We start from the raw sequence: 70633 nt of genomic DNA, 5'->3' as shown, positions 1-70633 counted from the left end.
GAATCTTTTTAACTTGATAAGAATATTTTAATAGACTGTTTTCTGCTATTTATCTATATTCAACCTCTTTTTCCTCCTTAGAGTTTGATGATTTTCTTTCCTGCTGGTTAGAGACAATGAACATATGCCTTTATCTCGTGCTTATGTCTGGTTTTCGCTTTTTCAAGACATGGTTTCTCTGTGTAGACTTGGCTGTCTTGGACTTACTTTGTAGCCTGGGCTGATATCGAACTCACAGAGATCCATCTGGCTCTGCCTTTCTGAGTGCTGGGGTTACTCAGTGCATGTCACTGAGCCTGACATGTCTTGCTCACCTCTTTAGTGCTTGGTTTGCACTTCTGTAAAGCTGTCTATGCTATGAACAAGAAAGGCTTGTTTTACCTGCTTGTGTTTTATACAAAGGCTGAGAGATAAGTGGTTGCAAAGAGACACCTATTGGTAAACTTTGGAAATAATAGAGCTTTCCGTTCTTGCTTTTTGTTTCTATAGCTTCTTGACAATGTCTGCCACCTAGTGGAAAATAGATTGACATGACTGTATATTAAGCACCGTGATTGTGATTTTGTCTTGAAATCACTAAAATGTCAAATAAACATTACTTGTTTTAATTTTATTAGTATGTTCCCAACTCTAAAACATCATATAACATTGTACTGCAAATTACAGTTACTTCATAAGTCAATATAATTTTGGCATAATCAGACACTAAAACTATTTTTGGTTTTGTTTTTGAGCCACGTTCTCACTATATACCCATGACTGGCTTTGGACTCAATATATAAAAATCTGCCTGCCTCTACCTCCTAAGTGTTGGAAGTAAAGGTATGTACTACCACACCTGGCTATGAAGAATGAAGGCAACATAAGACAAGCATGCATGCCTGAATCTAGGAAGGAATGAAGTAATGGAGATAGATTTGTTTTTAACCTCTGTACCTTTCCCAGCTGAGCTCTGCTACAATAAAATGCTGTGATTGGGTGCTGAATAATACTCATGTCTCTAGGGCCACATGATCAGGGATAATGATAAGAATAGCCTCACTTTTTTTTTTTTTTTGTGGGTATATTTACTTTCTAATTTTTGGTTCTGTGGTCATGAGTGCAAGTGCCTGTGGAGGCCAAAAGAGGGTGACAAGTGCCCTAGAGATAGAGTTATATAGGGCCGTGAGTCACTCAATATGGGTTTTAGAGATGAACTCAGGTCTTCTGTAAGAATAATAAGTGCTGTTAGCAACCCATCATTCTTTGGAGCCCCTGATGGTTAGTGTGAGCTAGCCATGGTGCCATACATTTTTTAATACATTACTTTAGTGATTATCTTTCAAATTGTTAATCCAAAAAGGTAGATTTTTGTCCTTGTATTTAGGAGAATAAATAAAATCACAAATTGTCTCCATCAACTCATACTGATACTAAAGAATAAATGTACTTTAATTTTATTCATTCCTTGAAATTTTATCTGTCATCATGTCAATCCTCTATTATCAAGTTTCATCTGCACTACTTGTAACCTCATCCTCTGTAGCCTAGCATGGCTGCCCCGCCAAGGAGAAGTAATCAAAGTTCGGTAGCCAGAGTCCATGTCCCAGGTAGTCCCTACTTTCCACATTATGGAACCCACAAGGAGACTGTGATACTACATCTGAACAGAATGTCTAGGTCTACATCCTATGACATGGTCTTTGGTTGATGTATCAGTCTCTATATTGTAGTGTAGTTATCCTGTATTATGCGGCTAATATCCACTTATGAGTTAGTATGTACCATGCGAGTCTTTCTGGGTCTGGGTTACCTCATTTAGGATGATCTTTTCTAGTTCCATCCATGTGACTGCAAATGTCAAGATTTCCTTGTTTTTAATAGCTGAATATATTCCATTATGTAAATGTACCAGTTTCTTTATCCATTCTTTAGTTGAGGGACATCTAGGGTTGTTTCCAGACTCTGGATATTACAAAAAAAAAAAAAAAAGCTGCCATGAACATAGTTGTGCAAATGTCCTTATTGTATGGTGGAGCATCTTTTGGGTATATTTCCAGGAGTGGTATAGCTGGGTCTTGAGGTAGAATTATTCCTAATTTCCTGAGAAAGCACCAGATTGAGTTCCAGAATGGTTGAACAAGGTTGCACTCCCCCAGCAATGGACTAATGTTCCCCCTTTTCCAAATCCTAGCCATAATGTGCTGCCACCTAAGTTGTTTTTTTATCATAGCCATTTGGATAGGTGTAAGATGGAATCTCAGAGTCATTTTGAGTTGCGTTTCACTAATAATTAGGGATGTTGAGCATTTCTTTAAGTGTTTCTCAGCCATTCAATATTCCTTTACTGAGAACTCTCGGTTTATTTCTGTACCTCATTTTTAATTGTGTTATTTGGTTTGGTGGTGTTTAATTTCTTGAGTTCTTTGAGAGTACACTTTTATTATTTACTTCAATAACCATCAACTATATATTATGAAGAATAAAAACAAAAAACAAAAACAAGAGAATACCCTTCATCTGACACCCAACCTTGTGCTTTTGTTTCTGCCTTTTTGCTGCTATCATTTTATCTTTGCAGAAGTGTTACCTTAATGCCTAAACCTAACCATAATCCTAGGGCTAATGCTAACTCTAATGTTAATTTTCACCCAAACCAGAACCATAACACTTACCCTAATGGAATAAAATGTACTGTATTAGTCACATAGTCAGGGATTAGTCGTTAGCTCAGACTCACATACACCAAAATAATGTCTGTAACCTTTCCTCAAAACTTATTCCTGTTTGACCAATAAAAAAGCCAACACATCTAGACAAAGAACTATAAAGAGAAAATGAATAGATCCTTCCAAGAATTCCAGGATAGCACAAACAAATAGAAGCCATCCAGGAGAAACAAGAAACCACAAACAAGTGAAGGAATTAAATAAAAACAATTCAAGACATGAAAACAGAATTAGACAATATTAAAAAATCACAAATCGAGAAAAAAAGTAAAATGGAACAATTAAAAAAGGAAGCAGGAATCCAACAGACAAGTATAACTAACAGAATCCAACACATGGAAGAGAGAATTTCAGGTGCTGAAGATACAATAGAAGAAATTGATACATCTCTCAATGAGAATCTTAAAACAGAAAAATTAGTGACACAAAGCATCCAAGAAATCAAGGACACCATGAAAAGGCATAACCTCAGGATTATAGGAGTAGGTGAAAAGGAAGATGCAAAGTCCCAAGGACCAGAAAATATCTTCCAAAAAAATCATAGAAGATACCCTTGAACATACAAGAGGCCTACAGAACACCAAATATGCTAGACCAGAAAAGAAATTCCTCCCAGCATATAATAATCAAAACACTAAATCTGTAGAATAAAGAAAAGATATTAAAGGCTGCAAGAGAGACAGGAAAAATAACATATAATTGTAGACCCATCAGAATTACACCTGACTTTTCAACAGGGACTCTGGAAGTCAGAGGAGCCTGGACTGAGGTTATGCAGACTCTAAGAGACCACAGATGCAAACCCAGGCTACTATATCCAGTAAAACTTTCAATCAACATAGATGGAGAAATCAAGATATTCCATGACAAAACCAAATTTAAACAGTATCTAAACACCAATCCCACTCTACAGAAGATAGTAGAAGGAAAACATCATCAAACGAGATCAGCCACACCCAAGAAAATGCAGCATACAGATAATCACACATCAGCAAAACCAAAAGAGACACTGCCACACATAATCATCACTAACTCCACAATAAAAGGATCCAATAACCTTTGGTCAATAATATCTCTCAACATCAAAGGCCTCAACTCTCCAGTAAAAAGCCACAAGCTAACAAAATGGATGCAAAAACAAGATCTTTCAATATGTTGTACCCTAGAAGCACATCTCATCAACAAAGATAAACATTACCTGAGAATAAAGGGCTGGGATTTTTTTTCAAGCAAATGGTCTCAGGAAGTAAGTGAGAGTAGCCATTTTAATATCTGACAAAATAGACTTTGAATTAAAATTGATCAAGAAAGATCGAGGACACTTTGTCCTAATCAAAGGAAAAATCCACCAAGAGGACATCACCATCCTAAATATCTATGCCCCAAATATTAGGGCACCTGCATTTGTAAAAGAAATACTTTTAAAGTTTAAATCACTCATTGACCCCAGACAGGGTTTCTCTGTGTAGCCTTGGCTGTCCTGGACTCAATTTGTAGACCAGGCTGGCCTCAAACTCACAGTGATCTGCCTGTCTTTGCCTTTCAAAGTTCTGGGAGCCACTAGGACTCTTAACTGAATAACTACAAGCTTGCTGCAGAGGGGGCAATGAGATAGGAAGGGCTGGCCCGCTGCCAAGAGAATATTCAAGGGTCATTTTCCTTTTGGAAGCGAACTAGATAAAGCCAGTGACTTTCATGCTGTTGACTGCAGCCAAAGTCACTTTGGATTTTGGTTTTGAGGATCATAAAGTCTGTGAGGACGACTCAGGTCGGAGTTGCAGGAAACGAATTGTGTTGCAATACAATAGCTTACCTTGGAAAGTAAGTTTCATGCTGGAGAAAAATAGTAGATAGGGTTTTTGTGGGCTGGGAACAAAGTACGGTGAGCCCGTGGTCCCCGGATTGGAAACGGTGGGGCCCCTGCAGAGTGTGCTGTGAGAGCCTGTATGTGTCTGGGGATGATCTTGCCATGGCAATTTGAATAGATGCGAGCCAATCACAGGCAGGTAGATGAGCCTCGGGAGGTGTCCCTGAATCACAGTGTGATCAGTCTGCTGGGTGGCGTGACAGTCTCAGGGACTGACAAATGTAGCTTGGAAAATATTTCCAGAGAGGAGAGAAGCAAGGGCAGTTAGATCCTGGCCATCTCTAGTGGGGACACAGACGCTTTGACTGCTTTCCTCCCTCTGTTTGCTCTAGTCCTATCTCTGCTTTTAGCTCCATCAACAGAAAAGCAGCAGGCTTGCGTCTGCAGATTCAATTATTCAGCGGTTGAGCTGAATCAAAGAACAGGGCTCATGACATGTCTCCGTACGCAAAAGCATTTTGCTTCAGAAGCCTGATGAAATTTCTAATTTCAGTCTCCTGCAGCCATATGAAAAGGCCGGATGCCCAGTAGCCCAGGCTATGCTGTGGCAGAAACAAAGAAGATCCTGTCTGGAAGGGCAGAACCAACTCCCAAACCTTGTCCTCTCATCCGCATACAGTTGGTTGGAGGCCGGCTCGGGTCTTCCCTGTTTACTTGACCAGCAGATGACATCTCCCAAGCTAGTTTACAGGCCACCCCAATTTTTCAAAGAGAGGGCTAAGGCATCCTGTGGGCTTGGGGGAGCACCGGACATTCACAGTGGGAGGAGGGTTGTGCAGTTGCTTGTGGAGCAAGTGGCTTGTACAGCCTCGTGGGGAGAACATTTTCTCTTTAAAATCTGTATTTTGTAAAAATTGAGAGCACTTGGTAGCAGCCACGGATGATTTGAGATGGCCTGAATCAATTGAGCTCCCTGCAGGGAGTTTTATTTCTCCAAAATTATGCTTCAAGACTTTAAATCACCAAACTTTCTCAACCATTAGTAAGTCGAAAATGAACATATCACATTCCATGTACTTTCATGGATCTCATATGTCAATATTTAAAAAAAAAATGTGTATAGGTGTTTTGCTTGAATGAATGTCTGTGCACCGTGTGTGTTCCCAGCATTTGTGGAGGCCAGAAGAGGGTGTCAGATCCTCTGGAACTGGAGTTCCAGATGGTTGTGAGCTGCCATGTGGTTGCTGGGAATCCAACCCAGGTCCTCTGGAAGACCAAGTAGCACTTTTAACCTATGAAAGGGCTGTCTCTCAATCTCCTTGGATACATCTATTTGTATCTGACGAAAAAGGGTCAGGGTGGGTTGTGGGGAGTGTGGAGGGGAGAGGTAGAGAGATGGTTAAAAGTGTTTACTGCCTTTGCAAAGGACCAGAGTCCTATTCTCAGCACCCACATTTGGCAGCTCACAATCACCTTTAACTCCAGCTCCAGGGAAAGTGATGCCCTCTTCTGGCTTTCAAAGATATCTACATGCACGCTCACATACACACATACACACAAACATCTGAAGAAAAAGGAAACACATTGACCTAGGTCCTGAATAGAAAGGAGAATGGGCAAAGCCAACGGAACAATCAGAATTAAGGTTGTATTGTTTTTTCAGTTATACATGTGCATCAAAAGATGTTTATTAGGGGCTACATTCTGTGAATTAGCCCTATGTTTTGAGATGAGGTCTTGCTACATGCTTCTGACTGCCTTGGAACTCACTATGTATATCTGGATGGTCTTAAACTCATATAGATCCACCTGCTTCTGCCTTTCTAGTGCTGAGAATAAATGCTTGTGCTACTTTGCTTTGGTTCACATCCATTTCTTCTCCCATTTTTGATACACAGTTCTGTGGGCTCCATAAACCTTGAGAAGGTGAGCATTGTAGATTTGGTAATAGACATTCTGACGGGTGAGTTTGCCCCTAGAGGCCTTGAGAATAATAGTATGTTGGTGTTTACACCACACTGAGGAGTTCATGTGACATGGAGAGTGCCATCAGAGAGACAGGGGCTGTATGTTTGCTCCACACTTTGGATGCACCTTATAAGGTGATCTTCTTTGGGATAACTGCAGCACCAGTGAACCTGTCTGTAGTGAGACCATGCAACAGATGTGGTGTGACTGTGGCGACAACTTGCAAAGTCTTACTGGCTTCACCCCATTGCCACCAGGCAGTGTGAGCACAACTCTCCATCAGATCCTTCTGCCAGCTTGACTCAGGCTGCTGCTGCCAACACAACCTGGGAGCAGTGAAGGAGGGAAAAGTGCTCAATGACACCAGACCAGAGTAGGAAAGAAAACGATGTGGCCTCAGGAGCTCTGGGAACAGCTGCACAACAGAAGCAGCTGTCACCGGGGAACCGAGTGGAATTGATAACCACCAGGTAGAGACGCAGTGCAGATCACTGGCCCTCCATATCTGGCTTTGCACTCCATAAAACAATCAAATCAAGCTGACAGCCTCTCAAGATCAAAGCCAGCAGCCTGTGAGGATGAAAACTTGAAACCCCAGCAGTAGTGGCCAATGGTTTAGAGAGGTCTGATGTGGCCCTAGAGGCTGAGACACACAAGGCAGCTCACACCTTTACGCCATGGGTAAGAGTGACACTGCCTATAGCCATCAAGTCCCAGTCTCTTGTAGAAATGGGTCAGAAGTTAGATGTGGGTCTCACTGGGATCATGTCAAGGTGTCAGCTCCAGCCTTTGTGGAAGTCTTTCTTCTTCCATTTTCCAGCTTCGAGGGACTTCCATTCTTTTTTGTTTGTTTGGTTGGTTGGTTGGTTGGTTGGTTTTTCAAGATACGAACTCTCTGTGTAGCCCTGGCTGTCCTGGACTCACAGAGATCCACCTGCCTCTGCCTCCTGAGTGCTGGGACTAAAGGCATGTGCCACCATGCCTGGCTATTTTGTTTTGTTTTTTTGAGACACAGAATACAAGCCTATGGAGTATACACTGTAGAGGGGAGCTTTACTAACATACACACAATGTTGCTCCAGGCATAATCATCTGCCTCATCCCCGCTCTCCTCACTTCCTGCCCAGGGCAGGGACAGACACCAGCCCAGGCCATTTTTGTCTCATCTAGTTGTCATTAATAGTAGTCATGCACCCTAGTGGAGTGCAGGCATGATATTCTGCACTTTGGATGTCTACTTCAAGGTGACCCAGGGTGACCACAGCAATTCCTTTGCCGTGGACATCCTAGAATCACATGGACATGCTAGCTAGCCTCTGCAGAATCTGTCAGTGGCAGCGAGGGGCTGGCCTGGCCAGGTCTAGGCAGCATGTGCTTCCCATCACTGGCCCCAACCTATCCCCAGGGTCCCTTCTCCGAGATCTTTACATCAAGGGCTGAAATGCTGCTGTCTGTATCCTTAGCCGTGGGCCTGTAGTGGTTCGACAGCCATGTGGCACCCTCATGCTTTGTGGAGTTCTCTGGCTCAGCTCCATTTTTTCCATCTCCAGTGTCCTTTTACTTTGTTCTGTGTCCCTGGAATCAAAGGAAATAATTTGTTACAAATTATAGGCATTTAAACATTTTTTGTTTATGAGTGTTTGCCTTGCTGCAGGTATGTCTGTGTATCACATAACATGCAGTGCCCAAGGAAGTCAGAAGAGGGTGTCAGATTGCCTGGATCTGGAGTTATACATGGTTGTGCACTGCAAGGTGGGTCCTGGGAATTGAGCTAGGGTCCTCTCGAAGAACAACCACTGCTATTTTTTAAAAAGAATTTAATTAATTATTTTATTTTATTTTTATTATTAATTTATTCTTGTTACATCTCAATGGTTATTTCATCCCTTGTGTCCTCCCATTCTTCCCTCCCTCCCTTTTTCCCCTTATTCTCCACCTCTATGACTGTTCCTGAGGGGAATTACCTCCCCCTGTATATGCTCATAGGGTTTCAAGTCTCTTCTTGGTAACCTGCTGTCCTTCCTCTGAGTGCCACCAGGTCTCCCCCTCCAGGGGACGTGGTCAAATGTGAGGCACCAGAGTACGTGAGAAAGTCATATCCCACTCTCCACTCAAGTGTGGAGACTGTTCTGATCATTGGCTAGATGTGGGTAGGGGTTTAAAGTTTACCACCTGTATTGTCCTTGGCTGGTGCCTTAGTTTGTGTGGGACCCCTGGGCGCAAATCTGCTTATCATAATGTTCTAGTTGTAGGTTTCTAGGACCTTCTGGACCCTTCTACTTTGCTATTCTCCCATGCTTCTCTCATCTAGAGTCCCAATAGGATGTCCTCCCCTCTGTCCCAGTTTCCTGGTAAGTGAAGGCTTTGGTGGGACATGCCCCTTGGGCTAGTATGCAGATATAAGTGAGTATATACCATTTAAGTCTTTCTGCTTCTGGGTTAACTCACTCATTATGATCATTTCTAGCTCAATCCATTTATCCACATATTTCTGGAATTCCTTGTTTTTAATAGCTGAGTAGTATTCCATAGTGTATATGTACCACAGTTTCTTTATCCATTCTTTTACCGAGGGACACTTAGGCTGTTTCCATGTTCTGGCTATTATGAATAAGGCTACTATGAACATGGTTGAGCAAAGTTTCTTGTTCTGCACTGGAGCATCTTCTGGGTATATTCCAAGGAGTGGAATAGCTGGGTCTTGAGGAAGCCCTATTCCCATTTTTCTGAGACAGCACCAGATAGATTTCCAAAGTGGCTGTACTAGTTTGCATTCCCACCATCAATGAAGGAGTGTTCCTCTCTCCCCACATCCTCGCCAGCATGTGGTGTCACTTGAGTTTCTGATCTTAGCCATTCTGATGGGTGTAAGATGGAATCTCAGAGTTGTTTTGATTTGCATTTCCCTGATGACTAAGGAGGTTGAGCATTTCTTTAAGTGTTTCTCAGCCATTTGATACTCCTCTGTTGAGAATTCTCTGTTTAGTTCCAAGCCCCATTTCTCAATTGGGTTATTTGGTTTGGTAGTGTTTAGCTTTTTGAGTTCTTTATATATTTTGGATATTAGACCTTTGTCAGTCGTAGGGTTGGTGAAGATCTTTTCCCAGTCTGTAGGCTGTCGCTTTGTTCTCTGGACAGTGTCTCCTGCCTTACAGAAGCTTCTCAGCCTCATGAGGTCCCATTTATTAATTGTTGACATTAAGGCCTGGGCTGTTGGTGTTCTGTTCAGGAAGTTGTCTCCTGTGCCAATATGTTCCCCACTTTTTCTCCTAAGTGACTTAGTGCCTCTGGTTTTATGTTGAGGTCTTTAATCCACTTGGATTTGATTTTTGTGCAAGGTGACAAATATGGGTTCCGTTGCATTTTTTTACATATAGACCTCCAGTTAGACCAGCACCATTTGTTGAAGATGCTATCCTTTTTCCGTTGAATGGATTTGACTTCTTTATCGAAAATCAAGTGACCATATGTGTGTGGATTCATATCTGGGTCTTCGATTCGATTCCACTGATCAACCAGCCTGTTGCTGTGCCAGTACCAAGCTGTTTAAATTACTATTGCTTTATAATACAGTTTGAGATCAGGTATGGAGATTCCTCTGGAGCACCTTTTATTGTACATGATTGTTTTAGCTATTCTGGGTTTTTTGTTTTGCCATATGAAGTTCAGAATTGAACTTTCAATGTCTTTAAAAAATTGTGTAGGTATTTTGATAGGGATTGCATTGAATCTATACATGGCTTTTGGTAGGATGGCCATTTTTATATGTTAATTCTCCCGATCCATGAGCAAGGAAGATCATTCCATCTTCTCAGGTCATCTTCAATCTCTTTCTTCAGAGTTTTGAAATTTTTTTCAAACAAGTCCTTCACTTGCTTTGTTAGAGTGACTCCTAGATATTTTATATTGCTTGTGGCTAATGTGAAGGGTGTGGTTTTCCTAATTTCTTCCTCTGCAAGCTTTTCATTTGTGTATAGGAAGGCTACAGACTTTTTTGAGTTAATTTTGTATCCAGCCAATTTGCTGAAGGTGTTTATCAGCTGTAGGAGTTCTGTGGTGGAATTTTGAGGGTCGCTTATGTACACTATCATATCATTTACAAATAGAGATAATTTGACTTTCTCCTTTCCCATTTGGATACCCTTGATGTCCTTTTGTTGTCTTATTGCTCTGGCTAGAACTTCGAGTACTATATTGAAGAGATATGGAGAGAGTGGGCAGCCTTGCCTTGTTCCCGATTTTAGAGGAATTTCCTTGAGTATCTCACCATTTACTTTGATTTTGGCTATTGGCTTGCTGTATATAGCCTTTATTATGTTGAGGAAAGTGCCTTGTATCCCCGATCTCTCTAAAACTTGATCTCTCTAAAACTCTAAAACATGAATGGGTGTTGGATTTTATCAAATGCTTTCTCTGCATCTAAAGAGATGATCATGTGGTTTTTTTCTCTTCAGTTTGTTTACATGGTGGATTACATTGATGGATTTCCGTATATTAAACCATCCCTGCATGCCTGGAATGAAGCCTACTTGGACATGATGAATGATATCTTTGATGTGTCCTTGTATTCGTTTTGCAAGTATTTTATTTAGTATTTTTGCATCTATGTTCATAAGAGAAATTGGTCTGAAATTCTCTTTCTTTGTTGAGTCTTTGTGAAGTTTAGGTATCAATGTGACTATGGCCTCATAGAATGAATTTGGTAATATTCCATCCATTTCTATCTTTTGGAGTAGCTTGAAGAGTATCGGTATTAGCTCGCCCTTGAAGAACTGGGAGAATTTTTTACTGAATCCATCTGGCCCTGGGCTTTTTTTTGGTTGGGAGACTATCGATGATTGCTTCTATTTCTGTAGGGGAAATGGGACTATTTAGCTTGTTTATCTGTTCTTCACTCAACTTTGGAAAATGAAATTGATCAAGAAAATCGTCCATTTCCCTTAGATTTTCAAATTTTGTGGCATATATGCCTTCAAAGTAGGATCTTATGATTCTTTGTATTTCTTCAGTTTCTGTTATTATGTCTCCCTTTTCATTTCTGATTTTGTTGATTTCAATACTGTCTCTCTGCCGTTTAGTTAGTTTGGCTAATGGTCTGTCTATCTTGTTGATTTTCTCAAAGAACCAGCTCTTGGTTTTGTTGATTCTTTGGACTGTTTTCTTAGTTTCTAATTTGTTAATTTCACCCCTGAGTTTGATTATTTCCAGATGTCTACTCCTTTTGGGTGTTTCTGCTTCTTTTTTTTCTAGGGCTTCCAGTTGTGTCATTTAGATGCTTATGTGCGATGTTTCCAATTTCTTTTTAAAGGCACTTAGTGCTATGAATTTTCCTCTTAGCACTGCTTCCAATGTATCCCACAAATTTGGGTATGTTGTTCCTTCATTTTCATTGAATTTCAGAAACTCCTTGATTTCTTTCTTTATTTCTTCCCTGACCCAGCTGTCATTTAGCAGAGAGTTGTTTAGTTTCCACGTACGTGTAGGCTTTTTGTTATTTCTGATGTTGTTGTATTGCAGCCTAAGAGCATGGTGATCTGATAGGATACAAGGTATTATTTCAATCCTCTTGTCTCTTTTGAGGCCTGTTTTGTGACCTACGATGTGATCGATTTTGGAGAAGGTTCTATGGGGTGCAGAGAAGAATGTATATTATTTCTTGTTTGGGTGAAAGATTCTATAGATATCTGTTAGATCCATTTGACCTATAGCATTGGTTAATGATGTTATTTCTCGGCTTAGTTTCTGTTTCAATGACTTATCCTTCAGTGAGAGTGGGGTGTTGAAGTCTCCCACTATTATTGTGTGGGGATCGATGTATGGTTTAAGCTTTTTTAGCAGATCTTTTACAAATGTGGGTGCCCTTTTATTGGGAGCATAGATGTTCAGAATTGTGATGTCATCTTGGTTGAGTTTACCCTTGATGAGTATGAAGTGTCCTTCCTCATCCCTTTTGATTAATTTTGGTTGAAAGTCTATTTTGTTTGATACTAAAATGGCTACGCCTACTTGCTTCTTGTGACCATTTGCTTGGAATATTTTTTCCAACCTTTTACCCTGAGGTAATGCCTATCATTATGGGTGAGATGTGTTTCTTGAATGCAGAAGAATGTTGGATCTTGTTTATGCACCCATTCAGTTAGTCTGTGTCTTTTTATTGGAGAATTGAGACCATTGATGTTGAGAGATATTAGTAACCAGTGACTGTTCAGACTCTTAATTTTGATGTTGGTTCCAGTCGAGCATTTGTGTAGTTGTGTTTTTGCCATGGTATAGTTATCTCTTTCCTGAGTAGTTTTGGTTGTAGCTTGCCCCTTTGGGATGGAGTTTTCCTTCTAGTACCTTCTGTAAAGCTGGATTTGTGGATAGGTACTGTTTGAATTTGTTTTTGTCATGAATATTTTGTTTTCTCCATCAATGGTTATTGATAGTTTTGCTGGGTAAAATAGTCTGGCCTGGCATCTGCCGTCTCTTAGGGTTTGCAGGATCTCTGTCCAGGCCCTTCTGGCTTTTACGGTCTCTGCTGAGAAGTTGGGTGTAATTCTGATAGGTTTGCCATTAAATGTTATTTGGCCCTTTTCCCTTGCAGCTTTTAATATTTTTTCTTTGTTCTGTATGTTCTGTGTTTTGACTATTATGTGACGGGCAGTTTGTCTTTTCTGGTCAATTCTGTTTGGTGTTCTGTAGGCCTCTCGTATGTTTATAGGCATCTCTTTCTTTAGATTGGGGAAATTTTCTTCTATGATTTTGTTGAGAATAGTTTCTGGCCCTTGGAGTCTGATATCTTCTCTTTCTTCAATGCCTATTATCCTCAGATTTCTTCTTTTCCTGGTGTCCTTAATTTCTTGGATGTTTTGTGTGAGGAGTTTTACAGATTTTGCATTTTCCTTAGTGGTTGCTTCAAGATCTGTGATTGTATCTTCTAGACCTGAGATTCGTTCTTCCGTCTGTGGATTCTGTTAGAAAAGCTCACCTGTGTTGCTCGCCTTCTACCCTGAGGTCTCACATTCTTGTTTTTCTTCTGTCTTTGGGTTTATCATTGAATCCATTTTTGTCTTCAGATCTTGAACTGATTTTTTGATTTCTTTCATCTGGTTGTTTGCATTTTCCTGAAATTTTTCCAGTTCCATTCTATGTGCTTCTTTTGTGTCTCTCACCTGTTTGGCTGCATCCTCCTGCATTTGATTAGGAATTTTATTTGTTTCCTCCATTAATATTCTCATTACTAAGGATCTGAGGTCATTTTCTTGTATTTCCATTGTATTTGAGTTCTCTGGGTTGTTTTCTTTGGGATAGGTGGAAACTGGAGATGCCATGTTGTTTTGGGGGTTTTTGCATACGCTTTTACGCTGTCCTTTAGACATCTTGGTGCCTCTGTTTTTGTTGGGTAGCCTCCAGAGTTGGATGGAGGGAGTCTGATGATAGATTCACTTGTTTTCTAACGATTTCTGTAGGCTGGAAGCTCTGATACTTCACTGGTGGGGATGGCAGGAGGTTAGCCCTGTCGTTTTGGTCTCTCACAGCCAGTGATCCTCAGTTCCCCTGTGCTGTCGGTCCTGCAATTGTTCTGGGTCTCTGAATGAGCGTTGGGACAGGCCAAGGTATCCACAGCCTTCTGGGTTCCCTGCCAAGTCCAGCCAGGGACACTGGGCCTGAACCACACGCCGAGCTCAGCTAGATTCTCAGGGCCTGAACTGTCTGCTGAGCTCAGCTAGGGATTCTGGGCACAAAATGCACACAGGGTCTAGCCAGCATTTTGGGGGGCTGGGACTGCGCACCAAGCTCAGATAGGGGCTTTTGGCCCAAAGTGTGTGCTGTGGTCAGTTATTGATGCAGGGCCTGAACTGTCCACCAAGCTCAGCCAAGAATTCTGGATTCAAACTGCACACTGTGTCCAACCAGAGTCTTAGAGCTGGGACTGTGCCAAAAGCTCCGCTAGAGTCTCTGGGCCTAATCTGTCTGCCAAGCCCAGTTAGGGACTCAGGCCCCAAACTGCACACCGAACTCCACCTGAGTCTCTGGGGCAGAAATTGTGCACCGAGCTCAGCCAGGGACTCTGGACTCACACTGCACACTGAATTCAGCCCAGGACTCTGGGCCTATACTGCGTGGATAGTCCAGCCAGAGTCTTGGAGCCGCCAAGCCTGTGCGCACAGCTCAACTAGAGTCTCTGGGCCCAATCTGCCCGGCAAGTCCAGCTAGGGCCTCTGGGCTGAATCTGTGTGCTGACCTCAGCCTGTGTTAGTGCCCCAGAACTGCCCGCTGAGCTGTGCTAGTGTCTTGGGCAGAACTGCTCGTTGATGTGAGCTTGTGCCTCTGGTGGAGCTGAGTGCTCCACCCAGCTTGCGTCACAGCTGGAGAACTGCGGCTGCACTGAGCTGGTGCCTAGTGTGGAATTGAGAGCTCCGCCCAGCCTGTGTCACAGCAGGGGTGCTGTGGCTGAGTTGAGCTAGTGCCTAGGGCAGAATTGCTTGCTGCGCTGAGACAGTGTCTCCATGGCACTACGCACTGAGCTGAACCCGGGACTCTGGGCTGAACTGTCCGCTGAGTCCAGTTTGGGTCACAAGGCACCACACGACCCAAATCCTGTCCAGAGTCCCCTCTCCTGCAGCAACTCCCACTGGACACCACACTAATCGCCTCCCCCGGAAGTCTCAGAGCTGCAAACTTCAGCCACTGCCACTGCTGACGCTGGTGCTGCTGGTGCCACCGCTGTTGCTGCTGCCTCTGCCGCTGCTGCTCCGATCCAAAGAAATCCGCACTCCTCCCGTGTGCAGGGACACGCAGGTCTTCTGCACCCTGGTCCCTCTGAACCATGGAGCACTCCCGCTGCCGTGGTGTGGGGACCTTGGTGTTCCTGGCTCAGAAATCTGTGCAATTCCCTGAATTGTTCACTGGAGCCTCCAAACACGGTCTAAACTGCTCGCCGCCATCTTCGATCTCCTAATTAATTTATTTAGATTACATCTCAATTGTTTTACCTCACTTGTATCCACCAGTTCCTCCCTCCCTCCCACTTTCACCCTATTCTCCTTGCCTAGGTCTGTGACCGAGGGGGACCTCCTTCCCCACTATATGGTCATAGGCTATCTATCAAGTCTCATCTTAGCAGCCTGTTTATTCTTTCTCTACGTGCCACCAGGCCTTCCCACCATGGGGAAGTGGTCAAATATGGGTGACCAGAGATTATGTCAGAGTCTGTCCCCACTCTCTACACAGCTGTGGAGAATATCCTGTCCATTAGCTAGATCTGAGAAGGAGTTCAATGTTTACTTCATATATTGTGCTTGGTTGTTGCAGTAGTTTGAGCAGACCCCCCCCCCCAGGTCCAGATCCACCTGTTGATCATGATGTTCTTCTTGTAGGTTTCTAGGACCCTCTGAATCCTTCTATTTCCCCATTCTCCCATATTTCTTTCACCTAGAGTCCTAAGAGGGAGTCGCTGCATTTATCCCAATCTCCTGGTAAGTGAAGACTTTCATGAGACATCCCTTTTGGAATAGTGTCCAATTATATGTGAGTATATACCATGTAAGTCTTTCTGATTCTGGGTTAACTCACTCAGTATGATAATTTCTAGTTCCATCCATTTGTCCACAAATTTCAGGATTTCCTTGTTTTTAATAGCTGAGTAATATTCCATTGTGTAAATGTACCACAGTTTCTTTATCCATTCTTCGACTGAGGGACATTTAGGTTGTTTCCAGGTTCTGGTTATTATGAATAAGACTGCTATGAACATGGTTGAGCATATGTCCTTGTTGTGTGCTGGAGCATTTTCTGGGTATATTCCAAGGAGTGGAATAGCTGGGTCTTGAGGAAGCCCTATTCCCATTTTCTGAGAAAGCACCAGATAGATTTCCAAAGTGGTTGTACAAGTTTGCACTCCCACCAGCAATGAAGAAGTGCTCCCCTTTCTCCACATCCTCACCAGCATGTGCTGTCACTTGAGTTTTTGATCTTAGCCATTCAGATGGGTGTAAGATGTAATCTCAGAGTCGTTTTGATTTGCATTTCTCTGATAACTAAAGACGAGCATTTCTTTAAGTGTTTCTCAGGTCTTTGATATTCCTCTGTTGAGAATTCTCTCTTTTATTCTGAGCCCCTTTTTTTAATTGTGTTATTTGGTTTGGTGGTGTTTAATTTCTTGAGTTCTTTATATATTTTGGATATTAGACCTTTGTCAGATGTAGGACAACCAGTACTCTTAACTGCTGAACCATCTCCCTAGCTACAAATCAGAGGGGTATTGGTGAGTGGAGACAGCCATCCTGTGAGTCCCTGTCTCACGCAGCTGACTGCTTTGGTGCTGATTATATATAAACTTATTAACAGGGTAATTAAACATACTAAGTATATTTTATTCTGAAATTTTCTTACTCAGCCAATACAATGTTTTATTTTTTATCATTGTGAAAGTTACAAAGATTACTATTATTTTCATCATCATTATTAAAATTTTTAAATTTTGTATATGCATATGTGTTCATGTGTGGGTATGTACACGAGTGCAGACATCTGCAAGTGGAGCTGTAGGCCTGATATGTATGCTGGGGACCAAACTCAGGTCCTCTATAAGAACAGAATGAGTGCTTGACTATGGAGCCATCCATCCAGCCCTTCACTGAACACTAAAATAAGGGCCAGTGAGATGGCTCAGTGGATAGACCTGCTTTCTGTACAAACCTGACTATCTGAGTAAGATCCTTGGAACCCATGTGTGCAAATCCAGCATCTCTACAGTGAGATGCGAGGTAGAGGTAGGAGAATCACCCAGGAGCTATGGGCCACCTAGCCTGGGATGCCTGACCTCAACCAGTTTCCAAAAGGTGTTCTCTGATTTCAACATATGTGCCATGGAATGTGCACATGCGTGTGTGTCTGCATACATATACATACTAAATAAAAACAACACCTTTACTACCTATTACACTCCTTCCAATAGCCTGCTCTTCCCTCCCTTCCTCTCTCCCTCCCTCTCTCTTTCTCTGCCTCTGTCTTTCTTTGTCTCTGTCTCAGTCTCTCTGTCTCTCTGTCCCCCCATCTCCTTGTCTCTGTGTCTCTGTCTGTGTCTCTGTGTCTCTGTGTCTGTCTCTGTCTGTCTGTCTGTCTGTCTCTCTCTCTGTCTTTGAGTTAGGGTTTCCCTGTATAGTCCTGGCTGTTCTGGCTCTTGATCTGTACACCAGGTTGGCCTCCCACTCATTGAGATCTGCCTGCCTCTGCCTCCTGAATGCTGGCATTAAAAGCCTGTGCCACCAATGTCCAGCACCCACTTCTCATTTTTAATGACTAAGATAATAACTGGATCAGGGGTCAACTTCCCCAGTGACACACTCGGACACTGACACATGCCATTTGTTATCAGGCCATGGGGTTTTGTACCTTCTCCCCCTGTTGTTTTGACTATGAGCTTCAGCTCTATGAAACAATATGTGTCAAACTTGCATTTTCCCCAATGCAAATAGTAGTGGAGAGGTGGTTGAGAGGTGATGTAAAAATACAAAACAGTGTATGTATAAGTTGGCCTCTAGCTTTATTTTGAAGGCCATACATTTCAATAACTTCATGCCATACACTGTCCACCTCTCCCAGGCCTGTGATTTATACTCTTGCCTAGTCCACAAGGTTGTAGGAGAGGGTTAGGTGTCCTCAAGTGAGACAGGATAGAACTGAGCTTTCACCCCTCACCATATCAAAGAGCCAGAAATACAACAAAGATTCCCCAAATGGCTATTGGAGTCATGAGGTTAGGGGCTTCTCTGTTAACATGCTTTCCACTCTGCCGACCTGTTACTTGTGTGCACATTGTTAGTGGCTCCAAGCTACCATTCCCTCCAGGATGAGGAGTGTGGTTGAGTTGTGAACCATGGCCTCACACTGAGCGAGGAGTTTAGAATAGATAGTAGTTTACTTAGAGAATTTGCAGTTGGCTGAAGAAAATAATATCTGTTTTTGAGTCTGGAGGAATGGCTTAGGGGTTTGGAGCACTGGCTGCTCTTGTTGAGGACCTGGGTGCAGTTTCCAGCACCCGCATGACAGCTCACAGTTGTTTGAAACTCCAGTCCAAAGAGATCCATGGTTATCAGGCACACACATAGGACATATTGGTACATACAGGCAAAAGACTTATACACATAAATGTTTATAAAAATTAAAAATAAGTTTTATATATATCTTATTTTGCCCTCATAAAAACCTGAATGTAAGCTGATATTTCTTACATATGTATATGTACATGCATGTGTGTGTGTGTGTGTATGTGTGTGTGTGTTGAACATGTCCAGGTGGGTATGCATGACATGTATGCACACGTGGAACTCAGAGGATACCCAGAGGTGGTGTTCCTCATGTACTGCCCACCCATTTAAACAATTATTATTATTGTGTGTGTGCACATGATGTGTGTGAGGGCACACATGCCATGGCATACATGTGTGATTAAACAAAAACTTTATGGAGTTGGTTCATTGTTTCCACTTCTATGTGGGCCTCAGGGATTGAACTCAGATCACCAGGCTTGTGCGAAAAACTCCTTGATCCACACAGGCCTCTCCCTGCCCCACCTTATTTCTTTAAGATTGTACTTTATTTTTAATTATGTATATGTGTGTGCCTGGGAGGCATCATACACCATGGGGCTAGAGTTACAGGTATTTGGGAGCTGCTGAGATGGGGGCTGGGAAGCAAACAGTACGTGCTCGCTCTATGCCCATCTGGTAAATTTTCTCAGATAGGCTTTTGCTAGTGTGGAACTCACCAACTATGTTAGACTCGCTGACAAACAAGCTCCACAGACCTGGCTTTCTTTGTCTTCCCAGCTCTGGAATTATAGCCATCAACCACTATAGTCTGCTAATTGTTTTTCAAACATAGCTTCTCTGGATCAAACTCAAGTCATTGAGCTGGTAGGCAAACACCATTTGAACTATCTACCCAGCCCACTTTTGTCTTTGTAGTTAATTTAGTGTGTGTGTGTGTGTGTGTGTGTGTGTGTGTGTGTGTGTGTGTGTGTGTAAGCATGTGTGGGGAGGTCAGGGGACAACTTTCAGGAGTCAGTTTTCTCCCTCCATTGTGCTTGTTTCTTGGATAAAACTCAGTCACCAGACTTATGACAAACACCTTCACCTGTTGGGCCATCTTGCTGGTCCTCATTTTTTTTCCCCAAGACAGGGTTTCTCTCTGTGTTATCCTAGCTGTCTTAGACTTGCTTTGTAGACCAGGCTGGCCTTGAACTCACAGTGATCCACCTGAGTCTGCCTCCCGAGTGCTGGGATTTAAGCTGTGCACCATCACACCTGGCTTGGCCCTCACTTTTGTTCTCCTGACTTCTGTGTTTTCCCTTTCTGATTTCACCAGCTCGTTGTCATCTGTCATCTTTATTTCCTTCTGATTGAGGGAATTGAGGTCTGGTGGAAAAAAAATTCTTCTCTCACTAAAAACAATTATTTTTTGAGCCCAAAACTCTAGAAAAATGTCTTGATGCTTGGTAATTTACTGTGACAGAACTTTAAAGAATTTTCTCAGCAATAACAATAACAACAACAACAACAACAACAACAGCAACACATTTATTTTATTTTATGTGTTTTGCCCACACGTGTTTCTGTGCACTGCATGTATGCAGTACTGACAAAGACCAGAAGAGGGCCTCTTCTGGACTCTGCAGGCACCTGTAGACACACACATGCACACATATGTGCACATACTTTAAAATATAATAAATCTGGAGCTAGGGAGATGGCTAGTGGTTAAGAGAGCTTGCTGAGCTTCCAAAGGTCTCAAATTCAATTCTCATCATCCATGTCAGGCAGTTTATAACTGTCTGTAACTCCAGATGTGGGGATCCAACTCTCTCTGTGTGTCTGTGTGTCTGTCTGTCTGTCTGTGTGCATGAGTGTGGGTGCCATGTGAATGTAGTGCATGCAGAGGCCAGAAGAGGGCACCAAATCCCCTGGAGCTAGAGTTACAGACATTTGTAAGATAGCAGATGTGGGCTCTAGGAACCGAACTCAGGTCCTTGAAACCACAGGAAGTACTATTTTTTAAAGTTATTTATTATTATGAATACAGTGCTCTGCCTGCACGCAGGCCTGCAGGTCAGAAGAGGCACCCACATGTACACATAAATAAAACTAAAACAAAAGCTGGATGGAGTGGTGCACACCTTCAACTCTAGCCCTTGGGAGGCAGAGGCAGGTGGTTCTCAGTTTTAGGTCAGCCTGGTCTACACAGTGAGTTCCAGGACAGCCAGGGTTATAAGGAGATTATAGATGGTTCTGAGCCACCATGTGGTTGCTGGGAATTTAACTCAGGACCTCTGAAAGAGCACCAAATCTCCTCAAACTGGGCTTACAAACAGCTGTGAGGCTTCAAGTGGGTATTTTTTTTTTATTTTTTAATTAATTTATTCTTGTTACATCTCAATGTTTATCCCATTGGTAGAAGACGGTATTTATTGAATAGTGTGACCCATCAAGCTTGAGTGATGGGGGTCTGACCTTAGAGGTTTCAGACCACGAGTCAAGAACCTGAGGCAAGCTAGGGCATCATAGTGAGGTGGTTGAAGGTGCAGATGTGCTCAGACCCCTGTAGCTGGGGAGCAGAACTCCATGCAGCTTTCCTGAGAGAAATGTTTATAAGTACATAGGGGAAAGGATTTAAATAGCTATACATTCATGTTAGGCATGCAATCTAGAATTGTTTCTAAACTTGATCATTCATAAGGGTTGGCCCATGGACCTTATTAAATGAAGATTTTGTTAGATAGGTCTGGAATGGGGTCCGAGATTCTGAACAGCTGCCAGATGCTGTTGCTGCAGGTTTGTGGACCACACTGTCAGTCATAATAAGAACCTGGAAGACAGTTTTTAAAAGCCCTGATATGGGTCAGAGAGTAGAGGTGTCTGTGCACCTGGATACCACAAGGTGGCAGTGGAGAGCTAACTTTTCAGACTTGTGTACACACACACACACACACACACACACACATGCACGCACGCACGCACGCACACACACACACACACACACACACACACACACGTAAATAACAGTGTTGACCTTGATGCTTTTCAGCAAAACATTCACTTTAACAAATCTCTCTATGCTGATTTGCATAAAGCCAGGCCTGTTACTTGCTCAGGGTTAGGAATGTGGATGTGTCACTGTTGTAGTGCAAGTAAAAGGAGAACATGCTGACAATTGAACTATGACACACCTTGATTTTAGAAATAATAAGAATGGAAGTTTTAGAGTCAGGTATGTTGGTTCCTCTGGCTTCTGTCCACTTTCCATGTTGGGTGCTTTTCCTATCAGATAAATGCTATGATTGTCCCCCGATCCTTATCTATCTATCTATCTATCTATCTATCTATCTATCTATCTATCTGAGACATCTCATGTAGTCCAGGCTGGCCTCAAACTATGTAGCCAAGATTGACTTTAAATTTAATATATATGCATATATTTGAGACAGGCTCTCATTGTATAGCCCTGGCTGGCTTGAATGAACTATGTAGACCAGGCTGGCCCTGAACTCACAGAGCTCCACATGCCCCTTCCTCTCTAGTGCATGGGTTAAATGTGTGCCACATAAAAATTATTTATTGCTATTATGTATGTGTTTATGTATATATGAGGTGTGTGTGTATGAATGTGGGAATGCATATGTCACAGGTGCCACATGGAGGTCAAAGCCAACTTTTAGGAGTTGGATCTCTCCTACCAGGGGCCATAGAGATAAAAATCTGGTTGGAAAGTGTGCTTGGCATATGCCTTTGTCCACCTGAGCCACCTCGGCAGGTGGACCTTGACCTTCTGATTCTCCCACTGCCAGTCCTCCAGTGTTGGGATCACAGGTATGTACTGCCATGCCTTGTCACACAGTGATGAGGATTCTGCATCCCAGGCCAGTGCTCCACCAGCTGAGCCACATCCCCAGTGGGTCATTTCACTTCACAGAGACTTGGAGAGGTGCATCTGGACCTCTAACCCACGTCTCTATGACCAGAGAGCAGGCCCTCTCAGCCTGGAAGGGCAGCTGTCTCAGAGGAGCACACTCCTCTGTGCTGTCTCCTTTAAGTCAAATACTCCTGTGAGAATGGTTGGGCGATGGTGGCACAGACATTTAGTCCCAGCACTTGGGAGATAGAGGCAGGCAGATGTCTGAATTCCAGGACAGCCAGGTCTATATAGAGAAACCCTATCTCATAAAACAAAACAAACAAAGGAATGGAAGGCAGACAGTGGGGTCTGCCTGACATACTTGGTTTCCTTTCCATATACATCTTTGAACGCAGCTTTTTGTATGCTGTCTTGAACTCCACATGACCTTTCTTCTGTGATCCCTGTTGTCTGAATTTTTCCTTATCCTCCTGCCTATGTCACGTGATATGATGTGACATGATGTGATGTGACATGCTGTGGCATGACGTGATGTGGTGATATGATGTGATGTGCCTGCATCCTCTGCCTGAAGCTTCTTCTGTGTTTTGGTATAGTAGCTGCCTTTTTCTATGGATGATGCTTTGATGTTGGGTGAATTGACTTCATGTCCACCTGCCCAGCTCTGCCCTTGTCAGTCATCTGTCAGAAAGTGTGATGAAGCAATCCAAGTTCTAGACAGTCCTCCTTGAGTAAACACAGGACTTTGGGAGTGTGTTGCTAATCACTTCGTTGAAGTCACAGGTCATTCTACAATCTGCCCCACTCTGTGATATTTTTGTCATTGGGTTCACTGTGCTATAGTCTAATTATACTCATTGTCTTTATGGAACTCGACTGAGAGCCTTGTGGGAAGGGACTAGGTTTTATTTATTTTTGTTCCTCTGACTCTTGTCCAGTACCCACAGGACAAAAATAATTCTACCAAGTTGAGAGATATAGCCATCATTCACTAATTTAGCATGGACAGAAACCAAACTTCCTGGTCTGTGCTCTGCATTGTAAGGGAGTTCCACTTAGGAGCCCGAACTAGGCTATCTCAAAGTTGCTATCTCAAGCTTGGTTGTTTCTTTTTCTTCTTCTTCTTCTTCTTCTTCTTCTTCTTCTTCTTCTTCTTCTTCTTCTTCTTCTTCTTCTTCTTCTTCTTCTTCTTCTCACAGGCTACTCTCTGTTGCTCTGACAAACTAAGCTTAAGAAGTAAGCCACCTACATGGAGGAAAGCTTTATTTTTGCCTCTGGGTCTAGAAGTCTTAGTTCTTGGTTGCTTAGCACCACCGTTGTGTTGGGCCTGTGGCCAGGCATCATAGAGGTGAATTGGTGGCAGAGCGGTTGCTTATCACACACATTTTCTTGGGAAGGAATCAGAGTGAGACAATGAGGCCAGGGTCCCAACAGACCCTTCCTGGGCACCCCCTCCAATGAACTAACTTATTTCCTTTAGTCCCCACTTCCTAAAGGCTTTCCACCTCCCAGTAGCATCCATGACCAAGGCTTTAGCATGGCGTTCATGCATGTGTGCATGTGCAAGTGCTGTGTGTGCACATTTGTAAAGACCAGAGACCAACCAGTATACTTTCTCAGGACTATATTCACCTTGTTTTTTGAAACAGGGTCTCACTGGCTTAGAGCACATTGATTATGCTGGTTGACCGGGAAGGGCCTGTCTCTTCCTCCATAGTGTTACCATGCCTAAGTTTCACATGGGTGGAAGGAGCATGAAGTCAGGCCTGTGTGCCTACAGAGCAAGAGCTTTACCATGCCAGCTGTATCTGCATCTCCACATGTAGCTTATTTAGGAACAGGGTTGATGCAAACCACAAGAGCACTTGGAGGTGCAACAAAACTTTAAGTGGAGGACAAAGTTGATTGACTAACCAGGTCCTTCTCATGTTGTCATATAAAATATAAGCCAGGGCCTTTGAGATGGCTCATCAGGTAAAGGCACTTGCTAACAAGCCTGGTGGTGCTAGTTCAATCCCAGAGGCACACATGGAGGAAGAAAAGAACCACTCTTTCAAGTTGCTCTCCAACCTCCACATGTAAGTTGTGGTTCTCACTCCCTACCCCCAATATAAATAAATATAGTTTTCTTTCTTTTTTCTTTTAATGTAATCTTTATTGAGTTATAATTTATATAAAATAAAATCTTCCTTTTTTGTTAATTTATTCTTATTACATCTCAATGTTTATCCCATCCCTTGTATCCTCCCATTCTTCCCTCCCTCCCATTTTCCCATTATTCCCTCCCCTATGACTGTTCCTGAGGGGGATTACCTCCCCCTGTATATTCTCATAGGGTATCAAGTCTCTTCTTGGCAACCTGCTGTCCTTCCTCTGAGTGCCACCAGGTCTCCCCATCCAGGGGACATGGTCAAATGTGAGGCACCAGAGTATGTGAGAAAGTCATATCCCACTCTCCACTCAACTGTGGAGACTGTTCTGACCATTGGCTAGATCTGGGTAGGGGCCTAAAGTTTACCGCCTGTATTGTCCTTGGCTGGTGCCTTAGTTTGAGCCGGACCCCTGGTCCCAAATCTGCTTATCATAATGTTCTACTTGTAGGTTTCTAGGACCCTCTGGATCCTTCTACTTTGCTATTCTCCAATGCTTCTCTCATCTAGACTCCCAATAGAATGTCCTCCCCTCTGTCCCAGTTTTCTGGTAAGTGAAGGCTTTTCTGGGACATGCCCCTTGGGCTAGTATGCAGATATAAGTGAGTATATACCATTTAAGTCTTTCTGCTTCTGGGTTAACTCACTCATTATGATCATTTCTAGCTCAATCCATTTATCCACAAATTTTGGGAATTCTTTGTTTTTAATAGCTGAGTAGTATTCCATTGTGTATATGTACCAAAGTTTCTTTATCCATTCTTCTACTGAGCAACACTTAGGCTGTTTCCATGTTCTGGCTATTATGAATAAGGCTACTATGAACACGGTTGAGCAAATTTTCTTGTTGTGTGCTGGAGCATCTTCTGGGTATATTCCAAGGAGTGGAATAGCTGGGTCTTGAGGAAGCCCTATTCCCATTTTCTGAGAAAGCGCCAGATAGATTTCCAAAGTGGCTGTACTAGTTTGCATTCCCACCATCAATGAAGGAGTGTTCCTCTCTCCCCACATCCTCGCCAGCATGTGGTGTCACTTGAATTTTTGATCTTAGCCATTCTGATGGGTGTAAGATGGAATCTCAGAGTTGTTATGATTTGCATTTCCCCGATGACTAAGGAGGTTGAGCATTTCTTTAAGTGTTTCTCAGCCATTTGATACTCCTCTGTTGAGAATTCTCTGTTTAGTTCCAAGCCCCATTTCTCAATTGGGTTATTTGGTTTGGTGGTGTTTAGCTTTTTGAGTTCTTTATATATTTTGGATATTAGACCTTTGTCAGTTGTAGGGTTGGTGAAGATCTTTTCCCAGTCTGTAGGCTGTCGCTTTGTTCTCTTGACAGTGTCTCCTGCCTTACAGAAGCTTCTCAGCCTCATGAGGTCCCATTTATTAATGGTTGACATTAAGGCCTGGGCCGTTGGTGTTCTGTTCAGGAAGCTGTCTCCTGTGCCAATATGTTCCAGGCTCTTCCCCACTTTTTCTGCTAAGTGACTTAGTGTCTCTGGTTTTATGTTGAAGTCCTTAATCCACTTGGATTTGAGTTTTGTGCAAGGTGACAAATATGGGTCCAGTTGCATTTTTTTACACACAGACCTCCATTTAGACCAGGACCATTTGTTGAAGATGCTATCCTTTTTCCATTGAGTGGATTTTGCTTCTTTGTCAAAAATCAAGTGGCCATATGTGTGTGGATTCATATCTGGGTTTTCAATTCGATTCACTGATCAACCAGCCTGTTGCTGTGCCAGTACTGTTTTAATTACTATTGCTTTATAGTACAGTTTGAGATCAGGTATGGAGAAATATAATTTTTTTTTAAAAACGTAAAAATCAACCAAAAGATCAGGGACTGAAGGTTAACCTTCTTTTAAATTTGTAGAAAATTTCAAATGAAAAAGTCTAAATGTTTTTCTTGGAGTCTGAGTGGACTGAGCTCCGCAATACCTTTTTGTCCTCCTTGAGGGGCCTCTAACCCCTTTCCCAGACTAACTTGGACAGTCACATGAACCTGGGGATAGGACGGATCATGGGCTTCTCTGGCTGGGCACACAGGGCCGCCTCTCACTTTTTTGCTAGGGTACTATAGTTGGGGTTGTCAACAAAGCACTATGAGATTCCAGCAGTGTGGCCCTGTGTGTCCATAACGTCAGCACTGTGAGATTTGAGCAGTTTGTCCCTATATGCAGGTCATACCAACACTATGAGATTCCAGCATTGTGGCCCTATGTGCTGGTTACTCCAACAATATGAGATTCCAGCAGTTTGGCCCTGTGTGCCCATAACGTCAGCACTGTGAGATTTGAGCAGTTTGGCCCTATGTGCAGCTTATGCCAACACTATGAGATTCCAGCATTTTGGCCCTATGTTCAGGTCACCCCAGCACTATAAGATTCCAGCAGTGTGGCCCTGTTTGCTGGTCACCCCATCACTTTGAGATTCCAGCAGTGTTTCCCTGTGTGTGCCTAGGGTAACCCTGGGGGGTAGTAAATCTGTTATCAGGGCACCAGTGTTTTGCTGCAGCAGGATCAGCTGCTGCTCTTTCCAAGCCCAGCCTGGGACAGAGTCCCTTCTGAAGGAGGAGCTGCCCACCATGGGTACTAGTGGGAGGGGACAGTGTGGGTTGTGGGAGCCCTTGGTTCCTGGCCAGCAGGGTGCAGCAGAGATGGGCTGGAGAGCCAGGGGCACAGCAGGGACAAGATAGGGTGCGGAGCCTAGCGGGGCGCAAGCTGGAGGGCTGAAGCCAGCATTCTGGAGGGCAAGAAGGGGAGCATTGGGGGCTGGAGGGCAGGCGCAGCAGACAGGAGGGGGAGCCTGAGGCACTGGAAGGGGAGCTGAGAGAGCTGGAGAGCTGGGAAGATGAGTCTTAGCTTCCTCTGGCCTCCTGCATCTGTATTGGTCCAGTCATCACTCCACCAGCGTGTGCAGCACATGGCAGAGGCACCCGGCAAGCTCTCTGGCCTCCTAGCCAGTGGTCCCCAGTGCAGTCTTCTCCCTCTCCTGTGCTCTCAGGCGTCCCGGAGCCAATGTGTTCCTCACTTTTTCCTTGTAACTTATCTGTCCCCTGCATATGCAGTACACCTGTCCCCAAGTGTCGGGAGGGGAAGGAGAGAAGCTCTTGTCTGTGTTTGGAGGCTCTTCCCTGGTTTGGAAACTCCAGACCTTCCTGTAGTAGTGGTTCTCAATAAAACACTACAGGTGATACATGTCTAATCAGGATTCTTTTTTTTTTTTTTTTACTCTTTTTCCTGTGTCAGGTATAAAGTAGAAATAGTATGCAATAAAAATGGAGACATCATAAACAGATTTTCTAACTATTAAGGACTGTGTAAGAACTTTTACATTGTCTGCTTGGTCTCTGGCTCCTCCAGTCCCCATGAATGTCAGTTCCTCCTTTAGGTGAATAAGTGCACAGTAGCTCTGCTTAATATTATCTTCGATGGATCTTCCTAAGGTCCCACATTGGCAGGGCTGTGCCCAGCTTTCCTGCCCTCCTGGTGCTGCCTGAGGTGGACACGTGGAAGCTCACCTGAAGCTCTCAATCCAGGACCACTTGGGCACTGCTTAGCTAGTTATTTGTCATTTTTCTTTAATTACTGTTGTTTGTGTTTTGTAGGTCGTGTATCTTGTCATGAAACTTTACTCCTTTTTATGGTTAATAATGCCTATTCATCTTTAAAAATATGGAAATCACTTTTAACATGAATTTCTATGTCTTCTCAGGAAGAAACATACACATTTTCAGAGTTAATGTGCATTAAATATGTAACTCCGTAGCCTTAACCCCAACTGAAAACTAAGATCTGAGTAGGAAAAACAACCCCAAAAACTGTTCTCAACAACCAGTCACTGTTACTAAGTTCCAGTGATTGCCTGTACTTCTATTTAATAGTCAAGCACAGTCTTTAATTGCTTCTGAAGTGGAAGGATCAAGGCGTTTAGATGTGGGTTAGAATTGTGTCTCTGCTAGTCGTGTGACCTAAGACACGCTTTTCATCCATAGCTTGAAGACAACCATTTTCCAGCTTGGGTAGCCAATTGATGAACTGGTTCTTAGGTTAAAGGCGTTTGATGAGACTGAGTCTAGAGCAGAAGATACTCAGTGAGTGTTCTCTGTGGTGTACTCCTGTAGTAGTGTACTGAACAGGGGCTGGTGTGCAGGAGATGGAGCAGGAGATACTCAGTGAGTGTTCTCCGTGGTGAACTCCTGTAGCAGTGTACTGAACAGGGCCTGGTGTGCTGGAGATGGAGCAGGAGGTACTCATTGAGTGTTCTCTGTGGTGAACTCCTGTAGCAGTGTACTGAACAGGGCCTGGTGTGCTGGAGATGGAGCAGGAGGTACTCATTGAGTGTTCTCTGTGGTGTACTCCTGTAGCAGTGTACTGAGCAGGGTCTGGCATGCAGGAGATGAAGCAAGAGAAGAAAACTCATCACAGGAGACCTTGGGTACCTGTAGTCTGCAGTGAGCAGGTACTGAGCTTGGCATGATTTTGTGCCTCAATAGAATGTAAGGGATTCTAAGTATCAGTGTTAACCTGGCTTGCTGACACACATCTTTGATCCCAGCACTAGGTAGTCAGAAGCAGGCAGATCTCTGCTAATTAGAAGCCAACCTCATTTATGTAGTGAGGTCCAGAGCAGGTAGGGCCTGCATAATTAGACCCCATCTCAAAGCAGAATAAATCACAGGGTAAGTTAAACAAACATTGAAAAACAACAAAAAAAGGCCTACTTTGTACTTCTTGTAAAAACAGCAGCAACTGAAACATTAATGTAGATGTTAATGGATATTTAAAAAAATAATTTGCTTTGGACGCAACTTGAAAGTATGAGAAGAGTGATAATTCCAGGCTTTTCAGAGACAAGTAGCAGGTTCTTTTAGTATCTACTCTACTTGTGAACCATGCACACGTCCAAGTCTTAAGTTCTGTGTTATCTTCCTTACATGGTTGCATCGGCGCCTTCACTGATGTCTTTATCTCACTTGCTGCTCCTCACATAACGTTAGAATGAGCTTTTGAGAAAGAACTTGGATTGGCCTTTTCTTGCTTCAAATCCTCCAAAACCTCTGGGTTACATACAGAATTGCATCTAAGCGTCTTCTCTCTGCCTTCAGGGCGGCTGCCAACTTAACCTTAGTCTTACCTCATGCTTCTTCACTGTTTAGCTTCCGAGTGCTCCCCAGACCGTTACACTGGACACCTCTTCTGGGCAGTGGGGTGGCAGTTGTTCTGGTCTTTACCGGAGGGAACTTCTCATGGTTCCTAAAATAGAAGCAAGGCTCCCTCTCCCTGTTGTGTGACTATTTTGTTTGCTCTTAAATTAAATTTAACTCTTTTATTTTGTTCTTTTTCTCCTTCACATATATTATCAGATACACTTTACACGTGTTCTCTCTTCCTAGCTATAGGGTAGAGATCTTAGTAGATTTGTTCCTAAATGTATCCCTAGCTGTGCCTGGTACCTAATAGCCTCTTAGTAAAAATTGTTAACTAAATGAATGCTGTAGTTGATTTGAATATTTGGCAACTTCAGTCAAGATCCTGTCTGCTGCCATTTACTGAGTCCATGACCCTGCACAGGTTAACGACTTTTGTTGCCTCATTTTATTCAGCTGTACATGATGATTACAATATTACCTAGCTTACAGCATTACAGTGAGCAATTGAATACATGTTAAAGTGCATAGGTTTGAGTTTTCTATACTTTGTGTGGAGGCCAGAGGTCTATGCCGATGTCTTCCAGTTACTCTCTACTTTAGGTTTTGAGTCACAATCCCACTGAACATGGAGACTGCCATTGTGACTAGGCTGGCTAGCTCTTATCACACCAAAGCGCTTGAGCTGGAAAGAAGTGTGCATTGCTGCACAGATGTTATGTGGCTCAGGATCTGAATTCAGGTCCTCCTGCTTGCAAAGTGGGCACTTCTTATGCTGAGCCTTTAAGCCCTTAAAAAAAAAAAGAAAAAAAAGAAAAAAAAAAACCTTAAAAAATTTGTTTCATATAATAACATTTTTTGTTTTTGTTTCTGTTTTTAGGAGATGGGATTTCTCTTGTATCCTTGGCTGCCCTGGGTCAGCCTGTAGACCAGACTAACCTCAAACTTAAGAGATCCACCTGCCTCTGTCTCCTGAGTGCTGGGATTAAAGGCCTGCACCACCATTGCCTGGCTTCTAAAAACATTTTTTATTCTTTGCATGGGATAAAAATTGAATTAGTTTTTATATTTAGTTTTTTTAATGAAAGTTTGTTTGTTATCAAAATTTATTTGACTTTTAAAATTGTTTCTCTGTATGTCTAGAATAAAATAAAAAATAAGCCCCTGAGGATGATGGCCTCTCTGTAGTCTTAATGTCTATGTAAGGTTGATTTTTTAATTTTTCAATCTAAAACTGATGCTAAGTGATTGTTCCTACCACCACCCACCACAGTGGCTTTAATAACCTTTGCTTTGAAGTTCCACTGGAAATATGACTGTGGTGATGGAAGAACTGTGGGGGACAGAGGGTGGGCTTCTTGTTTTCAGACAGGACAATCCTTGAAGATCTCACAGAAGTCTGTTTCTTGTAGTTTAGGAAGGAGAGATGTTTTACCATTCTTAGTGAGATGTTTTCTGCCATCTCTCACAAGGAGTCTTCCCTACATGTTGTACTTTGTTTCTCAAGTTGGAGCTTAAAGCAGCCTATCAATAGTCTACAAAGCTACTGTTGTCTCTCCATTTTGTTTTGTTTTGAATGCCTTGCTTTTTGTTTTTCCCTTTAGTGTTTTGGAAATGAGGCTCTGCCGTGTACTACTAGATACTCTGAGATGATGCATCTTGAGTTATTCTTATAAACTTAAGATTCTGCCTCTGGTACTCTACTTGTATAACACTAGATATTTTTACTTAGCATTTGTACTTGGCAAAAAGGCTTTGTGTAGTTCCTTTTATAGCTCAGTCTTAACTTTAAGTGATAGGATTCTAAGCTCTGTGCCTTGAACATAAAAATGAATATGAAATATCACTTGTTTTTTTTTAACATTTATTACAAAATATAATGTAATTGGTAAGTGTATGAACTGTGGTCCGGGGCCCTTTGCTGAGTGGTTTCTAACTTGATATTCAGAAGCAGCATATAAGGTGTGTGGAGAGGTGACAGTACTTTGTTGGGTCACTGGTACAAAAGCAACTGTGAGTTTTAAGTCCCCCTCATTCATGACCCAGGCTCCTAACTCTTTTGTGAGCTACATTTTTTGTTTTGTTTTGTTTTGTTTGTTTTCAAGGCAGGGTTTCTCTGTGTAGCCTTGGCTGTAGACCAGGCTGGCCTCGAACTCACAGTGATCCACCTGCCTCTGCCTCCCGAGTTCTGGGATTAAAGGCATGCACCACCATGCCCAGCTGTGAGCTACATTTTAAAAGGACAAAGTTTTGCATTTTTGTCATATAATTTGTAAATTTATGTTCCTCCTGATTACTGGGAATTTTTCACTATTTCTGCCTAAGAAGAGGGTGTGTGTTTCCTGGAATCCGTATTTACAGGTGTTTGCAGGATCCTAGAGTTTGGACTCCAGGACTCATGAAACACAGATACACATACAAGGGTAACAGGTAAGAGAAAGAGAGATAGAGGTGCACAGGCGAGCTTTGTAATCCTAAGATAAAAGTGAGTCTGGGCTTCTCAACAGAGAATGTCAACCTTTTTTTGTTTGTTTGAGACAGTGTTTCTCTATGTAGCCTTGGCTGCACTGGACTCACTTTGTACACCAGGCTGTCCTTGAACTCCAAGAGATACACCTGCCTCTGACTCCCAAGTGCTGGGATTAAAGGCCTACACAACTGCACTTGGTGAGAATGTCAACATTTAAATGTCTTAACAGTTATATGGATCATTTTGTGGGTTTTAAAGCTACATGATTCTTAGAAAATTGACATTGGTGCTTTCCTACTTGGCCAAGAAAAGATAATTTGAAAAATCATTTATTTGTTTATTTTAATTACATTCATTTATTTTGTGTGCATGTGGCTATATGTGTCAATGTGACTCTATGGAAATCAGGAGGACAATTTATGGGAAGTCAGTCCTCCCACCACTTGGTTTCTGGTGATCAAACTTGGAACCTCATGTTTGTTGACAAGTGCATTAACCCCCTTAAATAAATCACATTTATTTGTGTGTGTGTGTGTGTGTGTGTGTGTGTGTGTGTGTGTGTGTGTAGGTCAGAGGACAGCTGGCAGGAGTCAAGTTTTCTCCTTTTACTGTGTAGGTCCCAGGTATTGAATGCACTCTTCAGCACAGAGCAGATCTATCCCTAGACTCTGTGTGACACTAGAGCAGTGGTTGTCATCCAGTGGGTCCTGACCACTTCGTGGGTCAAAGACATTTTCACAGGGGGCTCTAAATACTTCAGCAAATTGGAAGGTGTGTGCTTTGTGACACTGGAGTGAAATAGAAGCAGAGAGACTTGAACTATTTGGAGCCCTCTCCTCAATGGCAGGTTGGTGGCAATTTTCTTCATCACACAATGGTCACTGTTCTCAGGCTCTTTGAACCTGCAAGAGCTGAACTCTAGCACCACACCTGAGTACAATGAGGATGTAACAGTGAATAGTAGGAAATAGTTTTTTATTCAAAGAGGTAGGTATTGGACTGAATGGGGGATTAAAAAGTGTATTCAGCAAATACAACATATAGCCTTAGCAAAATCTCAAATTAAAGACAAGAACAAAGGAAAGAACAAAAAAACAACAAAACCTCAAAACAAACAAAGACACCCAAATAAACAATCAAACAAAAAACAAAATTAAGCTAAGCATCATTCTTGAGGTAGACTTCGTGGCACTGACCTACACCCTGTGGTCTGCCTTGTACACATAGTAGAAAGTAGCCACAGATTGTAATAACCTTTTTGAGACAAGGGTAGAGATGCCACTTCTGGGCTTTGTAGGTCAAGTCCTCCCAGTGCTAATCCTATAACATGTTGAGCACTATATAATCTTTTAGCCAACACCTGTCTGTGTGCTTATTCGTACAAAAGAGTACATGGGGAGCATCTGCTGCCCAAAACCGTCACAGGTCACTTGACATCCTCTCTGAATCCTTTCTCAGGATCGTTTAGTTCAGTCTAGACTGTGAAACTGGAGATCCCACAGGTAGTTTCCTTATGGAATAACAAATGACTAACATGGCTGGCAAGGGACTGTCATCCCTGTAGAGTACTAACTGCAGCAGCACATGTGCATCACACGGGCATGACATGGAGTAGCTTCAGTACTGGACTGTCTTGACTATAAGATGATTTTCGTGTGGTCTGTCTGGACAGCAGCATGGCAGCAACACAGTCTCCCTTGACAGATTTCCCCCCCACATGGGAAGGGCTGAGGACTCAGTGAGCTTACAGAATGTCTCAGTACTAACCTGACCAAGTAACTATGAGCAGAAACATGTCCTCTCTCCATGATGCGCCGCTCCTTGCTGGGGTCACTTGCTGGTGGATGTCATGGTTCTGAGTAATATGTGGTGGGGGTCTTTCTTTCACTTTTTTTTTGTATCTCGTGGTTCTTTCTGGTGTTTGCTTTACTCCAGAAATGGAGAGCCAACAGACACATGGATCGCACTGAGAATGGACCAGCTGCAGCAGGGTTGATATTTGCATCACTGTTGAGTCACAACTACAAGGACACACCTTGTTCTGAGGAGGCCTTGATCCTAGAGTGGAGAGTTCAGGGGTCCCAGTTCTCTCCTGCTTCCTTTACCTCCTCAGTCCTCTCAAGGGTGCTGTCAGAGAGGGAAAGGCCTTGCTGGGTCACTGGCCAGACAAAGTCAGGGCCTGTTCACATGTAGAAAACAAAAGCCAACGACAAAAATTGCCCCCAGGAATGCCATGTTGCTGGGATAAGATGCAGTGGTGGCTCACTTGCTCAGCACACTTAGTGCTCCTGCGGCAGCAGCTGTCTGCAGGTGGCTTTCATCCTGCCTGTGGCTTCTTCCAGCTCATGTTGTATATTTTCTGACCTAGAGGTGGAAGGAAGTTAGGGCACAGGCCTAGTGATGTCCTGCAATGTCAGCAGTCAAGGCACAACCTCCAAAATCTATATTGTACACAGATGTTTTACAGAATTCATTGTTTGTACCCCCAAGGAATAAGACTCACAGTGTAGTTGGGCCTTGAATTTTTTGCAGCCTTTTGTAACAAGCATCAGTCTTGGTCTTAGGGGGTTGGGCGAGATGGTAGAACTTTTTTATTGGGCATTTGGTGACAGGGGCAATAGTTACACAGCTCCAAGTGTCACAGTAATATTTATTAGTACCCCAGCAAGACTGGCTTCCTTGGGCTGGACTTGCATAGATTGGGATGCCTCACAGGTTATTTTTCCATTGTTACTGTCCACACCCCATCCTGAAATGGAGGGGAAAGAGATTGCAGTAATCCTCTTTCAACTTAGATCAATTAGAAGTTGTAATGATGTACAATATCTGACCCATGTCAGAGAGCCCAATTTCCCATTTCCAGGTGGGTGATCTGTGTGGCTTAGAATAGCTGAAGTTTAAGGGCATCAATACATAGCTGATTTTTTTTGTCTATTGTATTGAATTCTTGTTCCTACCTCTTACAACACCCCATCCCTTCCAACCTTCCCACACTAGGTAGGAGCAAAAGGATAGAGGGAAAAGGGGGTATAGAACCTTTTAAACTTCTTCCTGCTGACTTAGAGGCATTGAATTCCTTGGGGGAAGTTTGACTTTTGCCATTAAGATATCTAATTTATTCTTATTATTTCTTCTTTGAGCAGCATAACTACTTAGCATACCACAACCAACAGCATCAAACCACCAACCAGCCATACACCTATGATTTTATATATCTTCTGAAAAGTTCCCATGACTTCCCAACATCACACACCAGCAGAAACTATCTGCAGTTGGCAAAACCAAGGCCCTGGCAGAGCACAAGGCAAGTCATAGGCAGCTGCTGTAAAACAGCCCCTTATCCCCACATGTGAGATTAGAACAAAAACAAATTCTTGTAATCTTTCTGCATTTTAAAAAGAAATAAAAATTCTAAAATAGTCACTGCAGCTCTATGTTATTCCATGATGGAAACAAGCTTCCTTCCAACACTGTCACTGTACATAAAGTGCAAGGATCTGGGGGTCATTTCTCTTTCATCTCCCTGCATTTGCACCCCATCTCTCCCTGGTTCTGATCCTTTTTCTCCCTGACTCAAGTGATACTTATATTGCTCCCAAGAATCTAAAAATGGAGATTTGCACAAAGCAATGGAATATGTTCCATTGTTTACCACTCAGTAACCAACAACTACAAGCTCCATGGCCTGAGCCAGCCTGCATCATCTTTTGTCCGCAGTGGCCTAGTCTGACAGGGAAGGGTAATTCACACAGAAGATCACCTCCCTTTGCCCAGAAACATGAAGAACGGACAGCGGAGCAACCAGGGGGTTATGTCTCAACACCAGTGTATTACATCCCCTATTCAGGACTTCACAGGGGCTTTTGGTCCCCAGATGTCTGTGATCATCCTTTTGGCTCAACCTCTACTCTCAGCAAGACACATTTAAAGTCCAGCACTGAGCCTGATTATTTTCTGAGTGGGATTCTCTGTGAACAAGCGTATGATAGTTTGCATACCATCGGTGCTAGATAGAATGCTCTTGACCAGGGTGCAAGCACACAGCTGCCTGGATTTATGTTGGGTTCCCTGCTGTGGCTGTCTGCATCCTTACCAGGTGTCAGCCTCCAGGGAGCCCAGTTGCTCCATCAACACTAGAAAGCAGAGAGACATGGCAAAGGGACCTTGAGTGACATTGAAATACATAGAGCGTGCCCTTGACTGTGCTGGCCCTGTGGTAGGATGGTCCCTAGTCTCATTCCTCCTAAGTGATCTTTTCTTTTCCTGTGCCAGCCCTGCTCTATCATTCTTGCTCAGCCTCTAGTCACCATTTTCTGTTGTCAAGTCTACGTCACATTTCTCAGAAGGGAGGTGACTTGGGAATTACATTTTTAAGGGACAGATATGTTACTTTCCCCGGCAACATACTTGGCATCCAAGAGGAACTTGACAGATAAATAGGTGAAAAAGAGCAGAGATTGCATGGCCCTGTCTTGTAAGGCATGCAGCTAAGGCTGAGCAGTGTGAGGACAGAGCATGCTCAGAGGTAATTCCGATAGGACTTCTGTTCTCAATGTAGTATGTGATAGCGCCTTTGTGTCAGACATTGTGTGAGCCTTTTGGTGGTTAGTGAGACATATGACAGAGAGTCTTCTGAAGGTGGATTGTACCTAGAGAGACTCCGAGTATGGAAATCTGCTGTGTGGTGTAGAACACATGCCTGTTTGATGAGTGGAGTGCCTTGTATGAGTATGGAGATGGACTGAGAACAATTGAAGGTTTGGAGCAAACATAGTTCCTGAGAGTACCACATACATCCTGGTTAAGAATATTAGCAGTCTGGGACTTGTGATTAGCTCAGTGGGCAAATGTGTTTATCATGAAACCTGGCAATCTTTAGTTCAATCCACCAAATCTATATAAAGATGGAAGGACTCCATTAAGTTGTCCTCTGATTTCTACATACACAACATGGGACATGCAAGTCTCACATATCCACCACATCCATAGATGACCCTAAGTCCAACCTGAGAATGTTTTACATGTTTAAATCAGCAACTAAAAGGCTGTAGGTGAGAGAGCTCAATGCACAGAAGATGTCAGGGCTCTAGAATTCTTGGGATTATTATGTTCCATCAGTACACACACACATCACCTGAAAAACTTATTAGAAACATTGTGTGCCAGCCTGTGCCTGTAAATGTGAGATGACTGCAGGTATACTGGTAGGTTTTCCCATACTGCCATATGCAAGTTGCCCATCCAAAGAATAATTTGATAAAGAGGATGCCACGTGAGATTGGAATGAGAGACCCAAAGGCTTTTGGAAAAGTGAACCAGATGTTCTCCCTCTGAAAGGCAATAGAGGTCTTTTGAGAAAGACGACTCCAAGGGGATTTCTTTGCCCATAAAATCTGTGGAAAGTAACAAATTCATCTCCTTCCTCAAATTCCTGCAGATTAACTTTGAGGAATTTAAGGAATGTTTTGTGGCTGTGCTGTCATCTGGTTCCTGTGTAGGACCATCTGATGAAGAAGGTGGTTCTTGCGACTCTGGAAAGGTGATTTCTCATGAGCACTTCAGTTTCTTTCTTATTTATCTGTGGCCTTTCAGAGAGTAGCTGAGCTGTTGCAAATTCTAGCCTTTTTTTTGTCACTATTAAGCCATCAAGTGTGGACTTAAGCAAAATATCCTCTTCTGCAAATGTCATCAGATTGTAACCTGCTTTACCTGTAGGGGCAAAATGGGTAACAGTGTGGTATAATGATCTGGGACTGTAGCTCGTGGTAGAGTGTGTCTAAAGTAGACAAGACCCTTGGTACCCTCCCCAGTTCTCTCTCTCTCTCTCTCTCTCTCTCTCTCTCTCTCTCTCTCTCTCTCTCTCTCTCTCTCTCCTCTCTCTCTCTCCTCTCTCTCTCTCTCTCTCTCTCTCTCTCTCTCTCTCTCTCTCTCTGTTATAAGCAATGCTTTTCAGAAATTATTAAAATATTTTACTAGCTTTAAGTAAAATTCTTATTTTCATGTTTTTGTGTCTTTCTAGCCAGTATGAAACACAGTGGGGTACCAAACAAATGAAAGCTTGTTTTTGGCTTTGTGTGAAGGGGCTGGAGAGGAGGCTTGGCAGTTGAGAGCATTTGCTTCTTTTCCAGAGGACCAGTGTTTGGCCTCAGCTCACAGCTGTTTATAACTTTAAAGGATCTGACACCTTCATACAGAATTACATGTATGCAAAACACCAGTTCACATAAAACAAAAACAAATAAATTATTTCTTTAAAAATATTTATTATTTATTTATTATCATGTATACAATCTTCTGCCTGCATGTACACTTGCAGGCCAGAAGAGGGCATCAGATCACATTACATAGATGGTTGTGAGCCACCATGTGGTTGCTGGGAATTGAACTCAGGACCATTTGGAGGAACAGTCAGTGCCTTTAACCTCTGAGCTTTCTCTCCAGCCCATAAATAATTTCTTGAAAGAGAATCCTTATAGCCAAGACACAGGCCCAGGAGCAGAATGATAACACGTGTATGACTGATTGACTCTGGGTCAGAACACTTTTAATTTGGTGTCTTTAATATGAGGCAAATTCTCTGTAGAGATGCTATGGTAACAGGAAGTTTGTGGTTCCCAAGACATGAGTGTTAGAGACAAAGTGTGCTGGCCATGTTATTTCCCTCTGCCTGGGTATTAAAACTCCTGCAGTCAAAGTTCCACTACATGGAAAAGGCTGAAAGATATATTGGGCCAGAAGTCTGAAGGTGATCCTCTATCCTTATAGAGAGCTTTGGGTGACTGTTCTGACAGAAAAATGTCTCTGTGGTTTTTTTCAGTTTGGAAGCTGCTAACCTGCACTCCCTGTCTACTCAAGTAGTTAATTTTATTTCTTCTCAAGTCTCTGATAGGGTTGAATATCAAATAGGTTAGTTTTACAGTTAAGCTTAGTTGTTTAGGGGTTAGGATGTTTTTAGATGTAGATAGATGTTAAAAGTTGATAGAGATGAGATATGATAGATACTGATTTAAATTCAGAATTTTAAATGCACCAAGATAGGAAATAGGAAATGTTTTCTTCAAGGTTGCCAAATACAAATAGCCAAAACACTATGAATGTGGCATTAATATAATTCCTGATTATTTTGTGGTTCTTCTTGCTCTATGTAGTTTATTTTATGTGTGTATAATAATATAAATATATATGTAAAAATAATAAAAAATCATTTTTCTTCATAGTGGACCCCAGACACTTTGCTGTTCTACCTTCAGAGCAGAATGTTACATAGTAAAAAGTATTTGAATAAGCCTGTGATACTACTAATTATTTTTAAGGTGTTAGAATTCTGTAATATTAAACAATGATAAAGTTTTGTCATCTATATTATCTTCTAGTTTGCCCAGGGATGGCATGCTCATACAAAGCCAGAAATTCTCAGTTGTTCAGATGTCCTAAGGCACTGCAGCCAAGAGGAATAGCTAAAGTAGATATGGGCAGGGCAGCTAGATGGGTATTGAAACAGATAGGTATGTTCCAAGTCTGTGGCCTTCTCCACTGCACGAAGATAGACACTGTGAGAATTGTCTTAAAGAAGTTCTTGGTTAATGACCTTCAGACTGATTTCTACCTCTCAGTTAACCGTTTTCAGGCTGATTTGTGCTCCATGGTAGTGTGCTCAGCCAACATGCACAAGTCCTTGGATTTCGTTCTCAGTGTTAAAAATAAATTATTTATCATTACTCCTTCCTTAAACACATTCATCTATAATGAGCATATTAATATATGCTTGTTAAATGCCACCTTGTATGTTATTTATTCATATAGAATATGATACCTTGGTCTTTTTCATTCCATTTTTAAAAATTGGAATATATTTTATTTGTTTATAAACAAAAAAGCAAAGCTAACTGGCCAGCTGAAGCTCCTGATCCACACAAAGAGAAGAACAGCATCCATGGGCAACTGACACAGATTCCCTCTGCATTTCTCTCACTTACCTAGGAGACCCCAAGTTTAGAAGTTCAAGACAAATCTCTTCAATTTCTGAAACTAGTTCTGTAGATAAGACTGGCCTCGAACTTACAGAAATCTGCCTGCCTCAGCCTCCCAAGTGCCAGGATTAAAAACATATGTTACACCACCTGGCTCTCTTAACAGCTGAGCCATCTCTCCAGTCCCAGCAGCTTATTCTCAATGACTCAATCCACAAGACCAGTCAGATAGACTAGAAGAAAAAGTGTTGTAAGAGCAGAACCACAGCTGGGCATAGTGTTGCATGCCTGTAATCCCAGCACTTGGGAGATAGAGGTAGGCAAATTGCTGTGAGTTTGAGGCCAGCCTGGTCTACAAAGCAAGTCCATGACAGCCAGGGCTATACAGAGAAATCCTGTCTCAAAAAACAAACAAACAAACAAACAAACAAACAACAACAACAATATAAGAGCAAGACCACAAACCAAACAATATCAGACATACAGATGGACTCAATAAATGCCACCTAACAGAGCACCACAAAAGAACCAAAACAACCCTCCCCGCCAAAAAAAACTAGAGACTAATTTCTATGATGAAAGCCATGGCTATCACAATACCTGATCTCCAATTATGCTACAGTGTCAGATGAACAAAACCTGCATGGTAGCGGCACAAAAACAGATGCATAGACCAGTGCAACAGGATATAGATCCAAGAAATAAATCCACATAGCCACAGCCACCTGATTTCTGACAGTGCCCAAAAATTTTGAAGAGAAGACAAGCTCTTCAACACATATTGCTGAGAAAGCTGCATGGACACAAAGAAGGACATGTCTAGGTCTGTAACTCTCACTGTAAGCAAATCAATGTAAAGTTAACCAGAGACCTTAGTGTAAGGCCTGAAATGTTGAAACTGCTAGATGAGAGCATAGAAAAACATCTCAGGATAAAGGCATAGATGATGACTGACCAAAACCAAAGCCAAAACCAAAAAATTCTTCTTGCTCTAAAAGATGTATATGGCAAGAATTGACAAATGTAGGGCTAACTAGGATGGCTTAGCTCAAAAATGAGGATCAGAGTTTAAATCCCCAGAACCTACACAAAAATTGTTCTATTTGTTGTGTATTATGGTCCTTTAAGCAATACAACTCTCATCTTCATCAGATTAGCTGCATCTTCTTGTCAGAGTCCATCATGATCAAGTTTGTCGGCCACTGACATTCCCTCATAGAGGAGGTAGAGAGGGTCACTAAACCCTCACCTGAAATTCCAGTTACTTCTCCAAGTCATTTGTATGTAATTCTGCCCTTACTGCAAGTGGCCTTGGCCTCTTGGGAGATGCTCTGGTATAGGCTTGAGAAGGCCAACTGAGATGAGACTCCATATAGGTGGCTATCATCCATGCTAAATGAAAACGTCCTACACATGGCTGCTTTGGGGGGTCACACAGACTCTTGCCAGTTACCCCTCTCCTGTGCTTGGTTAGGAAGCCCAATAACCTTGTTGTTGGGACCTTGTGAGGAGGATGTAGGGGCTGATTCTGTCTCCATAAAGAAGGAAATTTCACAACAGTACCTGTAACCACAGCCTTGGGAAGACACAGATGATCATTGGCTAGCCAGCTTAGCTGAAAGAGTGAGCTGACATGCACTGCGTCAGCCTGTCTCAAGAGAATAAAGTGGGGAGGGGTAAAGAACAACACTTGAGGGGTCCTCAGGCCTCTTTAAATGTGCCTGTGTGCATGCATGCAAGCGTGCATGTGTGTGCATGTATGTGTGCTTGCACACATTTGTATACAATTGACAAATGGATACACAAGAAACAAAATCTATAGGAAAGAAAGCAGCCATCAGAGTGAAGACAGCTCACAGAATGGAAGGGAACTTTTTGCTGAGTATGCATCCCTATATAGGGAATTAAAAAACTGTTGGACCCTGGGAGTCCAATTTGGGATGGGGTCGCCGCAAGAGACCACTCAAGTCACACCAGCTGAGAGGTATAGGTAAAATTTATTACAGACACACCAGAAGTCCCAATTGTTGATGTGTCAGGGTCCCTCAGCACTCAGGAGGCAAAGGACCCCGAATAGCTGTTACAGGCTAGTTTTAAAGGCAAAAATCACAAAGCAGGTGGGGTTGCTTATCACTGGAATCCATATGGACATTAGGACATCTGGCCTGGGGGAACTTCTTGTGAGAACATCTGATATCTGCAAATTTGCATGTAACTATTCTGGGAATTAGGGTGAAACTCTTGAGGTTAGCAGTTCCAAGAACTGGGAGAAGCCTCTGGGATCAGAAGTTTAGGTTCTCAGGCCACTGGGCAAGCAAGGCTGGAATTTTACAGTTTCTCAAAACAAACAACAAATAATCTGATCAATAAATGAGTAAATGAATTGGATAGTTTTCAAAAGAAGAATAAACATATGAAAATAATACAATATCCTTAGCTGTCACAGAAATAAATACAAATTGAGACTACATCTCATTATAGTCAGATATGCCAGCAGCAAGAAAACAAGCAATTTCCCCAAAAAAAGTTGGAGGGAGAAAGAGGGGGTGGGGGTGGGGGTCAGGGTGTGAGAATAAGAAAGCCAGGTGTCGTGGTGTGTGGAAGTAGAAACCATCCTTGGCTTCATAGTAAGCTCAAGACCAGCTTGTGCTACATGAGACCGGTCCCCAAAATTAAAATCAATAAAAATAAATGAATATTTTTGTTTGTTTTTGAGACAGGGTTTCTCTGTGTAGCCTCTGCTCTCCTGGACTCATTTTGTAGACCAATCTGGCACTGTACTCACAGAGACTCACCTGCCTCTGCCTCCCAGATTAAAGGCATGGACAACCTTGCCTAGCAAGTAAGTATTTTAAAAGAAAGGGAGGAAGAAAAAAAAAACAGTTCCCAACTGTTGGTAGAAATTTAATGCATTGTTAGTAGGAATGTAAGAGAGTGCAGCTTCTATGACAGTAAAATTGAAGTTACTTAAGAATCAAAAAACAAAGCAGGATGTGGTGGTGCACTCCTGCAACCCCAGCACTTGAAACACAGAGATATGAGTATTTCTCTCAGTTTGAGGACAGTCTGTAGGCTCTGTTTCTTAACAATTAAACTTTATTATACAACCCAACTAGCTTACACAAGATGGAAAGGTTAAAGAGAAAAAAGAGTGAACCTTCCAGTGTCTGTTCCACGGGATGGGTCCCTAGGTGTTTCGGCCTGTCTGCTGGTCCAGCCTGCTCAGTGGTCCACATGCGTTCAAGCCCAGTCTGAACCTGCTGCTGCTCTCTCCTTTCCACCTGTCTGTGTCACATGAGAAGGGCGGTCTCCTTCACCCATTGCAGGTTGATTAGAAAAACAATAGTCCAGGTGGAGTCCCCAGGTCTGCTTCCTGAATTCCAGGCCCAAGATGGCTCGGCCAAGTCTATATCAAGGTATCCATCGTGTGTCCAAGGGTAAAGCCTGCCAAGACTGCTTTCACCTGGTGACAAAGCTTACAGTCTTTCCCACAGCAGCCTGTTTTGCATTGCAAGTTCAGGTGAGACCCTATCTCAAAAAATAAAATAACCTTCTCAGCAGAGACCATAAAAGCCAGAAGGGCCTGGACTGAGATCCTGCAAACCCTAAGAGACCACAGATACCAGGCCAGACTACTTTACCCAGCAAAACTATCAATAACCATTGATGGAGAAAACAAAATATTCCATGACAAAAACAAATTCAAACAGTACCTATCCACAAATCCAGCTTTAAAGAAGGTACTAGAAGGAAAACTCCACCCCAAAGAGGCAAGCTACAACCAAAACTACTCAGGAAAGAGATAACTATACCATGGCAAAAACACAACTAAACAAATGCTCGGCTGGAAACAACATCAAAATTAAGACTCTTAACAGTCACTGGTCATTAATATCTCTCAACATCAATGGTCTCAATTCTCCATTAAAAAGACACAGACTAACTGAATGGGTGCATAAACAAGATCCAACATTCTTCTGCATTCAAGAAACACATCTCACCCATAATGATAGGCATTACCTCAGGGTAAAAGGTTGGAAAAAAAATATTCCAAGCAAATGGTCACAAGAAGCAAGCAGGCATAGCCATTTTAGTATCAAACAAAATAGACTTTAAACCAAAATTAATCAAAAGGGATGAGGAAGGACACTTCATACTCATCAAAGGTAAAGTCAACCAAGATGACATCACAATTCTGAACATCTATGCTCCCAATACAAGGGCACCCACATTTGTAAAAGATCTGATAAAAAAGCTTAAACCACACATCGATCCCCACACAATAATAGTGGGAGACTTCAACACCCCACTCTCACTGAAGGATAAGTCATTGAAACAGAAACTAAGCCGAGAAATAACATCATTAACCAATGCCATGGGTCTAATGGATCTAACAGATATCTATAGAACCTTTCACCCAATCAAGAAAGAATATACCTTCTTCTCTGCACCCCATGGAACCTTCTCCAAATTGATCACCTCATAGGTCACAAATGAAGCCTCAATAGATACAAGAGGATTGAAATAATACCTTGTATCCTATCAGATCACCATGCTCTTAGGCTGTAATTCAACAACAACAGAAATAAAAAAGCCTACACGTACATGGAAACTAAACAACTCTCTGCTAAATGACACCTGGGTCAGGGAAGAAATAAAGAAAGAAATCAAGGAGTTTCTGAAATACAATGAAAATGAAGGAACAACATACCCAAATTTGTGGGATACATTGGGAGCAGTGCTAAGAGGAAAATTCATAGCACTAAGTGCCTTTAAAAAGAAATGGGAAACATCACACATAAGCATCTAAATGACACAACTGGAAGCCCTAGGGAAAAAAAAAGAAGCAGAAACACCCAAGAGGAGTAGATGTCTGGAAATAATCAAACTCAGGGGTGAAATTAACAAATTAGAAACTAAGAAAACAGTCCAAAGAATCAACAAGTCCAAGAGCTGGTTCTTTGAGAAAATCAACAAGACAGACAGACCATTAGCCAAACTAACTAAAAGGCAGAGAGACAGTATTGATATCAACAAAATCAGAAATGAAAAGGGAGACATAACAACAGACACTGAGGAAATACAAAGAATCATAAGATCCTACTTTGAAGGCATATACACCACAAAATTTGAAAATCTAAGGGAAATGGACGATTTTCTTGATCAATTTCACTTGCCAAAGTTGAGTGAAGAACAGATAAACAAGCTAAATAGTCCCATTTCCCCTACAGAAATAGAAGCAATCATCGATAGTCTCCCAACCAAAAAAAGTCCAGGGCCAGATGGTTTCAGTGGAGAATTCTACCAGATCTTCAAGGGCAAGCTAATACCAATACTCTTCAAGCTACTCCAAAAGATAGAAATGGATGGAACATTACCAAATTCATTCAATGAGGCCATAGTCTCATTGATACCTAAACCTCACAAAGACTCAACAAAGAAAGAATTTCAGACCAATTTCTCTTATGAACATCGATGCAAAAATACTAAATAAAATACATGGAAAATGAATACAAGGACACATCAAAGATATAATTCACCATGATCAAGTAAGCTTTATTCCAGGCATGCAAGGATGGTTTAATATATGGAAATCCATCAATGTAATCCACCATATAAACAAACTGAAGAGAAAAAAACCACATGATCATCTCTTTAGATGCAGAGAAAGCATTTGATAAAATCCAACACCCATTCATGTTTAAAGTTTTAGAGAGATTGGGAATACAAGGCACGTTCGTCAACATAATAAAGGCTATATACAGCAAGCCAATAGCCAAAATCAAAGTAAATGGTGAGATACTCAAGGAAATTCCTCTAAAATCGGGAACAAGGCAAGGCTGCCCACTCTCTCCATATCTCTTCAATATAGTACTCGAAGTTCTAGCCAGAGTAATTAGACAACAAAAGGAGATCAAGGGTATCCAAATGGAAAAGGAGGAAGTCAAATTATCCCCATTTGCAGATGATATGATAGTGTACAGAAATGACCCTCAAAATTCCACCAGAGAACGCCTACAGCTGATAAACACCTTCAGCAAATTGGCTGGATACAAAATTAACTCAAAAAAGTCTGTAGCCTTCCTATACACAAATGACAAGCTTGCAGAGAAAGAAATTAGAAAACCACACCTTTCACATTAGCCACAAGCAATATAAAATATCTAGGAGTTACTCTAACAAAGCAAGTGAGAGACTTGTTTGAAAAAAAATTTCAAAACTCTGAAGAAAGAGATTGAAGTCGACATGAGAAGATGGAATGATCTTCCTTGCTCATGGATTGGGAGAATTAACATAGTAAAAATGGCCATCCTGACAAAATCAATCTACAGATTCAATGCAATCCCTATCAAAGTACCTACACAATTTTTAAAGACATTGAAAGTTCAATTCTGAACTTCATATGGAAAAACAAAAAACCCAGAATAGCTAAAACAATCTTGTACAATAAAAGGTGCTCTGGAGAAATCTCCATACCTGATCTCAAACTGTACTATAATGCAATAGTAATTAAAACAGAGGTACTGGCACAGAAACAGGCTGGTTGATCAGTGGAATCAAATCGAAGACCCAGATATGAATTCACACACATATGGTCACTTGATTTTTGACAAAGAAGTAAAATCCACTCAATGGAAAAAGGATGGCATCTTCAACAAATGGTGCTGATCTAAATGGAGGTCTATGTGTAAAAAAATGCAACTGGACCCATATTTGTCACCTTGCACAAAACTCAAATCCAAGGGGATTAAAGACCTCAACGTAAAACCAGAGACACTAAGTCACTTAGAAGAAAAAGTGGGGAAGAGCCTGGAACATATTGGCACAGGAAACAGCATCCTGAACAAAACACCCATGGCCCAGGCCTTAATGTCAACCATTAATAAATGGGACATCATGAGGCTGAGAAGCTTCTGTAAGGCAGGAGACACTGTCCATGGAACAAAGCGACAGTCTACAGACTTGGAAAAGATCTTCACCAACCTTACATCTGACAAAGGTCTAATATCCAAAATATATAAAGAACTCAAAAAGCTAAACACCACCAAACCAAATAACCCAATTGAGAAAAGGGGCTTGGAACTAAACAGAGAATTCTCAACAGAGGAATATCAAATGGCTGAGAACACTTAAAGAAATGCTCAACCTCCTTAGTCATCAGGGAAATGCAAATCAAAACAATTCTGAGAGTCTATCTTACACCCATCAGAATGGCTAAGATAAAAAATTCAAGTGACACCACATGCTGGCAAGGAAGTGGGGAGAGAGGAACACTCCTTCATTGCTGGTGGGAATGCAAACTAGTACAGCCACGTTGGAAATCTATCTGGTGCTATCTCAGAAAACTGGGAATAGGACTTCCTCAAGACCCAGCTATTCTGCTCCTTGGAATATACCCAGAAGATGCTCCAGCACACAACAAGAAAATTTGCTCAACCATATTCATAGCAGCCTTATTCATAATAGCCAGAACATGGAAACAGCCTAAGTGTCTCTCAGTAGAAGAATGGATAAAGAAACTTTGGTACGTATACACAATGGAATACTACTCAGCTATTAAAAACAAAGAATTCCCAAAATTTGTGGATAAATGGATTGAGCTAGAAATGATCATAATGAGTGAGTTAACCCAGAAGCAGAAAGACTTAAATGGTATATACTCACTTATATCTGCATACTAGCCCAAGGGGCATGTCCCAGAAAAGCCTTCACTTACCAGAAAACTGGGACAGAGGGGAGGACATTCTTTTGGGAGTCTAGATGAGAGAAGCATTGGAGAATAGCAAAGTAGAAGGATCCAGAGGGTCCTAGAAACCTACCAGTAGAACATTATGATAGGCAGATTTGGGCTCAGGGTTCCGGCTCAAACTAAGGCACCAGCCAAGGACAATAAAGGCGGTAAACTTTAAACCCCTACCCAGATCTAGCCAATGGTCAGAACATTCTCCACAGTTGAGTGACTTTCTCACATACTCTGGTGCCTCACATTATACCATGTCCCCTGGAGAGGGAAACCTGGTGGCACTCAGAGGAAGGACAGCCGGTTTCCAAGAAGAGACTTGATACCTTGTGAGCATATACAGGGGGAGGTAATCCCCCTTAGGAACTTTCATAGGGGAGGGGAATAATGGGAAAATGCGAGGGAGGGAAGAATGGGAGGATACAAGGGATGGGATAAACATTGAGATGTAACTAGAATAAATTAATAAAAAAATTTAAAAAAATAAATTGTAAAGAAATTGCTAAATAAATAAGTTTTTACTCATGACGAAAAAGAGTTAGGGTTAGGGCTAGGGTTATTGTAGAGTTAGAGTCAGGGTTAGGGTTTGGTTTAGAGTTAGGGTTAGAGTTACAGTAAGGGTAGGGTTAGTGTTACTGTAGGGTTAGGGTTAGTGTTAAGGTTAGGGTGAGCGTTTGGTTTAGGGTTAGGGTTAGGGTTAATGTAGGGCTAGCGTTACGGTTAGGGTTAGGGTTACGGTTAGCGTTAAGGTTAGGGTGAGGGTTTGGTTTTGGGTTAGGGTTAGGTTTATTGTAGGGTTAGGGATTGGGTTAGGGTTAGGGTTAGGGATAGGATAAGTGTTAGGTTTAGGGTTAGGCTAAGGCTTAGGGTTAAGGTTAGCATTAGTGTTAGGTTAAGGTTTAAGATAGGGTTAAGGTTAGCGTAGGGTTAGGGTTATGGTTATTGTAGGGTTATAGTTAGGGTTAGGGTTAGGGTGTGGGTTAGGGTTAGGGCTAGGGTTAGGGTAGGGTTTGGGTTAGGGTTAGGGTCAGGGTCAGGGTCAGGGTTAGGTTTAGGGTTAGGGTTAGGCTTAGGGTTAGGGTAGGGTTAGTGTTAGGGTAGGGTTAGGGTTAGTGTTTGGGTTAGGGTTAGGGTTATGATTAGGGTTAGGGTTAGGTTTAGGGTTAGGGTTAGAGTTAGGGTTAGGATTAGGGTTAGGGTTAGGGTTAGGGTTTGGTTACAGTTAGGATTAGGGTTAGTGTTAGGGTTAGAGTAAAGTCAGGGTTAGGGTTAGGGTTAGGGTTAATGTATGGTTAGGTTTAGGGTTAGTGTTAGGTTTAGGTTTAGGCTTAGGGTTAGGGTTAAGTTTAGGGTTAGGGTTAGGTTTAGGGTATGGTTGGGGTTATGATAGGGTTAGGTTTGGGGTTAGGGTTATTGTAGGGTATGGTTAGTGTTAGGTTTAGGGTTGGGCTTAGGATTAGGGAAAGGGTTAGTTTTAGAGTTAGGTTTGGAGTTAGGGTAGGGTTAGGTTTGAGGTTAGGGTTAGGGTCAGGGTTATTCTATGGTTCAGGTTAGGGTTAGGCTTGGTCTTAGGCTTAGGACTGTGTTAGGGTTAGAGTTATGGTTAGGGTTAGGGTTAAGGTTAGGGTAGTATTAGGGTTAGGATTAGGGTTATTGTAGAGTTAGGGGTTATTTTTAGAGGTATGGTTAGGGTTAGAGTTAGGGGTTAGGGTAAGGTTAGTGTTAGGGTTAGGGTTAGAGTAAGGGCAGGATTAGGGCTATTGTGGCATTAGGGTTAGGGTTGGAGTGAGGGTGAAGGTTTTGGTTAGGGTTAGGTTTAGGGTTAGAGTTAGGGTTAGGGTTAGGTCTAGGGTTAGGCTTAGGCTTAGGGTTAGGGTTAGCATTATGGTTAGTGTAGGGTTTAAGTTAAGGTTAGGGTTAGTGTTGCAGCTATGGTTAGGGTTAAGCTTAGGATTAGGGTTAGGGTTAGAGCTAGGATTAGGGTTAGGGTAAGGTTAGGCTTAGGGTAAGGGTTATTTTAGGATTAGGGTTTGGATTACGGTTAGGATTAGGCTTAGGGTTAGGTTTAGTGTTAGGTTTAGGGTTAGGCTTTGGTTTAGGATTAAGATTAGCATTAATGTTAGGGTAGGGTTTAAGTTAGGGTTAGGTTTAGGGTAGGGGTAAGGTTAGGGTTAGTATTAGAGTTGTGGTTAGGTTTAGGGTTAGGCTTAGGGTTGGGGTTAGAGTTAGGGGTAGAATCACGGTAGGGTTAGGGTTAGTGTTAGGGTTAAGTTTAGGTTTATTCTAGGGTTAGGGTTAGAGTTAGGGTTATGGTTAGGTTTAGAGTTAGGGTTAGGTTTAAGGTAAGGGTTAGGGTTAGGGTTATGGTAGGGTTAGAGTTAGGGTTATGGTTAGGTTTAGGATTAGGGTTAGAGTTATGGTAAGGGTTAGGGTAAGTGTTACTGTAGAGTTAGAGTTAGGGTTAAGGTTAGGGTGAGGGTTAGGTTTAGGGTTAGGGTTGTGTTATTTTAGGGTTAGCATTAGGGTTAGGATTAGTGTGAGGGTTTGGTTTAGGGTTAGGGTTATTGTAGGGTTAGGGTTAGGGTTAGGGTTAAGGTTTGGTTTAGGGTTAGGGTTAGGGTTATTGTAGGGTTAGGGTTAGGATAAGTGTTAGGTTTATGGTTAGGCTTAGGCTTAGGGTTAGAGTTAGCATTATTTTTAGGTTAGGGTTTAAGTTAGGGTTAGGGTTAGGGTATGGTTAGGGCTAGGTTTAGAGTTAGAGTTATGGTTAGGATTAGGGTTAGGGTTAGGGTTAGAATTAGGGTTAGTGTTAGGGTAGGGTTATGGTTAGGGTTATTGTACGGTTATAGTTAGGGATAGAGTTAGGGTTTGGGATAGGGTTAGGGTTAGGGTTTGGGTTAGGGTTAGGGTCAGTGTCAGGGTTAGAATTAGGTTTAGGTTTAGGGTTAGGTTTAGGCTTAGGGTTAGGGTTAGGGTTAGTGTTATTGTTGGGTTAGGGTTAGCGTTTAGGTTAGGGTAGGGTTAGGACTATGATTAGGGTTAGGGTTAGAGTTAAGGTTTGGTTAGAGTTAGGTTTATTATTAGGGTTAGGGTTAGGGTTAGGATTACGGTTAGGGTTAGGGTTAGAGTAAGGTTAGGGTTAGGGTTAGGGTTATTGTAGGCTTAGGTTTAGGGTTAGGGTTAGGTTTAGGTTTAGGTTTAGTGTTAGGTTTAGGGCTAGGGTTAAGTTTAGGGTTAGGCTTAGGTTTAGGGTATGGTTAGGGTTAGGGTTATGATAGGGTTAGGGTTAGGTTTGGGGTTAGGGTTAATTTAGGGTTAGGTTTAGGGATGGGCTTAGGATTAGGGTAAGGGTTAGGAATAGAGTTAGGTTTAGGGTTAGGGTAGGGTTAGGGTTAGGTTTAAGGTTAGGGTTAGGGTCACGGTTATTGTATGGTTCTGGTTAGGGAAAGGCTTAGTTTTAGGCTTAGGGCTGTGTTAGGGTTAGAGTTATGGTTAGGGTTAGGGTTAAGGTAGGGTAGTGTTAGGGTTAGGTTTAGGTTATTGTAGGGTTAGGGTTAGCATTAGGGATATGGTTAGGGTTAGGGTAAGGTTAGTGTTAGGGTTAGAGTTAGAGTAAGGGTTAGGGTTAGGGTTATTGTGGCCATAGGGTTAGGGTTAGAGTGAGGGTGAAGATTTGGGTTAGGGTTAGGTTGATGGTTTAGAGTTAGGGTTAGGTTTAGGTTTAGGATTACTGTTAGGGTTAGGTTTAGGGTTAGGGTAGTGTTAGGGTTATGGTTAGGGTTATAGCATGGTTAGAGTCATGGTTATGGTTAGGATTAGGGGTTTGGGTTAGGGTTAGGTTTATGGTTAGAGTTAGGGTTAGGGTTTGAATTAGGGTTAGGGTTAGGTTATTGTAGGGGTCAGATTAGGGTTAGGGTTAGGCTTAGGTTTTAGGCTTAGGGCTGGGTTAGGATTAGAGATAGGATTAGAGTTATGGTAGGTTAGGATTAGGGTTAGGGTTATTTTAGGGTGAGGGGTTAGGGTTAGGGTTGGGTTAGGGTGACGTTAGGGTTAGCGTTATGATAAGGGTTAGGGTTAGGGTTATTTTAGGGTTAGTGTTAGGATTAGGGTTAGGGTTTGGGCTAGGGTTAGGGTAAGGGTTAGGTTTAGGGTTACATTTAGGCTTAGAGTTAGGGTTAGGGTTAGGGTTAGCATTATGGTAGGGTTACGGTTAGGGTTATTGTAGTGTTAGGGTTAGGGTTAGGGTAGGCATGGGTTGAAAGTTAGGGTTATTGTAGGGTTAGGGTAAGGGTTAGGGTTAGGGCTAGGGTAGGGTTAGGGTTAGGGTAAGGATTAGGGTTTGGTTATTGTAGGGTTAAGGTAGGTTAGGGTTAGGGTTTGGGTTAGGGTTAGGTTTAGGGATATGGTTAAGGTTAGTCTTAGGTAAGGGTTAGAGTTAGGGTTTGGTTTAGGGTTAGGGTTAGGGTAGGATAGGATTAGGTTTAGGATTAGGGTTAGGTTTAGGGTTAGGCTAGGTTTAGGGTAGGGTTAGGATTAGGGTAGTGTTAGGGTTAAGTTTAGAGTTAGGGTAAGAGCTAGAGTTAGAGTTATTGGTTTGGTTTAAGGTTAGGGTTAGAGTTAGCATCTGGGTTAGGGTTTGGGTAGGGCTAGGGTTAGGGTTAAGTTTAAGCTTAGGGTTAGGGGCTAGGGTTAGAGTAGGGTTAGGGTTAGGTTTCAGGTTAGGCTTAGGGTTAGGGTTAGCATTAGGGTTAGAGTAGGATTATGTTTAGGGTTAGGGTTCAGGGAGGCTTAGGGTTAAGGTTAGGGTTAGGGTTAGGGTTATGGTTAGAATTAAGGGTAAGTTTAGTGATAGGGTTATGTTAGCGATGGGGTTAGAGTTTGGGTTAAGGTTATTTTAGGGTTAGGGTTACGTTTAGGGGTAGAGTTACGGTTAGGATTGGGTTTAGGGTTTTTTTTAGGTTAAGGGTAAGGGTTAAGGTTAAGGTTAGAGTTAGGGTTTGGGTTAGGGTTAGGGTAGGGTTAGGCTTAGGGTTAGGTTTTGCATTAGGGTTACGCTAGGGGCAGGGTTAGAATTAGGGTTAGGGTTACGGATATTGTAGGGTTAGGGAATGGGTTATGTTATGGTTAGGGTTTGGGTTATATTTAGGGTTAGGAATAGGGTTAGGGTTAGGGTTTGGTTTGGATTAGGATTAGGTTTAGAGTTAGGGTTAGGGTTAGAGTTATTAGGGTTATGGTTATTGTACGGTTAGGGTTTGGTTTAGGGTCAGAGTTAAGGTTAGGGTTAGTGTTAGGGTAAGGTTGGTTGGGTTGGTTAGCGGGTTTGGTTAGGGTTTAGGGTACGTTTTAGGTTTGGGTTGGAGTTACGGTTAGGGTTATTGTCGGGTTAGGGTTAGGGTTATGGTTATGGTTAGAATTAGGGCTTGGGTTAGAGTTAGGGCCATCGTAGGGGTTTAGGGTTAGGCTTAGGGTTAGGGTTATGGTTAGGTTTATAGGGTAGAGGTTAGGGTCGTATGTTAAGGTTAGGGTTAGAGTTTACAGTTAGGGTTAGGTAAAGGTTAGGGTTAAGGTTAGGATAGTGTTGGAGTTACGGTTTGGTTTAGAGTGAGGGTTAGGGTTATTGTAGTTTTAGTGTTAGGAATAGGGTTAAGGTTAGGGTTAGTGTTTGTGTTAGGGTTAGAGTTAGGGATAGGGTTAGGGTTAGGGTTAGTCTCAGGGTTAGGGTTAGTGTTAGGGTTAGGGTTAAGTTTTATTGTATGGTTAGGGTTAGGTTTTAGGGTAGGGTTAGGATTAGGGTCACGTTAGGGTTAGGGTTATTGTAGGGTTAGGGTGAGGGTAAGATTTATTGTTAGGTTAGAGTTAAGGTTAGGGTTAGCGTTAGGGTTATGGTTAATGTTATTGTAGGGTTAGATTTAGGGTTAGTGTTAGGATTTTGGTTTGAATTAGGGTTAGGGTTAGGTTTAGGCTTAGGGTTTGTAGCTCGGGTTGGTTTCGTGGTTCGGTTAGGTTCAGGCTTCGGGTTCGGGTCGGTTTATCCGAAGGTTCGACGTTCGGGTAGGGTTCCGGGTGTACGGTTCGGGTTCGGGTTCGTGGGTGCGGGTTCTTGTCGGTTCGGGGTTCGGCCTTAGCGGTCGCGTCGGGTCGGTTTCGGGTGTGGGCTGGTTCGGGTTCGGGTTCCCGTTTCGCGTTCCGGTTCGGGTAGCGTGTTTGGGTTTCGGTGCGGGTTAGGGTTCGGCTTCGGGTGGGTGCGCTTCGGTTTCGGCCCGGCCTTGGAGGCAGGGCATGCCTTATGTTTGGTCGGGTTCTGGTTCGGGTTCGGGTTCCGCTCGGCATTCGGGTTCCTGTTCCGGTTCGGGTTCGGTTCAGCGTGTTTAACTTTTTGGTTCGGGTTTTGGTTCGGTTTTTGTTCATCTTCGCTGCGGGCTACGGGATTCGGGGTTGTGTGTTTTCTTGTTCATTGTCGGGTCCGGCTTCGGGTCACGGGGTCGGCTTGGGGGCGCGGATTTGGGTTCGGGTTTGGGTCGGTTCTTGCGGGGCCGGGCTCTGCTTCTGAGTTTGGGTGACGGTTTCGCCCTTCGGTTCGGGTCGGGTTCGGGTTCCTGTTCGGGTCAGGGTCGTGTTCGGGATTCCGGTTCCGGCTTCGGTTTCGTGTTAGTGTCTTGTCGTGTTCGGTTGCGGCTTCCGGGCTCCGGGTTCAGGTTACGGCCTCCGGGTTTCGGTCGCGTTCGATGTTAGGGTTCGGTTTTCCGGTTCGGAGCTCTTGTCGGGTTCGGGTTCGGTTTCGGGGTTGTGGTTTGGGTTCGGGATTCGGCCTGTCGGGTTCCGGTGCGGGTTGCGGTGCTGTTCGGGTTGGGGTTCGGGTTCGGGTCGGTCCGCATTCGGGTTCGGTAGGGTTTAAGGTTCGGGTCCTCCTCGGGTTCGGGTTCGGGTGTCGTAGTCAGGGGTCATGTTCGTGGTCAGGGGTACCTGTCGGTTCGGGTTTCGGGTTCGTCGTTAGGTCCGGCTTCGGCTTCGCTCGGGTTTCGAGCTTCGGGTCCGCGTCCGTTCGGGTTCGGTTCGGGTTCCCCTTTCGGGTTCGGAGTTCTTGTCGGGTTTCATGGTTCGGTTGCCATGGTTTCGGTGTCTTCGGTTTGGTGCAGTGTTCCGGGTTAGGGTTCGGGTTCATTGGGTCCGGTTTGGGTTCGCGTTCGGTGAGTTTTTGGGGGGGTATCGGCTTCGTGTTCTGGGTTGCGTTTCGGGTTAGGGTTTGGGTTCGGGTTCGGGTAGGGCTAGGGTTAGGGTTAGTGTTAGGGTTGTTGTTAGGGTTAGGGTTAGTGTTAAGGGTAGTATTAGGGTTAGGGTTTGGATTTGGGTTTGAATAGGGTTAGGTTTAGGTTTAAGGTTAGGCGGGTTAGGGTTAGGGTTAGGGATATTGTAGGGTGAGGGTTAAGGTTAGTGTTTGAGTTAGGGTTCGGGATACTGCTCAGGTTCCGGCTTCCTTCCGGTCTCGGGTTCGGGTTCGGGTTCTTTGTTCGTTTTCCCCGGGTTAGCGGCGTCGGTGTCCGTACGTTTCGCATTCCGGCTTCGGGTGGGTTCGGGTCCGGCTCAGGTTCAGGTTCCAGTTCACGGATTCGCTTCGCGTTCCAGTCTTCGGGTTTCTGTCGAGGTTTTTCCCGGGCTCGGTTTCGGTTATCGGGTTCGGGCTGGTTTTCGGGCTCGGTTTGGGTTTGGGTCGGCTTAGGTTCGGGTTCGTGTTCGGGTTCTTGGCGAGGTTCAGGGGGTCCGCCGGGTTCGGGTTCGGGTCCGGGTTTGGGTCGGGGGTCGGCCTTAGGGTTAGTTTTAGGGTTACTGTAGGGTTAGGGTCATGGTTAGGTTTAGGGTTAGGGTCAGGTTAGGGTTAGGGTTCCGGTTTGGGTAGGGTTAGGGTTAATGTTAGGATTATTGTAGGGCTAGGGTTATGGTGAGGGTTAGGGTTGGGGTTAGGGTGTGGTTAGCATTAGGGTTAGGGTAAAGTTAGGGTTACGGATGGGGTATCTTCAGGTTCCGGGTAGGGTTTGGGTCGGGTCGGTGTCGTTTTAGGGTTAGGGATATTGTAAGGGTTAGGGGTTCATGGTTAGTGTTTCTGTTTCAGGTTAGGTTTTCGGATTAACGGGTTAGTGTTTACGGGTTCGGCGTTACAGTCTGTTAGGTTAGGGTTGGGGTAAGGGTATGGCTGGGTTAGAGTTAGGGTTACTTTATTGTAGAGTTATATTTAGGGTTAGGATTAGGGTTAGAGTTAGGGTATGGGTAAGGGTTAGATTTAGGGTTAGGGATAGGGTTAGGGTTGGGTTGGGGTTAGGGTTAGGGTAGGGTTAGGGTAGGGTTAGGGTTAGGGGTCAGGATTTCTGGCCCTTATTATTAGGTTTAGGGGTTAGGGCTAGAGTTACGGTTAGGGTCGGGTAAGGGTTAGGGTTATGTTAGATTTTGTTTAGGGTTCAGATTAGGGTTTGGTTTAGGTTCAGGGTTAGTGTTCGAGAGTTTCGGGTACGGGTTCAGGGTAGGGTTACGGGTTCGGGTTCCGGTTGGGGTTTGGGTTAGGGTTAGGGTTAGGGTTGGGTTTGAGCTTGGGTTTAGGGTTAGGGTTAAGGTTGTGCTTAGGGTTAAGGTTAGGGTTAGCGTGGGGATTGGGGTTGGGGTTTGGGTTACGGGGTCAGTAGTTTTCAGTTAAGGTTCGGGTTAAGTTTAGTGGTTGGTTTAGGGTTGCATTGGGTTACCCGGGTTCGGTTTAGGTTTTTTTGTTTGTTTTTTTTTTAGAGTTACGGTTAGGGTTGTGGTAGTGTTAGGTTTTTAGTGTTAGGATTAGGGTTTGGGTTAGCGTTAGGGGTTAGGGGTGAGTGTTAGGGGTTAGGGTTAATGTTATTGTAGGGTTAGTGGTTAGGGTTAGGTTTAGGTTGGGGTTGGAGTCAGGGTAAGGGTTAGGTTTATGTTTAGGGTTACTGTTAGGGATAGGATTAGGGTTAGTGCTAGGATTAGCATTATGTAAGGTTTAGAGTTAGGATTTCGGGTTGGAGTTGAAGCTGGGCTTGGGGTTTGTGTTAAGGTTAAGTTTAGCGTTAGGGTTAGCGGTAGGGGTAGGGGTCAGTGTAGGGTTAGGGTTAGGTTTGGGTTAGGAATAAGATTAGGATTAGGTTTAGGTTAGGCTTAGGGTTAAGATTGGGTTAGTGTTAGGGTTACGGTTAGGGTAGGTTAGGTTAGGCTAGGTTTTAGTTAGGGTATCTGAGTTGGTTTGGGGTTTTGCGGTTGTAGAGGTTAAGGGTTAGTGTTTAGGGTTAGGGTTCACTTTGGAAGTTAGGGTTCGCTTAGCGTAGGGGTAGGGTCGGGTCGGCTTAAGATTAGGGTTCGGGTTACTGTAGGGTTCGGGTTATGTGCGGGTTGGGTTTGGAATTGGGTTTAGGGTTAGGGTCAGGGTTGCGGGTTCGGGTTGGGGTTAGGGTTAGGTTTACAGTGAGGTTTAGGTTAGGGTTAAGGTCAGGGTTCGGGTGAGGTTCGCATTCGGGTTTAGGGTTAGGTTTGGGGTTGGGGTTATTGTAAGGGTTAGGTTTAGGGTTAGGGTTCTGGCTTACCAGTGGGTTCGCGTATCGGGTCCGGGCTAGGGTTAGAGTTGGGTTGAGGTTCGGTTTGGGGTTGGGGTTGTGGTTAGCGTTAGGGTTGCAGTTAGAGTTAGGTTAAAGGTTAGGCTTAAGATTAGGGTTGGGGTTAGGCTTAGGGTTAGGGTTAGGGTGCAGGTAGGTTTCGGGTGCGCGTTATGCTAGGAGTTGGGTTTTTCTTGTTGATGAGGTTGGGGATGGGGTTAGCGTTGTGGTTAAGGTTAGGGGTACGGTTAGGGTTAGGGTTGAGGTTAAGGTAGATTTTGGTTAGGGTTAGGATTACTGTTTGGTTAGGGGTAGGGTTCGGGTTAGGGTAAGAGTTAGTATTAGGGTTATGGTTAGGGTTAAGCTTGGGGTTAAGGTTAGGATTAGGGTTGGGTTTGGGGTTGGGTTTAGGGTTAGGGTTAAGGTTGTGGTTAGGGTTAGGGTCGGGGTTGGAGTTGGGGTTGGGGTTGGGGTTGGGGGTTTGGGTTAGGGTTAGGATTAAGTTTTAGGGTTAAGGTCAGGGTTAGGGTTAGGGTTAAGGTTAAGGGTAGGGTTAGCATTAGGGTTAGCCATAGCTTAGGGTTAGGGGTAAGGTTAGAATTAAGTTTAGGGTTAGGGTTATGGGTTTTTAGGGGTTAGGGTGAGGTGTAGGGATTAGCGTTTATGGTTTCTGGTCGCCCTTCGAGTTTAGTGTTAGAGTTGGTTATGGGTGGGGTAAGGGTTGGGGTTGGGGTTGGGAGTGCAGAGGTTAGTTCAGGTTTCGGGTTAGGGGGTTGGGTGGTTATTGGGTTCTGGTTCGGCCTTCGGGTTCGGGTCGCCGGGTTTCGCGTTCGGGTTGCGGCCGGGTCGGCGCTGGAGGGTGTGGGGATTTGGGTTAGGGTTCGCTTTCGCCTTGCGGGTTCGGGTCGTGGTCGGGGCCGGGTTCGCTTCGGGTTCTCCTTCGGCCTATCGGGTCCGGGGGTTTACCTGTACGGGGTCGCGTTCGGCTTCCGGTTCCCTTCGGGTTTCGGGTGCGGGGTCATGGTTCTGTCGCGTTCGGCTTCGGGTTCGCGTTCGGGTTCGCGTTAGTTGTTGGGGTTTGCTTGTCGGGGGTCTCGGTTTCGGGCTCGTGTTCGCGTTCCCCGGTTGGCGTTACTCGTTTCGCCTTGGGGTTCGGAGTTTGGCTGGGGTTTGAGGGTTGGGGTTCGGGTTATCGGGGGGCCGGGTTATGCCTCACGGCCTGGAGTTAAGGCTTTAGGTTTCGTGTATCAAGGGGTCGTGTTGCGGGTTGAGAGGTCTGGTTTGGGTTCGGACTTCGGGTTCGGACTTCGGGTTAGGGTTCCGGAGGTCGGGTTCGCCCTCGTGTTCGGCTTCCGAGGTTCGCGTTCAGGGTTCGGGTTCGCGTTCGGCTTTCGGGTGCAGGGCTTTGTGCGTGCTATTGGGTTCGTGTCCCAGGGTTCGTGTTTTGGAGTTCGGTGTCGGGGGGATTCGGCGTTCGGCTTCGGGCTGCTTTCGGGTTCGGGTTCGGTTCGGCTGTGGTTCGAGTTGCCGGTTGGGGTATGGGGTTCGGGGTCGGGGTGGCGTTCCTTGTCCTATGGCTTTCCGCTGGCTCGGTTTCGGCTTCGCTTTCGGGGTTGCGTTGGGTGGGTTGGGCCCTTGGTTGTTGCCGTTGGGGAGTAGTGGTTCATTTCGTGTTCGGGTGAGGGTAGGGTCCAAGGTTTGGGTTCGGGTGCCGGGTTCTGAGTCGCCTCTATGGTTCAGCGGCTTCGCGTTTGTTTCGTGTTCTGGTTTCGGGCTAGGGCACAGGGTTCGGCTTCGGGGTCGTGGTCTGGTTCCGGGTGGGTTGGGGTTCGGGTATCCGGGTTCGGGTTGGTTTTTGGGGTTCGGGTTCGGGTTTACGGCTGTGGGGCTCCGCTTTCGGGTCCCGGTTCGGTTTGGGGGTTGTCGCTGGGGTTTGGGGTTTGGCTATCCGGGTTAGGTTTTCCGTTTCGGCTTCGGGTTCGGACTTCCGGTTCGGGCTTCGGGTATTACGGTTTTCGCATTATCGGGTTTGGTTTTGATTTCGGATTAGGTTATGTTCCTCTCGGGTTTAGGGTTCGCGGCATGGTTTTGGTTTTGGGGACTTGGTGTTTGGGGTTTTGTGGCTCGGGTTTTTGCTTTCCGTGTGACTTTGGGTTCTGCCTTCAGAAATTCGGCCTCGGAGTTAGGTTTACGGTTAGATTAGGGTTCGTAGCCTTAGGGTTAGGTTCAGGTGTTCGGTTTTTCGGATTTCGGGGTCGGGGTCGTTTTCGGTTTCTGTGTTCGGGGTAGCGTTGCGTCGCGGTATCCTTAGGCTTCGTGGTTCTGGTTCGGGTTCGGGGTAGGGTTAAGGTTAGGGTCAGGGCTATGGTAGGGTTAGGGTTAGGATTAGGGTAGGGTTTAGGGATTAGGGTTAGGTTCGGCTCAAAGGTTGGGTAGGGTAGTGTTAGTGTTCAGTCCGGTTTATAGGGTTAGAGATTTGTTTAGGCTTAGGGGTTTAGCATTAAGTTTAGGGTTAGGGTAGGGTTAGGGTTCGTGTTAGGCTTAGGGTAAGGGTTAAGGTTAATGTTGGGTTTAGGTTGGAGGTTAGGGTTATGGTTAAAGTTAGGGCTAGGGTTAAGGTTGTGGTTAAGGTTAGGAGTTAGAGTGAGTGTTAGAGGTTAGGGTTAGAGGTAGGGTTAGGGTTAGGGTTGGGTTTGGGTTAGGGTTAGGGCTCAGGGTTAGGGTGGTTGTTAGGCGTTATGGTTAAGCTTATGGTAAGGTTAGAGTTAGAATTAGGGTTCTGGTTGGGATTGTGGTTGGTGTTTTGTTTTTTGAGGTTGGGGTTGAGGTTGGGGTTAGTGTTAGTGTTGGGGTTAGGGGTAGGATTAGGGTTATCGGGTTAGGATTATGTTTAGGTTTAGGATTAGAGATAGGGTTGGGGTAGGGTTTGGAGCTAGGGTTAGGTTAGGATTAGAGTTAGTGTTTGAATTAGGGTTAAGGTTATTGCTAGGGTTAGGGTTAGTGTTAGGGTTAAGGTTAGATTTGGGTTGGGGTTGGGGATAGGGTTGAGGTTAGGATTAGAATTAAGCTTAGGGTTAGGATAGCTTTAGGGTTAGGGTTTGGTTTAGGCTTAGGGGGGTTAGAGTTAGGGTTAGGATTAGGGTTAGGGGTTAGGGTTAGGCTTGGGTTCGGTTAGGGTTGGGGTTAGGGTTAGGGTTATATTAGGTTAAGGTTGGGGTAGGGTTTGGGTTAGGGTTAGGGTAGGTTTATAGTAGGGTTGGGGTTGGTGTTAGGGTTGGGGTTGGAGTTGGGGTTAGGGTTAGGGTTAGTTTTAAGGTTGGAGTTAGGGTTAGGGTTAGGATTTGGGTTAGGGTTGTGTTAGGGTTAAGTTAGAGGATAGGGTTAGGGTTAGGGTAGGGTTGGGTAAGGGTTTAGGTTAGGGTTAAGGTTTTGGTAGAATTTTGGTTAGGTTTATGAATAGGGTTTTGTTTAGGGTGAGGGTAAACGTTTTTGTTTTAGGATTAGGGTTAGAGTTAGGGTTAAGGTTGGGGTTTGGGTTTGGATTAGGTTTGGATTTGGGTTTATGGTTAGGGTTAAGTTTAGGGTTAGTTTTAAGGTTCAGGGTGGGCGAGCTTTCGGGTGTAGGAGTTAGGATTCTGGTTAGAAGTTAGGGCTAGGGGGACGTGCGTTTAGGGTTAGGGGTAGGGTTTCGGGGTTTACGAGTCCGGTTAGGGTTCGGGTTCGCGTTACAGTTCTGGTTAGGTTTCCGTGGGGACCGGTTTGCGGTTGCCTTCGGACTAGGGGCCAAGGGGGTCGGTTTAGGGTTAGGGTCAGCATAAGGGCTAATGTTAAATTTTGGTTTAGGATTGGTGTTAGGGTTAGGGTACAGTTATGGTTAGGTTTAGGGTTAGTGTTAGGGTGGTTAGGGTTAGTGTTAGTGTTAGGGTTTGTGTTTGGGTTTAGGGTTACAGTTAGGGTTATAGTTTGGTGTTAGGATTAGCGGTCGGCATTTGGTCGGAGGGCCGGGGGGGGGGGTTTCGTTTTGGGGTCCGGCTTTCGGTTAGGGTTAGGGTTACAGTAGCGTTAGGGTTAGGGTTAGCGTTATTGTAGGGCTCGGGTTCGGGACAGGTTAGGGTTAAAGTTATGCTCATCCTTAGAGCTGGGTTAGGATAGAGTTAGGTTTAGAGTTAGGATAGGGTTAGGTTTAGGATTAGGGTTAGGGTTAGAGTTAGGGTAGGGTTAGGGTTAGAGTAGGGTCTCGTTGTTTAGATGGTTAAAGTCAAGTTAGGCTAGAGTTAGGGTTAGGTTTGATGGTAGCGGGCGTTGGGGTTCGAGGTTCGGGTTCGGGTTAGGGTTTGGGTTAGTGTTAGTGTTACGGTTAGTGTTGAGGAAAGGGCCCGTGGGGGGGTTAGGCTTAGGGATTTGTTTCCAGTGCACGCTATGGTGGGGTTTCGGGTCGGGTTCCGTGTGGGTTCGGTTCGGGTGAGGGTTGTGGTTGTGGTTGTGGTTTGGGTTTGGGGTTGGGTTCGGTTCCGTTTCGGGTTATGGGTTCGGGTTCGGGTTCACGGGTCCGTTTCCGGTTTTGGGTTAGGATTAGGGCTAGGTTACAGTTAGCGTTAGGGTTGGGGTTAGGGTTGGAGCTGGAGTTGGAGTTAGGGTTAGGGTTAGGGTTAGATGTAGGGTTACGAGTTAGGGTTAGGTGTAGGGTTAGTGTTAGAGTTATGGTTATAGTTAGGGTTAGGGGTTTGGGTTAGGGTTAGGGTTAGGATTAGGGCTAGGGTTAGGTTTATGGTCATGGTAGGGTTAGGGTTAGGGTGAGGGTTAGTGTTTGAGTTAGGTTTTGGGGTAGGGTTAGAGTAGCATTAGGGTTAGGGGTTTGGGTTAGGTTTGCAGAGGTTATGGTTAGGGTGAGTATTAGGGTTAGGGTTAGGGTTAGATTTGTGGTTAGGGGTTAAGGTTGGGGTTAGGATTAGGGTTAGGGTTAGTGTTGGTGTTGGAGTTGGGGTTGGGGTTGTGCCTAGGGATATGGTTAGTGTTAGGGTTAGGGTTAGGGAGAGGTTGGGATTAGGGTAGGGTAAGAGTCAAGGTTAGGGCTAGGGTTAAGGTAGGAGTTAGGGATAGGGTTAGGGTAGGGTTAGGATTAGGGGTAGGGTTAGGTTTAAGGTTACAGTTAGGGTCCATGTTGAGGTTAGGGTTAGGGTTAGGGTTAGGATTAGGGGTTGGTGTTAGGTTTAGGGTTAGGGTTAGGGTTCATGTCAGGGTTAGGGTTACGTTAGGAGTAGTTTAGAGTTAGGATTAGGGTAAAAGTAAGGGTTAGGGTTAAGATTGGGGTTAGGGTTAGGGTTATGTTTGGGGTTGGTGTTAAGGTTAAGTTTATGGTTAGGGTTAGGGTTCATGTTAATGTTAGAGTTAAGGTTAGGGTTAGGTTTATGGTTAGGGTTAGGTTTGGGGTTTGGGTTAGTTTTACGCTTAGGGTTAGGGTTAAGGTTGGGTTGGGGGTTGGGGTTGGAGATAGGGTTACGTTTAGGGTTTGGTTTAGGGTTAGGGCTGAGGTTGGGGTTAGGGTTAGGGTTATGTTTAGGGTAAGGGTCAGGGTCAGGGTCAAGGGTCAGGGTCAGGGTTAAGGTTAGTGTTAAGGTTAGAGGTTTGGGTTAGGGTTAGGGTTATGGTTAGGCTTATGTTTAGAAGTAGGGTTAGGAGTAGGTTTAGGGTTAGGGTTAGGGTTAGGGTGGTGGTTTGGGTTAAGTTAGTGTTAGTGTTAGGGTTAAGATTAGGATTAGGGGTTTTGATTCGGGTTAGGTTTAGGGTGAGGGTTAGGCTTAGGGTTAGGGTAGGGTTATGTTTAGGTTTAAGGTTAGGTATAGGGTTAGGGTTATATTTATGGTTAGGTGTAGGGTTAGGGTTATGGTTAGGGTAGGTTAGGGTTCTGGTTAGGATTAGGGTTACGGTTAGGGTTAGGGTTAGGGGTTAGTGGTAGGGTTTAGGATTAAGGTCGGGGTTATGGTTAGGGTTAGAATTAGGGTTAGGGTTAGGTTTAGAGTTACGGTTTAGGGTTCATGTTGAGGTTCGGGTTACATTTAGGGACAGGATTAGGCTTGGTTTTAGGGTTAGAGTTCGGGTTCGTGTTATGGTTAGGGTTAGGGTTAGGTTAGGAGTAGTTTTAGGGTTAGGGTTGGGCTTTGATTAGGGTTAGGGTAAAGTTTTAGGGTTAAGTTTGGGGTAATGGTTAGGGTTACGGATACGTTTTTGGTTGGGGTTTGGGTTAGGGTTAGCGTTAGGGTTATGGGTAGGGTAGGGTTAGGGTTAGGCTTAGGGTTGGGATTAGGAGGCTGAGGGTTAGGGTTAGGGATAAGAATTGGGTTAGGGTTTGTGTTGGTTTAGTGTTAGGAGTTATTATTGGGTTAGTGTTAGTGTTAGTTCGAGGGCGAGCGTTCAGCTTATGGTTAGGGTTAGGGGGTGTTCGTGTTAGGTTTAGGGATAGGGTTAGGGTTAGATTTGTGGTTAGGGTTAAAGTTGGGTTTAGTGTTAGGGTTAGTGTTGAGGTTGGTGTTGGACTTGGGGTTGGGGATGGGGTTGGGCCTAGGGATAGGTTTAGTGTTAGGGTTACAGATAGGGTTAGGGTAATGTTGGGATTACGGTTAGGGTAAGGGTCAAGGTTAGGGTTAAAGTTGGGGTTAGGGATAGGGTAGTATTAGGGTTAGGTTTAGGGTTAGGTTCAGGGTTACGGCAGGGTTTGTGTTGAGGTCAGGGTTAGGTTTATGGTTAGGATTAGGGTTGGTGTTAGGGTTAGGGTTAGGTTTAGGAGTAGTTTTAGGGTTTAGGGTTAGGGTTGTGGTTTGGGTTCGGCTTAGGGTCAGGGTAAGGATTACGGTTAAGTTTGGGGTTAGGGTGAGGTTTGTGGTTGGTGTTGGGATTAGCGTTATGGTGATGGGTTAGGGTTAGGGTTCGTGTTAATGTTTAGAGTTACGGTTAGGGTTATGATTAGGTTTAAGGTTGGGGTTTGGGTTACGGTTAGAGGTACTGTTAGTGTTAGGGTTAAGGTTAGGAATACGGTTAGGGTTAGGGTTATGTTTATGGTTAGGGTTAGTGTTAAGGTTAGGGTTGCGATAGGGTAGGGGGTTGGGTCTAGTGTCAAGGTTAGGGTTAGGCGTAGGGGTAGGCTTAGTGTTAGGGTCCTTGTTTAGGGTATCGAGGTCAGGGTTTGCCTTCGGAGTCGGGGTTCGTGTTAGATTACGGTTCGGGCCCGGGCGACTGGTTCGCGGCTTAGGGGCTAGGGGTAGGGTTAGGTATAGGGTTAGACTTAGGCTTAGTGTTAGAGTTAGGGGTTAGGGTTAGTGCATGGTAGGGTTATGCTTAGTTTTACGGTTAGGGTTCCGGTAGAGTTGGAGTTAGGGTTTGGGTTATGCTTAGGGTTAGGGTGGGTTTGGTTTTGGGTTAGGGTTAGGGTTAGGGATAAGGTTGGGGGGTTGGGGTTTAGTGTTAGGGTTAGGGTTGAGGTTGAAGTTTGGGTTAGGTTTTATGGTTAGGGTTAAGGTTGGGGTTAAGGTTAGGGTTAGGGTAAGGGTCACGGTCAAGATCAGGGTCAGGGTTAGGGATAGGGGTAGGGTTAGGCTTATGGTGAGGATTAGGGTTTGGAGTAGGTTTAGGTTTAGGATTAGGGTTAGGTTTGCGGTTTGGGTTACAGTTAGTGTTAGTATTAAAAAGGTTAGGGTTAGGATTAGGGTTAGAACTAGGATTAGGGTTAGGTTTAAGGTTAGGTGTAGAGTTAGGGTTAGGGTTAGGGTTACTGTTACCGTTAGGGTAGGGTTAGGGTTATGGTTAGAATTAGGGTTAGGGTTAGGTTTAGGGTTAGGGGTTAGGGTCAGGTTTAGGATTAAGGTTGGGGTTTGGGTTAATGTTAGGGTTAGGGTTGGGGTTAGGGTTGGTGTAGGGGTTTGGGTTAGGTTTTAGAGTTAGGATTAGCATTAGGGAGAGGGTTAGATTTAGGGTTAGGGTAGGGTTAGAGTTAAGGGTAAACTGTTAGGGTTAGGGTTAGGGTTAGGATTAGGGTTAGTTTAGGGTTTAGGTTAGGGTTAGGTTTGGGGATTGGGTTAGGGTAGAATTAAGGGTTAGGGTTAGGGATACTGTTAGGATTAGGCTTTAGGGTTATGGTTAGTGTTAGGTTTAGGGTTAGTTTTAGGGTTAGGGTGAGGGTTAGTGTTAAGGTTAGGGTTAGTGTTAAGGGTTAGTGTTAGGGTTAGGGTTCAGGGGAGTATTAGGGTTAGTGTTAGGATTAGTGTTAGGATAGGGTTAGGGTTAGAGGTTTTCGTTAGTGTTAAGTTTAGGTTTAATGTAGGGATAGGGTTAGGTTTAGGCTTAGGGTTTAGGGTTTAGCTTTAGGGTAGGGTTAGATTTAGGGTTAGGTTTATGGTTAGGTGTAGGGTTAGGTTTAGGGTTAGGGTTATTGTTAGAGTTAGGATTGGGGTTATGGTAGATTTAGGGTTAGATTTAGGGTTAGGGGCATTAGTGTTAGAGTAATGGTTAGGGTAAGGGGTAGGATTAGGGTGAGGTCTAGGTTTACGGTTAGGGATAGTGTTATGGTGGGGTTAGGGTAAGGGTGAGGATTAGCTCTAGGTTTTGTGTTATGTTAGGGTTAGTGTTAGGGTTAGGGTGGTGGTTAGGGCTATGTTTAGGGTTAGGGTTAGGGTTGGGGTTTGGGTTATGGTTATGGTTGGGTGGTTAGGGTTAGGGTTACATGTTAGGGTTAGGCTTATTGTTAGGGTTAAGGTTTGTTTTAGTGTTAGGGTTAAGGGTTAGTGTTAGGATTACGGTTAGGGTTAGTATTAGGGCTAGGGTTACGGTTAGGTTAAGTGTTAGAGTTAGGGTAAAGGTAAGGGTAAAAGGTTAAGGTTAAGTTTAAGGTTAGGGTTAGGGGTACAGTTAGGGTTAGGCTTATTGTTAGGGTTAGTTTGTTTTTTAGTGTTAGGTTAGGGTTATGTTAGGATTACGGTTAGGGTTAGTATTAGGGCTAGGGTTACGGTTTAGGTTAAGTGTTAGAGTTAGGGTAAAGGTAAGGGTAAGGGTTAAGGTTAAGTTTAGGGGTTAGGGTTAGGGTTACAGTTAGGGTTAGGGGTAGGGCTAGTGTTTGGGTTAGGCCTAGGGCTAGGGATATTGGTAGGGTTGGGGTTAGATTAGGGTTAGGGTTAGTGTTAGGGCTTGGGATAGGGTTAGGGTTAGGTTTGGATTAGTTCTAGAGCTAGGGCTAGTTATGGTTAGGGTTAGGATTAGGGTGTGGGCTAGGGTTAGGGTTAAGGTTAAGTTTAGGGTTGGGGTTAGGGTTATGGTTAGGGTTTGGTTTAGGGCTAGGGCTAGGGATATTGTTAGGGTTAGGGTTATGGTTGGGTTAGGGTTAGGCCTGGGATAAGGTTAGGGTTTAGGGTTAGGGTTTGTGTTAGTGCTAGAGCTAGGGCTAGGGTTAGGGTTAGGGTGAGGGTTAGGGTGAGGGTTAGGGTTAAGGTTAGGGTTGGGGCTAGGGTTAGGGTTAGGGTATGGTTAGTGTTAGGGGTAGGGCTTAGGCCTATTGTTGGGGTTAGGGTTAGGTTAGGGTTAGGGTTAGGGTTTAGATTATGGGTTAGTGCTAGGGTTAGTGTTTGGGCGAGGGTTAGGGTTAGCATTAAGGTTAGACTTAGGGTTCAGGTTAGGTTTAGGTCTAGGTTTAGGGTTACAATTAGGGCTAAGGCCAGGTTTAGGGTTAGGGTTAAGGCTAGGGTTATGTTTAAAGCTAGGGCTAGGGCTAGGGTTAAGGATTAGGGTTAGGGTTACGTTTAGGTATGATGAGGTTAAGAGTTAGGGCGGATCGTTGGTTTAGGTTAGGGTTAGCTTGACAGGTCTAGGTCTAGGAGCTCGGGCTGGGCCACGGTAGGGTTACGGTGTACAGTGTTAGGGTTAGTGGTTAAGTTCAGGGTTATGTAGGGATGTAGTTAAGGGTTAAGGGATTTAGGTTGGTTGTAGGCATCTAGGGCTAGGAGTTCTTAGGGTTGAGGTAGTTCGGAGGGTTCGCTCGGCTAGAGCGTTAGGTAGGGTGCCTAGGCTAGGGTTAGGGTTACGATTTGGGGTACTTTTCAGACTCGGGTAGGTAGCGGGTTCAAGAATTAGGTTAATGGCTAGGGTTAGGGTTGGGTTAGTGTTAGGTTTAGTGTTAGGGTTTGGGCTAGGTTTAGGTTTAGCATTAGGGTTAGAGTTAGGGTTCAGGTTAGGTTATGCTAGGGTTAGGGTTTAGGGTTATTGTTAGGGTTAAGGTTAGGGCTAGGGTTAGGGTTAGTGTTAGGGCTAGTGCTAGGTCTAGTGTTAGGGTTAGGGTTATGGTTATGTTTAGGTTAGTGTTAGATTAGGGTTAGGGTTAAGGTTAGGGTTAGGTTAGGGTTACGATTTGGGTTAGGGTGAGGGTTAGGTTATAGGGTTACGATTGGGCATAGGGTAGGTTAGGGTTAGTTGGGTTCAGATTTCTGGTTAGGAGATAGAAATGGGGTTAGGTAGAGTTAGGTTTCGGCGTATCGGGTTCGGTTGTGGCTACAGTGAGGTTTAGGGTTACGGGTTAGGTTTAGGGCTAGGGTTAGGGTTAGGTTTAGTGTTACGGTTAGGGTTAGAGTTAGGGTAAGGGTAAGGCTTAGGGTTAGGGTTAGGATAGGGTTAGGTCAGTATTAGGGTTTAGCGTTAGGGCTAGGGTTAGGGTTAGGGCTAGGGCTAGGGCTATTGTTAGGGTTACGGCTAGGGTTAGGTTTTGTTCATGGGTTATGGTTAGGGGTAAAGGTAGGTTTAAGGTTAAGGCTAGGGCCTGGGTTAGTGTTAGGGGTATGGCTAAGGCTAGGGTTAGGGTTAGGGTTTAGGTTTAGTTTTAGGGTTAGGGCTAGGGTTACGGTTAGGGCTAGGGCTAGGGCTAGGTTCAAGTTTCAGTTAGGGTAGAGTTAGGTTAGGGTTGGGTTAGGGTTAGGGCAAATGTTAGGGTTAGGAATAGGGCTAGGGCTAGTGGTAGGGTTAGGGGTAAGGTTAGTGTTAGGGTTTGGGCTAGGGTTTTAAGTTTAGGGTTAGGAGTAGTGCTAGGTATAGGGTTAGTGTTGGGGTTAGGGTAAAGGTAAAGTGGTAAAGGGTTTAGGGTTAGGTTAGGGCTACCTGCTACGGCTAGGGTTAGGGTTGGCTTAGACTTAGGGTTAGGGTTGGGTTAGGGTACTGTGTGAGTAGGTTAAATTGGTGTTAGGTTAGGGCTAGGGTCAGTGTTAGGGCTATGGTTAGGTTAGGGTTAAGTTAAGGGTTAGGTCTAGGGCTAGGATTAGGGTTAGGTTTAGAGCTAAGGCTAGGATTAGGATTAGGGTTAGAGTTAGGGCTAAGATCAGGGTTATGAATATGGTCAGGGTTAATGCTAGGATTAGGGTTAGATTTAGGGTTAGGGTTAGGGCTAGAGCTAGGTTTAGAGTTAGGGTTAGGGTTATGGTGAGGGCGCGGATAAGGGGCCGGAGCTGGGTAGGGTTTGTTAGGGTTCGGTGTTGGAGCCAGATGTTTCAGGGTTAGGATTAGAGATAGACGGCGAGAGTTCGTTGTAGGGTTAGGTTAGGGTGAGGGTTGGGCATTAAGGGATAGGTTAAACTGAAGGGTAAGGGTTAGGGGTTAGGGATAGTGTTGTATTTATCAGGGTTAGGTTCAGGTTAGGCTCTAGGGCTAGGGTTTAGGGGTTAGACGTTAGGGTGTTCTGGTTAGGTCCGTGGCCTGGGGTTCGGGCTAGGTTCCCGGGTTCGCTTTCGGGTTCATGGCTCGGCTAGGAGTGCGGGTTCGCTTTGGGTTCGTCTAGGACAAGGGTTAGGATTAGGGTTAAGGTTAGGGTTAGGGCTAGTGTTCGGGTTAGGGCTAGGGCTACGGTTAGGTTACGGGTAGTTTTAGGTTAGGGTTAGGGTTAGTGTTAGGGTTAGGTTTTGGGTTAAGGCTAGTATCGTAGTTATGGTTAGGACCGGGGTTAGGGCTCAGTTTAGTTTTAAGTTTAGGGTTTGGGCAAGGGTTAGGGTTTGGGTTAGGGCTAAGGCTAGTGTTAGTGTTAGGGTTAGGGTTAGGGCTAGGATCAGGGTTAGGGTTAGGGCTAGGGTTAGGATTAGGTTTAGGGTTAGGGTTAGGGTTAGGGTTAGGGTTAGGGCTAGGGTTAGGGTTAGTGTTATGGATAGGGTTTTGGGTTAGTGTTAGGGATAGGGATAGGGATAGGTTTAGGGTTAGGGCTAGATTTAGGGTTCGTCCTGAGGGGTCTGGGTTAGTGTTAGGGCAAGGCCTATGGCTAGGGTGCGGGTTTGGGTGGGGTTAGGGTAGGCTTACCGTGCGGTTCGAGGTTTTCGGGGTAGGAGTTCGGGTTCGGCAGTCGAGGTTTAGGGCTCGGGCCCGGGTGTCGACGGTTTTGGTTAGGGTTCGAGCTAGGGTTAGGGTTCAGGTTAGGGTTAGGGCTTGAGCTAGGGCTAGGGTTAGAGTTAGGGATAGGGCTAGGGTTAGTGTTAGGGTTAGGTTTAGGGCTAGGGTAGCTGTAGGATTATTAGGTTTAGGTCCTTCAAGGTAAGTTGGGTTTAGGTTTAGGGTTAGGGTTAGGGTTAAGGGTTTAGCGCTAGGGTTAAGGTTAGGGCTAGGGTTAGATTAGGATTAGGTTTAAGTCTTAATGTGGGGTTAACATTTACGGTTAGAAGGTCGAGGTTCGGCTTCGGTCTCAGGGTTCGGGTTCTTGCTCGGGTTAGGGTCAGGGTCGGGCTAGGGGGCGGTTAGTTTAGGGCTCAGGCTATAGGGTTTGGTAGGGTTAGGCTTAAGGTTATGGTTAGGGCTAGGGTATTGGTTAGGGCTAGGGCTAGGGTTAGGGTTAGGGTTAGGGTTAATGTTACAGCTAAGGTTAGGGTTAGGGTTAGGGCTAGGGCTAGGGTTTCAGGTTAGGGTTATGGTTAGGTTTAGGGCTAGGGTTAGGGTTAGGTTTAGGGTCAAGGTTAGCGTTTGGGCTAGGGTTAGGGTTTAGGATTTGGTCTAGGGTTAGGTTTAGGATTAGGGTTAGTGTTTGGGGTTATTCTTTAAAGATTTAGGGCTCGGGTTAGGCTAACCGGACGGCTCGGGTTCCGTTAGGGTTCGGGCTGGGATCGAGGTTCGCCTTCGGCCTTAGCCTTAGGTTCAGGGTTCGGGATCGGGCCCTAAGGTTTCAGTTAGGGCTCGCTTACCAAAA

General features: G+C 44.1%; 1 protein-coding gene across 1 annotated transcript; it reads right to left on the bottom strand.

The window, feature by feature from the left end:
• Positions 1–58812: 58812 nt before the first annotated feature.
• Positions 58813–63484, bottom strand: LOC127193211 (uncharacterized). The gene is made up of 4 exons (XM_051150518.1): positions 63471–63484; positions 61147–61223; positions 59640–59809; positions 58813–59391 (listed from the first exon to the last, which is right to left on the bottom strand). Exons 1-4 carry the CDS (start codon positions 63482–63484, stop codon positions 58813–58815), a joined length of 840 nt encoding a protein of 279 aa, XP_051006475.1.
• Between the last annotated feature and the right edge of the window lie 7149 nt (positions 63485–70633).

Source organism: Acomys russatus, chromosome 8 (genome assembly GCF_903995435.1).
Source record: "Acomys russatus chromosome 8, mAcoRus1.1, whole genome shotgun sequence".
NCBI classification, from domain to species: domain Eukaryota; kingdom Metazoa; phylum Chordata; class Mammalia; order Rodentia; family Muridae; genus Acomys; species Acomys russatus.
The sequence above is the reverse complement of the archived record's forward strand: the minus strand, read 5'-3'. Positions and strand labels throughout refer to the sequence as shown.

What these genes read in the sequence shown, in the direction of transcription:
- LOC127193211 (XM_051150518.1), bottom strand. An exon ending in CCCGAACCCTAACCGGACTC is followed by an intron (nt 59,810 to 61,146) that starts GTAAACCCCGAA and finishes ACCCTACCATAG; the next exon opens with CCCTGACCCTAACCTTAACC. An exon ending in CTACGAACCCTAATCTAACC is followed by an intron (nt 59,392 to 59,639) that starts GTAAACCTAACT and finishes TAACCCGGATAG; the next exon opens with CCAAACCCCAAACCCCAGCG.